The sequence below is a fragment of the Podarcis gaigeae genome, assembly GCF_964106915.1.
Source record: "Podarcis gaigeae genome assembly, chromosome: 14".
In the NCBI taxonomy this organism is placed as follows: domain Eukaryota; kingdom Metazoa; phylum Chordata; class Lepidosauria; order Squamata; family Lacertidae; genus Podarcis; species Podarcis gaigeae.
The window spans coordinates 23,473,610-23,545,698 of record NC_139690.1 but is presented as its reverse complement, the minus strand read 5'-3'; the positions used below and the strand labels follow the sequence as shown (position 1 = coordinate 23,545,698).

Genomic DNA, 72,089 nt, shown 5'->3' with positions numbered 1-72,089 from the left:
AATTTCCAGTGTCCCTTTCCCACTGCATTACCTGTTGAATCACAGAACTGTGGGCGGTTTTTTATGGATAACCACATCACACTAAAATTGGGTGTGGTTTGACCCCCACAACAGACATCATCAGACATGTCACCACCACTACCATCGGGGCATATGTGTGCTTCTGTTCTCCAAGACTTTCTGGGTTAACAGAGCTGCACTCAGATTCTTTTTTTTCTGGAAGCAATTAACACGGAAACAAGCACCAAGCTTCTCCTCGAGGCAGCTAGATTTCCAGAAGTGGTTTTTGAGGTCATGTGAAAGATCACATTAAATGCAGAAATTCACAGGTAAGGAAATGTCAGGAATATGCAATAAAGTACAGTGTGAGTGCAGCCTCTGTGTATGAAAGCCTCTCTGATTTTGGAGTGGCTAGACTGTAGCTTCCTGACAAAGGTAAGAACTGCATCCATTGTTCCCCCTACATTGCCTCTTGCTCCTGACATGGACCCTACCCCCAGAAGACTGTCCATTTGGGGATATGGCTTTAAGGCTGAAAAAGGTTTCCCTCAACTCTGTTTCGTAACTTGCAGTAAAATGGACATAGCCCTTGAACTGATGCATGGATCAAATAATACTTGAGCCATCTTGTGACCTGAGAAGTCAAATACATGTTCATCCCTCAATGAGTGCCACATCAAAACATGAAGTGCATGCATGCATGACCATGACAGATCTCACACCTAGAATTTCCACACCTCGCCCCACCATCACACACTGCTTTTTCAGTGGGGTCTATTGACAACTTCCGCTGTTGACCATCAAAGCATATAAAGAGCACTTTGGGATTGAACCAATGGTCCATCTGGGAGTTACCTCGGAGTAACCTCTACTGGATTTATACTTTGGCCACCTCATGAGAAGAGAAGACTCCCTGGAAAAGACCCTGATGTTGGGAAAGATTGAGGGCACAAGGAGAAGGGGACGACAGAGGACAAGATGGTTGGACAGTGTTCTTGAAGCTACAAGCATGAGTTTGACCAAACTGCGGGAGGCAGTGGAAGATAGGAGTGCCTGACGTGCTCTGGTCCATGGGCCCCAGAAGAGTTGGACATGACTAAACGACTAAACAACAACAACAAACCTCTGAGTAGAAGTGGTTCAGTTCAGTTGCTCCTTGCAATGACTATCCAGATGCTGGGTAACTCACATGCAGAGCTGAAAGGCAAGGATAGCCTTCTCTTGTGGTTGTTCCCCAGCAGCTGATATTCAGTGACATACTGCAGTGTAATATGGAAGTTCAAAGTTGAGTAAACAAGCAAAATGAAATCAAGAAATAAGCACATGGCATCCATTGGGCAACCAGCCCAGAGTCACCCCCAGAATGAACAGCTTTTGATTATTCTGCAGTGGGGCCATTGAATGTAAACCTAGATGCCCATCATAGATGTTCTCTCTTTTTTTCATTGATAGTTTGGCCACAATCATAGTATGAAGGGTTAAGAAGCCACTGAACTGCTAGGTCAATGACATACTGAGACAGCTCGTCATCCCTCTCTGGCCTCTGCCTTATTAAACACTTGATCAGTTGGCTTAAAAATTAACCATATGGTGTGGTTTGTAGGCCATGGATTCAGGGCTCAGGCAGGGTACAATCTATTGTGCTTGTCAGAGGGAGAAAAGCTTGCTGCAATAAATGCACTGCTCACTTGCTGTTGTTGTTTTTTTTTCAAATCAATGCAAGGGGAGACTAAAAGGAACAGATGTAACATGGGCAGTGGAAAGGAAGGAAGGAAGGAAGGAAGGAAGGAAGGAAGGAAGGAAGGAAGGAAGGAAGGAAGGAAGGGTGGGTGATGGTGAACACAAAGCTTATATTTCTCATATCAGTCAGGTATGAGTGTATGTATACAGATGCCTATCTAGCTCTCAGTATTGACTACAACCAGCAGCAACTCTTCAAGGTGCCAGCCAGAGGAGTTTCCTTTCTTGCCATTGTTTTAGCAGTGATATGATACTGAGCAAACATGTGAGCTTCTATATGCAAAGGCTAGTCTCTGCTACAGAGCTATGGCCCTGGAGTAGGATGTCTCTATGCAAGTTATAGGGATGAGGGATAAATTAGATTCATGTCCCACTTAAAGGCCAATCTATCACATTTGCACTTTCCAAACAATATGTGGACCCAAACACAAGCATCCTTCAAAATTCGCAGTTACCTGAATTTTGTGACGCTGTTCTCCAGTTGAACAATGTTTTCAAAAACTGCATATACTGGGGAAAATGTGCATAAAAATGAATATGTGAAAATGGCGTGCAAAATGCATGTTGTTAAGTGAAATTGCTTGGGGGGAAATGCATACATAAGTCAAAACTGCACACAGAAATGTATTTATTAGGATAAATTCACACTTAAATGCTGCAGGAATGTGGAGAATTGACTGTAAGATTTTGGAAATTGAAAGAACCAAAATTGATAAATCCTTCCATCCCTATATCCTGCTATGTTGAAAATATTTCCTGGATTCCCTCCGTCCCCACCAAAATCCATTTCTCCATCAACTGATTAAAAAAGAAATCATGATGAAATTTTCATGCTGGGATGCAGGGTTTCTTTCACAGTGTTAAGGAGGAGTTTTTGAATATCCTTCTTTTTGTTCTACAAATCATCTCTCTGGTGCTCTGTGTTCTGAGGCCTTCCTGTGTACTTGTATTTCTCAAAGATCCTACAATGTCCTCAGGTGGGCTTCCCAGTAAGTATGGGGAAGCTTTCTAAAGTGTGTCTGAAAGCTGTTAATTGTTTTTCTTAAAGTAAAAAAATAATAATATGTATTTGCTTTTAAAGAATACTTTTACTTTTAAATAACTTGTTACTGCTAATACTGCTACGACAAACCATCAGTCTCAAGTGCTGATCACTAGGGATGGAGCAGGGAATGGATTTAGTTCTCATTTAAAGGGAAACTTATCAAATTCACACTTTCTGAAACAATTCATGAACTGAAACACAGACATCCCTTTGAAATGTGTAGTTTTCTTCTAAATTGTTTCAGAAAGTGTTTCAGTTTCAAAAACATGTGTTTTATGTGTACCTTAATGCATGCCTGACACATATTTTGACACTCATTTAGAATGAATTTTCATAAAGACTTCTTTTAAAATGCAGCCTAACACAGAAATGAGATAGAACCATCATATTCATAAACAAATATACATATGAAATTGACACAAACTGGGAATAAGTTTGACCTGCCCGTTCCTAAGTGCTGCACACTGCAATATGTCATTGCAGGGTTGTGTTGTTGTTGTTAACATTTGTATACCATAAGCCGTAGATCTTATGCAGGTTCACAACATAAAAATACAAGAAAATAACACAAAATACATAATAAAAACAAGAATGGGAAAAACCACAAACCAATAAAAAACACCTGCTCCCACAAACACATTTAAAAGTGTATGGGATGTTAATCAGCCTAAGGCCTGGTTGAAGAAGAATGTTTTCGCCTGGCATCTAAAGGTGTAAAATGAACACATCAGGCAAGGCTCCCTAGGGAGAGTGTTCCACAAATGGGGAGCCTCTATAGAAAAAGCCTGGGCAAGAGAAGCACCCAGAAGGGCCTCAGAAGATGATCCCAGGGTAGGCTCATATGGGAAGAGCTGGTCCTTGTGGTATTGAGGTCCTGAGTCATTTAATGCTTTAAAGGTCAAAAACAACACTCTGAATTGGGCCTGCCACTAACTGGCAGCCACTGCAGAAATCATCTTGCCCCTGGCCACCGAATTCTGTTCCATCTGAAGTTTCTGAACCATCTTCAGAGGCAGCCCTATGTATAACATGTTGCAGTAATCTAATCTAGAGGTTACCAGAGCATACAGTAGTTAGGCTATGCCTGTCCAGATAGGGGCACAGCTGGGCCACCAGCTGAAGCTGATGGAAGGCTCTCCGCCCCACTGAGGTCACCTGAGTCTCAAGAGATGGCAAAGGATACAGATGTACTCCTATGCAGAAGACTGGGATCATATTGCTCTTTTAATAAATTTTTTGCTCTATAAGACTCAGTTTTTCCCTCCTAAAAAGTAAGGGGAAATGTGTGTGCGTCTTATGGAGCGAATGCAGGCTGCGCAGCTATCCCAGAAGCCAGAACAGCAAGAGGGATTGCTGCTTTCGCTGCGCAGCGATCCCTCTTGTTGTTCTGGCTTCTGAGATTCAGAATATTTTTTTTCTTGTTTTCCCTCCTCCAAAAACTAGGTGCGTCTTATGGTCTGGTGCGTCTTATAGAGCAAAAAATATGGTATTTAGTACATTTATGTTCCACCTTTTCCTCCAAGGAGCTCATGGTGCCATACAAAGTTCTCCCCCTCCTCATTTAATCCCCACAGCATCCCTGTGAGGTAGGTTAGGCTGAGAGACAGTGGGACAGTGACTGGCCCAAGGTCACTCAGTGAACTTCATGGCAAAATGGGGGATCTGTATCTTGATCTCCCAGGTGATAGTCTGACATGCTAATCAATACACTACTCTCTAGTCTGGTATCAGTTTATTCCTGAAGAAACATGGGTGTTTTTCATGCTCCCACAATATTCTTGTGATAGTGCCCATCTTCATTTTGTTGTCTTCTCCACATAAGGAACACTACAGATCCTCTGTTGGTGCGACCCAAAAACTCACTCTTTCAGAGTAGCTGGGTCTTTTCTTTTCTTTTTTAAGGTAAAGCAGAGATTGCTTCAAATGATTTTCCAATTGTCTTTGAGCCATTTCATACTGAAAAAGTAAAATGACTCGGTCAAATAATAATAATAAAAGAACTCTGCACTTGCACTCAGAGTCCATCATCTCCAGCTGACACCAAAATTCAACCAAACTAGGAAGAGAATCTATTTCTATAAAACTGGTTTGAATAGGCAATTGTCCCAAGCTGGGGTTTTTTTGTGTTTTTTTTTTTTTAAAAAAAAAACTTTAGAAGAGTTGGAGGCACAGTCATATACAAGATGAACTACTTCCCTGGATAGAGAGCTGCACATATCTGCTCAGATTGATGGAGTCATAAGTCAACGAGAACCTAACCTGGGCACAGAGTGAAGGAAATCTGAAAGGATAAAGTCATTCCAGGTGGGACTGAGGCGAAGGAGGCGGGGGACCCTTGACATTCTCTATGCACATATGAGGTCATAACGTCTGTTCCATTTGAAGCCCATATATAAATATTTTAGATTTATATTTTTGGAAGTTTTTAAGCCTCCCTATTAAAAAAGCATTTAAGTTTTAGGTTGGGGTTTTTCTCTCTCTCTCCCCCTTTTCTCCCAAATGGTTCTTTGCACTCACAGCCTTCAATAAAGCAGTCTTGACCGATCCAAATGCATAAGTCATGCTGGGTGCTTTTGAAGGCGTGCTTTTGCCCACTCCACATCTGGAAATGATGGAATGCACATACATGAACATATATATATATATAGCCCAGCTGGGGAAGGGCTGAGGCACTGCATCCTGGGGAGAAAATTGCACCAGCCACCCCCCAAACAACCAAGGGTTAATGTGAAGAAAGAAACTGTAAGCTGAAGCAGTTTGAATTCCAGAATTAAATCATATTTGCAAACTTCCTCCTTGGGATTTTTATCCAGGGTTTGCTATAGTTTTGTGGGATGCTTAGTCCAAACCCTTGTGACAGAAGCATAACATTTTGAATTAGAGTGGTGCTGACCACTGGCTTGCCATAAAGTCACATGCTAGGATGCCCACTCTCTCCAATCTCAGAAAGCTGTACTCATCGAGGAAAAAACACTCTGACATGCTTAGCCCTATTTTTTCTTCCATTTATAACAATAACTATTTGATCATTTGTACCCCAACCATCTGACTGGGTTGCTCCAGCCACTCTGGGTGTCTTCCAACAAATGTAAAAGCATGATGAAACATCAAACTTCAAACCTTTCTTATACACGGCTGCCATCAGATGTCTTCTAAAAGTCGGACAGTTGTTTATTTCCTTGACATCTGATGGGAGTTCCTTCCAGAGGGCGGGTGCCACTACCGAGAAGGCCCTCTGCCTGGTTCCCTGTAACTTCACTTCTCACAGGGAGGGAACCGCCAGAAGGCCCTTGGTGCTGGATGTAGGAATGACCAAGACGACAGGAGGTTGGATGCAGGTGAGCTGTGCAGGAGCACGCTGGCAAGCATGCTCCAAACAAGCTGCCGGCTAGCTCTGCTGAAGCTCCTTTTATTAGCAGAAGTCAGCAATTGGAAACAGTAGTGAAACCACCCTGAACTTAAAGTATTTTAAACTAAGCACATTTCCAGCATTAGTAAATACACGTGTCAGCAGGTGTTTCCCTGAAATGTTTTCCCCAATACTTGCTTACGTCTGTGTCCCCGGTCATGCTCCAGCCAAGCGTTATGTCTAGCAAACAATTTGCGAGAGGACAAATGGTCAGGGGGAAAACCCTGCTTTCTAGCCAAGAAGGCAAAAGGTCAGGGAAAGCAGACACAGTGCTCCTTGACATACTTTTGCATGTGTGGTGCGAGGTTTGCCTTCACAAAGTGGAACATTACCTCCACACTGGGCCTCAATGTCCAGACAGAATGATGGAGGTGGAGACACTCCTTCAGGCACTGCTTTAAGTGCAGGTGGGGCGCTAGTGAGTGGGGATAAAGAAAGCAGAGAATTGGGAAACAAGAAGGACCAGAGAGAAGCTCATTTGCCTCAGAGGAGGCAATGGCTGAAATGCATACCAGGGGGAAAGGCCAAAGGAAGGTCCCAGTGTCAAGCCAAGAGGTGTGGAGAAAGCAGGGTTTTAGAATCAGGCTGGGACCAATACATGACTGAAAAATCAGTGATGAAAAGGGTACTTAAAGAATCAAAGTAAGGGTCCCACCAGGGGATCTCAGAAGTTAAGAGACAACCTGTGGCTCTGAGAATCCGAGGGATCTTGAGGGATCCCACCTTTCTGCTTCCAAAAATGGAAGCACTCAGAGCAGCTTACTCATTTAAAAAGTAATGAAGCAATACATTTTTTTTTAAAAAAGCAGCAGATTAAAAATAAATGGCGGATCCAGTGAATGAACCACCAACATCTGAGCAGCAGGTGAATCAAAAGCATGTTGAAAAAGGAGAAGCTTCCATCCTCCTGAGAGGTCCCTGGGGAAATTCAGAGAAATTGTCTCCCCAATCGAATTACTATTTGTGCACAGCTCCAAATATAACTGACAGTTGTTCCTTAGTCTGATGCGGCTTTGTAATTTGGGGGCCCTTGAGTGTGGGTGTTGTGAAGGAAGGCACTTTGACCGGCTCAAGACGGTGTGTGAGAGACGGGCCGGGAAGGTGGTGGCGAGATGACAAGCTCACAACCCTTGAAGAAATTCACCACCTTCTCCATGAGGCTGGGAGATTGAAGCAATGGATTTTTTCAAGTGACTAATTTATATGGATATCAAGGGTTCAGTTGGAGGATTTCTTAAAGCGGAAAAAGAAAGACTTAGCAATGGGGAAATATGTTGCTCTCCAAATCCCAGTGGTGCGCCACACTCATTTTACTAGAGAATTTATTCTTTAGTACTTTCATGGATTGACATGAGGGAGGAATCCGCATGTCAGGAGAGATAACATCTCCCTGCTGCCAAAGGAACTCTATTCAGACATGCATGTTAGTAGGTTGATAACTTATTCTGTATTTCCGAGAACTCAAAGATAGACATTTCTCCTTTTATCTCCATCTCTCTGCTCCCTGCATACTAAAGATATGGCAAAACAGCAAGATACATCTTAACTAGCCCTTGCAGAGAAAGGAGAGCTTTTTCATTCCTCCCATCCCTCAGTCCATGTCAAGAGGTGAAAATGTAAAAGAATAAGATGTCACCCAGTCTGATAGGAAACATATTATCGATGCTTTTGTTTACAAACATAAATTGAGCTTTGTGTGGGTGTGTGGGACTTTGGGCATGCGCGCACACACAAACACCTCTCCTCCGAAAGCTGCAGCCCAGGAAAGAGTTCAGAAAATCTGTTTTCTCGCAAAGACCTCTTCAGGAATCTTTAAAAATGCAGGGGTTTTCTACCACGTGTGTGTGTGTGTGTGTGTGTGTGTGTGTGTGTGTGCAGCCTGGGAATGCACCAAAAATACTGGGAACATTTTCAGCAGTGCCCCAAAAATGCCTTCCCTAGGGTTTTGGGGGGAAGAAATGGATGTGTACAGAGCTCTCAGTTTCCAATTCTCTCATTTGTCCTCTGTGATGCAATCACTGTTTTGAGAAGCTTTTAATGTTTGAAGTTGTTGTTGTTTCTTGTATTTTTACTGGAAGCTGCTCAGAGTGTCCAGGACAACCCAGTCAGGTGGGCAAGCTATAAGTATTATTATTATTATTATTATTATTATTATTATTACCAATGTAGAATCAGCATATCATCCTGTTCACCATGCCTTCCCTGGCTGGGCTGGGGTCCAAGAAGAACTCCCTCAGTCTCCATGCCTTTATTTGCCCTCAATGACCCCATCATGATTGACTAGGCCAGGCACAGCTCACTCCAATTCCCATCAGCCCTTGCCAGTTTGGCCTATGGTTGGGGATGGTGGGAGTCGTAGTTCAATTACATCTGGAGGAGACCACATTGGCACCCATGGAGTGTCATAACATCAAGCTATTTACCATGTGGATATTGATTAGGCGGAAGGTCCCATTAGACTAGGAGCAGAAAAGATCAGCTGGAAGGATAGTGACAGTGAAGAAGCAGCTTCAGCCCAGAGATCCCTGGTTCTAGAACAGTGGTACAGAGCTCCTTTACAGCCACTAATCCCAATAATAGCCAGGGAGGAGCTCACAATTCCTTACTCAGGTCTACAACATGGTAGAAACCCTTAGTTTTTAGGATTCTTTCATATCAACCTGTTACTTTATGATGGCATCATGCAGTGCCGGATTTACATATAAGCTAAACAAGCTATAGTTTAGGGCCCCAGTCTCTTGGGGCCCCCAAAAAATTTAAAGGAGAAAAACCCTGAATAATTCTTCTTAATTGTATTTCAGTTCAAAAATTACTTTGATAAAATGCATATTTTGTTATGTGCAAATGGCTTTAGATACCTATTAGGTCCATAAATTACCATGTAGCATATATTCAACACAAAAAACAGCGACAATTAGTTGTTGACAAGGGACAGTTGGACATATAAAGGGCCCCATTACCTTCAGTAGCTTAGGGCAGTGATGACCAAACTTGGCCCTCAAGCTGTTCTAGGGCTACAATTCCCATCATTCCTGACCACTGGTCCTGTTAGCTAGGGATGATAGGAGTTGTAGTCCCAAAACAGCTGGAGGGCCAAGTTTGGCCATTACTGGCGTAGGGCCTCATCAAACCTAAATCTGGCCCTGCCATCACCACTAGGGATGATGAGGGGCAAATTGGTTTGGGTAAACTAAACAAATCATGCGAGAGGTTCGTGCACTTAAGGATTTTTTTGCGGGGGGGGGGGGGCTATTTGGTTCACATTTTAATGCCAACCTACCTCATTTGTAGTTCCTAAAACAATGCACAAAAACAGCTATGCCTTGAAATCCACACATCTCCAAATCTTGAAATTTTGAACTTTGAAAGTTCTCCAACAAAGAGATGTATACCAAAATGTATATATTGGGGGAAAGTGTGCATAAAAATGCATGTATTGATGAAAATGTGAACATACTGAATGACATTGTATTAAGAAATCTCTCGCAAAACAAAAGTGTGTATTAAGCCAACTTGCAAACAAAAATATGTGAATGAAGAAGAACATGTTCCAATGAATTTTCAAGGCATTTTAAAAATAAATAAATCACAAAGATCAGCGTGGAAACCCCTCCACCTTTTTTAGGAGGGGTTGAGATGCTCCACTTTGCACACTACATGACTTGGATTCACAGCAATACCATCTTACATTTCTATTTGCCTGTGTGGCATTTCCAAAGTTTGCTGGTGGGAGCTTTTGGAATGAGAATAAGCCTGTTCTGAAAAACGATCGCATGAACACCAAGCAAAGGAAGGAAGGAAGCGCCCTTTTATTTTATGGATCAAAGGTTTTCCCAATTGACAGGGACTCTTCTTTCCCAAGATTGCAAATTCCTTGCTTCTAATGTTTGTGTGTGTGTGCCTGCTTCTGGGGTTTTTTCCCCTTAAAAGACCTTTTAGCAGCATCATGTCTGCAATACAAGGAGCTGGGAGGGGGATTTTCCAAGGTCCATAATAAGCCAAAGGGTGTGGAGGGGGGAGGAGGAGGAGGGAGGGAAGCACCAGCTTTCTTGCAACACAGATGTTTACCCTCTAACCTTCCCCTTTTAGCCTGAGTGCCAAAAGAGAAAGAAGGCGGGGGGGGGGGTGAACACACCCAGAAGCATTATAAATGAAGTGACCTAATTGTAGTGGTAAAAATACAAGGACATGCTCCTAAACCTGTGTGTGTGTGTGTGTGTGTGTGTGTGTGTGTGTGTGTATCCCTTAAAAATATGCAGATATGATCTTCACAGCGAGGCAAATCTCAAACATATGCAGAGCAAGGTTTATTTAATTTTACGTGCATGAGAAATTTGAAAATACACAGAGAAGAATTGCCAGCCCGAATCAGCCCATTGGTTCATCAAGTTCACTTCTGGCCTCCAGCAATGGCAAAAGGAGGCCTGACACTCTCGTGGAAGACGACCCAAACTACCCACAATGCACTCAGTCGGTTTTCTACATGGGGAAGGAAGGAGGGTGGAAGTTTTGCTCTGCTCCCTTCGGGCAATTAGCTGGCACGGGAACATGTGCTTTGATCATTTTGCCTTTATTTTATTTCATTTATGCATATTGGTGGAGGGAAAACTGTTAAGATTGATTTATAAGGACCTAATAATTTGTTGTTCTGCAGGGGTACTGAGATGTATGCATGCATCAACAATACTGGGCTGTTAATTCATTGTGATGTTTATCACTGATTTATTTTCCCACCAGTGTACATATGAACAACTCTTTTCTTGCTTCATCAAATGCTGTGTTATAGTATCATTGCATGCTGGAGCTTGCGTTAAGAAATGAACTATCCAGCCCTTGTGTACAGTGGGGAGCTGAAGAAAATTGGCACCCCCATTCAGCATATGCATTTCGTGACCTTGCTCCAACCAGGGCAGACCTCAATCTTCCAAATTTCAGCAACTCCCTCTGTCAAAATTCAGTACTCCCTGCCTCTCACCTTCCTTTCTGCTCAATTCACTAAGTCATAGTTGTAATGTCCTGCAGCGTCCCCTAGGCTTGGCACCCAGTGCAGCGGAACCAGTTGTGCTGCCCAAAATCTGCTTCTGCTCAAACAATTTGTTTACCATTTCCAATTATTCATTGGGAAGTAGCTATAACATCACACTGCTGTGTTGGACAAAAGGGAAGGAGAAGCACCATCACTCCATTTGTGGGGATAGGAAATCAAAAATATTTGACACACCCTCTCCTCCTACTTTTCTACACCAGTTGGGCATTATAAGAGCTTGCAATTAAAGGCTTTGTCCCTGAGATGCTTGTTTCCTCATCCCTCCCAGATGTGTGTTTTCCTTTTGTGTCATGCCCAGGCACATTTCAGAATATAACTCTCATCATCCTTGACCATTGGCTGCGCTGGTTTGGGCTGTTGGGAACTGCAATATATTTTTTTATTTAAAAAAAACTATCTGGAGAGAACCAGAGTGGGAAAGACTGTATTTGCTTGTGTGTGTGTGTGTGTGTGTGTGTGTGTGTGTGCATGCTACTCTAGATGACTTTGCCAGCTGAAGAGCAACATTTTAAAAATTACATGAATAAAATTAATGAATTTTGTTCCTTGAACTCTATGACTCCAGCACTCCCCCAGGTTCCCCCCCATTAAAATATGTTGTTTAATCTTTCCTGCTGTTCCTTCTACAAGGAATACATGTCTATGTAATGCCACCTCTCTCACTTATTTCATGTCCATCTTACAACCCACCTTATCCAGCTTAAGTCTGTGGCTTAATCCTGCCTTCCCTGAGCTTGCTGCCCTTTGCCCAGGTGTTTTGCATCAGGATCCCCATCAGCTCCAGCCAAGATGGCCTTGTTAGCTGGGGTTGATGGGCGTTGTAGTCTACCGCAGTTTGGAGAACAGCAGCTGGGGAAAGCTGTCTTGGCCTTTTCTCCCAACCAAAATGATTTATTCTCCTTGACCCTCTAGTTCTTGTCTTCCACAGCATTGTAAGATTGTAAACAAGTGTTATGCCAATTCATGGTGCTATAGAAATAATGGTTGATCATCAGCGTTTCTAAGGATGAAAAATAGGGTGTGCTTTATGTCTCTACCCCAGTTCCAAATCCCCTGCTTTTGAGCCTCCAAACTTGGGGAGCAAGGGGTGTGTATGTGTGTGTGTTAACTTTTCCAAAAGCTTGTCACCTGCTTTCAGCTCCATGAGTCATGCTGAATATCAGTCTCAAATAAATCAATGTTCTCTACAGCGCAATTTTGCCTAGAAGGGATTCCATCCAGACTCACACAGCCCCAGGCTACAATGGAATTAATTTGTTATTACTTTCTACGGAATCACACTGAGCTCACTTTAGAGTCTACACCAGCTCCATGGATTCAGTGGCTGAATCTGACCCGAGTATTACCTTTCTAACACAAATGGAGGAGCTGAATTTAAATTAAAATGATTTCCCCCACATGGCAGAGACTTGTCTTTAAAAATATATATATTTATGGTATCTTTTTCCCATACTTCCCAGAACTGTCAATTTAGGCTCAACTGATGAGGAGGGTAAGAATTTCTAGGATATATCCAGCTCCAAACAAAGAATTTTGGTAATTGTTGTTGTGACCATTACCTGCTCGGGTTCCCTAGTCCATCTTGAGAACTTCTCAGAAATCCTAGTGGAAATGGAATATCTAAATCTTAATACTAAAAAGTTGTTCACATAGCAAGAGAGGGCTGGTGGAGCCTTCCAATAAACTTCCCAGAATTAGGTAGACCTAGTTATAGGCAATTTGTCAATGGAATTTATTATCACTAGATCATTAATGGAATATCCCCAAATAGCCTATTTTGGCTCTAACTGCAGATAACCTTTTCCCCAGGGGCACAGTTGGCACCGTATACCTGAAGGAGCATCTCCACCCCCATTGTTCTGCCTGGACACTGAAGTCCAGCTCTGAGGGACTTCTGGCGGTTCTCTCACTGCGAGAAGTGAAGTTATAGGGAACCAGGAAGAGGGCCTACTCGGTAGTGGTGCCTGCCCTGTGGAACGCCCTCCCATCAGATGCAAAGGAAATAAACAACTACCTGACTTTTAGAAGACATCTGAAGGCAGCCCTGTTTAGGGAAGTTTTGAATTTTTGATGTTTTGTCATATTATTATTATTATTATTATTATTATTATTATTATTATTCTGTTCGGAGCCTCCCAGAGTGGCTGGGGAAACCCAGGCAGATAGGCGGCAGGATATTATTATTATTATTATTATTATTATTATTATTATGGCTTTGAATATGGAGGGTCCCACTGAACTCAATAAGTCTTACTTCTGAGTAGATATGGCTAGGATTGTTTTGTCAGTAACTCAGCTTGGATACATTGGTCTTACCCCACTGGGTAAGACCAAGGGCCCATCTAATCCAACAGCCTGCTCACACACTGGCCAACCAGATGCCCATTAGGTAGAAACCCACAAGCAACGGCACTCTTTCCATCTGCATTGACTGGTACACAATGGCATTCTACTTCCAAGAGTTGAGAAAGAACACAGCCATCTTGACTAGTAGCCACATGAAGAAAGACGGGTTCAAGCCAACATAAACAAAACCTAAGACTTGCAAAACTGCCTTAATCCCTCACACACCCAGTAGACTGCTATGATCGGCAGAAGAGTTTCTCCTGCAAGTTCTAAAGATTTCAGGAGCCCTCTCTGTAGCAGCTTGGAGCAGGGCCTTAAATGTGGCTGCCCCTCTTCTGTGGAATAGCATTGCTGTAGAGTTACAACGGGCTCCCACCATGCACACTTTCTGGAAACAACTGAAGACATTTTTGTCCTGACAGGCTTTCCCAGCTGGAGAAAGGGGTATTTGCCAGGAGTGCCCACTCATTACGGTTTTAGTCTTCCTTAAAATTTCTATGCTGCTTTTGTATTTCATTGTTTTTTGTTTATCTCTAACTGCTGTTAAATACAATAACTGTTGTTGATTGTTTGCATTTAACTGTTTTTAATTATGTGTAAATTGCCTTGAGGTGGCAGTTTAGAAGGCATTTAATAAAGTAATGGTAAAAATAACCGTTAATAATATTGAGAGGTATGGCTGCAACATAGGCTGTCATCCTCACCTCAGACCACCCTCTTGGCTCGACCTATTGCAGAAAGCATCGACATACTAGAAAAGAGATCAATTCCCGTTATGGTTACGTTTGTTTTGTTTTCCGCCGTGCCTTTTATTTTGCTGCTGCTCTCTCTCTCTCTCTCTCTCTCTCTCTCTCTCACACACACACACACACACACACACACAACCAAAAACCGCAGGCGCACACAAACACACACACACACACTGTCACTCCCCACTCTGTTTCGGCCCCTCTTCCCTCTGGCTTCCTTCTTGAACCATGTGCGCAAGGCCTGAGGTCCCCAGTGTCAAATGTCAGACCTTGTACTGAGCTGTCAGAGAAAGAGAATAGGCCAAGATGATTGATGACTGGAAAGCCCGAAATCCAAACCGCGGCTGCAAGTGCTGCTTTGACAAAAAAGGGTGGATGGGGGGGGGGAGAGAGAGAGATACCCACCATGGCTCTAGTCAAGGTCAGCTCACATTCCATTACACCCACTGCTTTGGGGCGTCTAACAAGCCAGTGCATTCACAGAGACTTTGCTTCTCTCTCCCCCCCCCCCCCCCGTCGCTGGTCCACACCCTCCCCTTTCTTAAATTTTCCTGCCAAATTTTGCAAGCACTTAATCCCAATTTTTAAAGAGAGGAGACAAGACTGGTTCTCTCTCTCTACCAGCCTCTCTCTCTCTCCCCCCTTCGCTCCCCCCCCCCCGGCTGCATTCACTCTGAGATGCCACAGGCTGTGTTTTTATGCCGCACAAGTCAGATGACAAGATTATTAATGGGAGCGGGGCAATGTCATATCTGATTTCATGCATATTCATGAACGGTGTCATGCAGCTGGGACCATGCGCCACGGGAAAAAGAAGGGGTGGGGGAGAGAGAAAGTTTTCCACCCTCTCTCAGCCGTGGAGAATCTGACGGTGGAGCCTTTAAAGTTACATTTATTTTATTTGTGAAAAAAATTAAATTAAAAGGGTGAAAACAGCAACAAAGGGGGCAATTTCTTGGAAGTGACAGTGATGCACTGATTTTTTTATTTTATTTTTTGTATTTGTGGGTTATTTAGTTGATAGAGCTGCCCAATGATGAGTCTTCCTTGGGCAGCTCATATATGAGACAATGTTGAATATCGCACACACACACTTAAATCAAGAAAAAGCAATAAAAGACAACAACACCCCCCCACACACACTTTTCCTTATTTCTTTTAATTACTGCATTTCTATCCCACCTTTTCCCACAAGTGCCTCAAGGCAGCAGACATGGTCCTCCCCTTTCTCGTTAAATCATTTAAGCGTCACAACAACCCTGTGTAGTAGATTAGGCTGAAAGACAGTAAGTGGTCCAAGCTCACCCACTGAGCATCATGGCTAAGTTGACCTTTGAACCTTAGTCTCCCAGGTCCTAGGTCAACCGCTATACCACAATGGCAACAGAGACAGGATAAACAATTGGTAGCCCAGATTTAATTATTGCTTGTAAGCTGCTCTGAGCCCGGCCTTGGCTGGGGAGGGCGGGGTATAAATAAAAAATTATTATTATTATTATTAATTAATTAATTAATTAAGGCCCCATTCTTAATTAATTAATTAATCCAAGAACAATATTCTTAGGAGGAAATAATGGTTATGGGCTCCCTTGCTTATTTTGCTTTAGGCTATTTTATTTCTGGTGTGAAAGAAGAAATGAGAAAGAGAAATTATTCAAGATGGCATTCCTTCCTTGGTGATGCTGTGTGGCAGCTCCAAAGCTGACTAAATGACAGGTTACTTTATTCATTCTTCAGCAACTCAAAACACACCCAACAAGGAAATAACCCCACAACTGGCAAAAGCATTTCCACTGATGTTTGGGTCCTATGCAAAGTTTAAGTGATCAGTCAAATTATCAACTGGCAAAAAGGCAGCTGGTTAATCAAGTACAAATTATTTAATTGATTGAGAGCCTGGGGGTGGGCATGAGAGATGAATGAAGGAACATCTTGATGCTTCATCTTCACTTAAAGCAAATATACACCAATAGTGTAGAGGTGGAACACCTGCTTGGCATCCAGAAGGTATCAGGTTCAATTCCCAGCATTTCCTTATAGGGCTAGGAAGGACCCTTGTCTGAAACCCCAGGAGTGTCACTGCCAGTCAGTGTAGAGAAAGCCGAAGTAGATGGACAAATGGTCCTACTCGATACAAGACTGCTTTTTATGTTCCGACTGAATATCAACCCTTGTTTTAATTTTGGCGAGTTGGCACATTACATTGTATCTGTGATCATCCCTCCAGTAGCGGGTAATTTAAAGCACTAAAAATGCCATTTTTCTCATTCAGGCAAGCAAGGAAGGGAAAGGAGGGATTTCCTAACCAACAGATTAGAGCAAGGGGAAGAACATGACAGCAATATCAGAACAGGGGAAATAACATGTTAATGGCATTCAATATTCTCCGGGCGTCGCGTCATCAGCATTTTTATTGCCACTTTCCCTCTGAATAAAGTATCAGAATTTATTGAGCCAATATGTCTCCATCAGCTTTTATAAAATATATTTTATTCAATAAGATATGGAATAATATTTGTCTATGAACTAAAAAAAAAAAAGGTTGATGCCATGTGCAAAAATATTAAGAAATGGGATGTATGTGTCTTCTAAAAACTAGGATGATGAGGTGGTTGCCACATGAACATGAAAGTTACCTTTTAACTTGGACAGCCGTCTGTGACTATGCGAGGTTTTGGGTTGTGCTTAGTTCCTCAGAACGCAAGGCAGCTGCACACCACGATTTTCCAGCTCCGAGAAGCTGAACAGCAGAGGGACAAGAAAATGCCATTTGCTTCAAAAGCACCACTGCTATGTGTCAAAGGGAGGCCCATCCCATTTCACCACCTGAGGTGAAATGGGAACGTGCTGCCCCCACCACGCTCCACCCCCACCCACTTCTGGCACACACCAGAATGCTTCCCCATCTCACTGAACGTGGCGAGAGGTGGGAGCATTCCACAAAATGGCGGAAACAGGGGGGGGTGGGGCACCATCTCTTGTGTTTCTGCTGCCTGAGGTAGGTGCTTCACCCTGCCTCCTCAGTGGGCCGGCTCTGCGTGTGTCATTCCCAAACATGCCATTGGTCACATCTCTCTAAACCAGGGGCAGGAACCTACAGCCCAGAGGACAAAGACAGCCCTCCAGGCCTCTCTGTCAGAACTTCAGGACTCATCCTAGCCCATACATCATCCCATGCCACACTCCCATCAGCCAAACTCTCCTCAGGCTACACACCTCACCAGCTTTGCTTCACATATTCCTTGAGGTTTTTCGCCTGGCTGGAATGTGTCTCATAGAGAGGGGTGTGCAAGTGAGAAGAAAGCAGTCCACTGTGAAAAGGCAAAATTAGCATTTATTGATTTGTCCTCTGGCCCTCCCCCCCTGTGGTATGTGCCCCCACTCCAAGGTTGTCCAGAAAGGCATGTGGCTCTCAGGGTGAAATGCTTCCTCACCTCTGCTCTAAATGCACCTGCCAGTTAATTCCCACTAACCAAATATCCCGTCACTGAATGGCAAATCAAAATTTTACATTTGTGACATTGGTCTTCACATATGCCACATTCAAAGGAGTGTTTATATGTTCATTTCATGGTCTAAATCTTATAATATTATGGCTGCCTTTTGCATCCCATCAGTGTCCATTAACCCAACTAAAGGAGCCAACTCTTAGGAACCGAGGTCCCTTCACCCCTTCCAATAAAATATCTGAGGAGTTCAGGCTTCCAAAAAGTCAAGTAATGTGTAAAAATGCATATACAGTGGTACCTAGGTTTATGAACTTAATCCGTTCCGGAGTCCATTCTTAAACCAAAGCATTCTTAAACCAAGACATGCTTTCCCATAGCAGTGTGGGACTCAATTTACAAATGGAACACACTCAACAGGAAGCAGAACGTGTTCTTATTCCAAGGCAAAGTTCACAAACCAAAACACCTACTTCCGGGTTTGCAGCATTCTTAATCCAAGTTGTTCATAAACTAAGCTGTTCTTAAACCAAGGTACCACTGTCCTGGGCTAATATGTGCATAAAAATGCATGTGTTAGTGGAAAGAGCATACAAAAATGCATTGTACTGGGGAAAATTGCTCTGCAAAAATATGTTTATTAGGAGAATTTTGCTCTAAATTGCTGGTGGAATTTTCATGAGGACTGTAAAAAATAAATCACAAATTTTGAAATGTGGGTAATGGAGTTTAAATTTGGAAAACATAAAAATGTAGAGAAAGAAAATTTGATAGATTTGTTCATCCCTACATAGACACACAGAAATATTTTCCACCCCAAATATATTTGGTCCATCCACTGAAATCAGACATGTTGGCCCTACCTAACCTCCCTCACAGGACTATATTATTCAGAATTCTTTGGATGTGTGTGATTAAACCAGCCCAAGGAACAAACTAAAAATGATGATGGGTGAATTGTGACCAAATTTTCTGTATATTTCTTTTAAAGGTGGGGCAAATAGCATATTGGGGAGGGGGATTCAGGTAAATGGTGTAAGGGTACAAATTATGCTCCAATATACTCCAGCAGTCCACTTATGGTGGAATCTTTACTTTCTCTCTCTTTCTCCATTTTCAACCTCATGGCTCTTTCCCAGTGGCGTAGCGTGGGTTGGCAGCACCCGAGGCAAGGCAAGTAATTTGTGCCCCCTAACCCGTGGATTTGCGCCCCCTAACCCATGGATTTGCACCCCCTAACCCTAACCCCCAGATGTTGCGCCCGGTGCGGCCGGCCCCCCCTGCACCCCCCCATGCTACGCCACTGCTCTTTCCCAAAGTATTTCAGTGCCTCTGACTCTTTCCGCACCCTTTCTTGGCTGACTCCTAACTTACCTGGCCATGCCAGAATTTTTTCCTCTCTCTATCGCTGATTCCACTGACTTCCCTGAAAGCATCAAACTTGTCATTACAACACTTTCTACACCCTGCTGATCTTAGGCTGTGCTTCCTGCAAACAAATTTCAGAGGTGTTTTTGACACACACACACTAGATTTCATGGAAAGAAAGCTTGAATGGATGTGATGTGTACTTTATGTTATAAGCGGAGCACATCACATGCTTCTATCCAATGCATATGTGCTACATCTGCATGTATCGGATGTGGTATCTTCTAAAGATAAAATCATGTACCAATTGCTTGCTTCTCTCCCATCATGCTCCAGGCTGGGACATGCCAGCACTCCTGCTGTTTTCCATCCACTTGTCACCAGGGTACCCCCGTCTATCAAAACATGTAGCAGAATGAAGCTCCTGGCACAATTATTGTGGGGAGGGTTTTTTCATTACTACATTAGAACAGAAGATCAAGTGCTTTTCACCCCAACCTTGTAATAACTTCTCTGCTGGTTTGTAAGCCAAGGGCCAAGCAAGACAAGACATTGGAGATCATTGAACAGATTTCCCATCACATGCAAAGTATTCTTAGAACAACTTTGGGATTTCTGAAATGGGTTGGGATGGTGGCAGTCGCTGAGGAATTAATCAACTCTTCCTCCATTCTGCCATTTTAAAAAATGTACATCCCTCCAAAATATTATTTCATGGTTCTCCCCTTCTTCAGTCAGTCTCCACAATAACTGTGTGAGGTAAGTTAAACTGCAAGTCCATGGCTGGCCAAGGTCAACAAGTGAGCTTCATGACCAAATGGGAAATTGACCCTGGTCTCCCATGTCCTGGCTCAATACTCTAACCATGACACCACACAAGCTCTTTTTGCCCCACTGGTACATGCATCCCCCCCCAAGGGAACAAATTACAGTGGGGAGAGGAGCAGTTTATAGTGGTGAAATGGCATGATGCAAAAGATTAACACCTTCCTCCCAACATTATTGTTCTGTCAACTTGAGAAGCCCTCACAGATGCTTTTAAAACAAATGTTAAGAATCAGGATATCCAGACATGGATTCCAACATCCAATTTGGCACCCAGAAATGTTAGGAACAATGGTTGTATTCAAAAAGTTATGCTGAAATTGATAGTTTAACTGAGTTATACCAAAACTGATTAACCCAAGTGAATAAGTTCCATTAACTTCAATGTATCTGCTCTGAGTAGTGCTCACTTTGGACACAACCCAATATATATTGTTTAGTATTATAATTTTTTCTTATCTTCAGTTTACTTGAAAGATTGCTGCATCTTATATGTGCCTGCTCAACTGCTTCAATCTGCAGAACTGGCTCTTTTACAAGTCTCTCTAAATGCACATTTTGAAACGCAAGTTGATTGGCTTTTTCAGAACTGTGTTGGAACATTTGGGAAAAGTGTTGAATGACTGAACTGTGATCTGCTCATTCGTCAGGGACATGAAATCAGGTCAGATCATACTGGGATTTGCAAAGATTAAATCCACATAGGATATTTAGACCGATCATCTTGCTGCCTCCCTTTTGGTCAAAGGCAGGTGATGGTTCTTCAGGTTAAATGTAAATCTTCTCTCATCTTGCAAGCCTGTTGTGAGTTTCATTCCTGACACCAAACAGAGATATGTGGGGAGACAGAACCCAGCCAGGTTGCCTTGGGACACAGCTGTGGTCTTGCTTTGTTTTAGAAGCTCCTGACAAATTAACCATACTTCCAGTGGACACAAGTACCTATTAGGCTGACTCTTCAAAGGAACTCAGGAAGCTGCCTTGAATTGACTCAGACTACTGGCCCACCAAGCTCACTATTGTCCACACTGACGGGTAGCAGCCCTCCACAGTTTCAGACAGGGGTCTCTCCTAGCCACACCTGGAGAAGCTGCAGATTTAACCTGGAATGTTCTGCATGGAAAGCAAATACTCCATCACCAAGCTAAGGCCTCTCCCCCAAAGATTGTCACCGCAGGGAAAATAAAGTGTCTGCCATCTAAACCAAAACAGAGAGAATGAGGATTGGCCAGGAAGGAGACAATTGACTTGAGATAGTACAATTGTTTTCTTTAGTTGGAGAAGGAGCAACTGTTTCTTCCAGAAGCAGGAGAAGCATACGGATCAGGGCAAACAGGTCATACCCTGAAGAAACATCTAAATCTCCTCAGAATAGTGGGCAATGCAATATGCCACCTTGTACTATAAAAGAAAATAGATTTGTGCAAACAACTACATCCTTAGTTGTTTGACAACTTACCCTCAGTGTCACCACATTAATGTCCCTCTTCCCCTGAGGCAGCAGTACCAAAGAGGATCCCACCTTCCTGATGAAGAGCAAGCGGCTGGGGTCTGAAGGCCTTGCTGGTGCCAACTGGCAGACACACCCTGGAAGCAGCTGAATACACTAAACCTTTCTCAAAAGATGCAAATTGCTAAGTTGATTCCTAATGCCAAGTTGACTGATTCCTCCAAACCAAAGAATTTAATATAGCACCAGTCCCCTGAGAAGGAAAAAATAGATTAAACCCCCCTCTTGAAAACTTTGGTAGTTGGGTTTTACATACTGTGTGCCTCGGGCTTGCTACTTGAATTTCACTTCAAAGATTCACTGCAAAGTATCTGCTAATTTCCTCCACCACCCCCTTTCCTATCTGCCTGGTTAGCCTTTAAAGGAGAAAATTTCATTAACAAAAACCATGGATATAAAATATGAAATCAGAGATCAGCTCCTGCAGTGCCAGAGCCAAACATTACTAAAAAGGATTAGTTTCTTTCACTGTCGAGAAATTTCTCATGGAAGACCTTGGCTGCCCTTTCGATATTAAAACTTCCCAACAAGTATTACACAGGAGTTTTAAATTAGAACACACTGTCATTGGGACAGTTATAAACTGTTAAATGTGTCCTTTTCGCAGGCTGGTCTCCAGCAAAATGCAAGCCCACCATGTTGTGTGATCTGAAGTAGTAGGGATATCGGTGGACATTTGTGGACAGAACCATTCACTGACCTTGCTGAGGGTGATGGGCTCTTAGATTTAGGTAGCGTTGTGCTGAAATCTGTCCTCCAAATTCTCTCCAGATTTCTTCCTCTTCAGAAAAGGTTTTCATTTTTCTTCCTCATATTCAGGGCATGTCAGATTTTCTTTAGAATTCTTTAGACTGTCTTTAGAATTCCAGTCAGTATGGGGTTTTGAGCTTACCTTGCTGTTACACAGTTGCCAAGGCTGTTTTGTGTATTCCCTGATGTCCCAGCAAGCATTTCTCCTGCACACTTAAGTTTCCCTGGCTGCCCATACTTCTGGAACTGAGAAAGCTCCTCAGAAAGCCAAGCAATATCACCTCAACATATATCAAGAAAAATAAAGTATAAAGTAATAAAGTGTGTCTGAGTGCCAGTAGGATGTTACAATGGCTGTAAAACAACGTTCATCCACCTTGTGACCTCTGATGTAGCTGGACCAAAAGCTCCACCACCCTCAGCCAGCTTAGCCAATGGTCAAGGATCATGGGAGTTGTAGTTCAACATCTGGGGACCCTTGGTTGAAGAGTACTGCTATAAAACATGGATTAGATAAATTCATGGAGCATGGGTCCTGCAATGTGTATATGCCACAATTATTACTAAAATAACTTCCATGCTCAGAAACTGGGTATCGTCAACCTATGAGTCTGGCTTGTGGCGGTCCTTTATCAGGCACGTTGGAGCATTTACCAGTAGTTGAAATGGAAATAGGAGCAGAACTTGCTGATGCTCGCTTATTCGTATCATGTCTGGAATGGAACTCAACCCAGTGAATAAAATCAGCATTTTCTATCATTGTTGCTTTCAGTCCACAAACAATGCATAACTGATTACATTCCCCTCCCTAATTTGAGATGTGTTTCCTTTGCACCGAAACGAATGGGGTGGAATGATGTAATGACAATGTTGGTGACACAATTAACTACATAAATTATGCAGTGAATGAACTGCAGTGGAATGGAAACAGTACTGCCAACAAATTTTGCAGGGTGGAACAGAAAACAATGCCTTCTTACAACCCTTAGGCCCTTATTTGCCCCTGTGACAGCTGCCTCTCTCCAACTTTACGCCTCCTCTAGATGCTGACAACCAATAGACCAACTTAATGCCAAGGTGTCTCACCCACCATCTCTCCTTCCCATCGTCTCTGTTCTTTCCCTTTGTAATTGTCTATAAAGGCAGAAACTCCAGACTCACAAACAGAGCAAAACATACCCTACTCCGTTGCAAACCCCTCTATTTAATTTCCCCTCCTTCTTTGTTTGTTTTTGAGCGATTTTTCTGACAACAATAATCCCCTTTTAAATGCTGGTTCCGCCAGTCACATAATGGACCTTCCCTTCTGTTATTTGACCGGCAGAGCTGGTAATGAGTGTTTAATTATAGTTTATACAGCCCACTTTGGTCTGAGTGGGAAAAGCTGCTTTGTTACAGTCAATGAAGTATTTAAAGCTACGTCCAAGGTAGGGACGGGTTTATTAAACACTTGGGTAAGCAATAATAAACTAACATTGATCGAGCAACTTGATAGCTTTCTTTTATGTGCTTGAGGAAGCGGGGGGGGGGGGTCAGATCCAGGTAGAAGAATTTAAAGTAACTTGGCACAGGGAAAAGAATGTGTTCACATGGCTGCTTCAGGAGGCAACATTGTTTGATGTAACTCAATCTTCCACTTGTATAAAAAGAAAGTTGCTTTGCCACCATCACCACCAATGGGCAGGCTGGTGGGATCCTTTGTAAAAAGGGAGAGGGCAGATTCATGGAGAATTAAGGCTATTAACAGCCACTATGCTTCTGAGCAAAGGTCCGTGTAGTTAAAGCCATGGTTTCCCCAGTAGTGATGTATGGAAGTGAGAGCTGGACCATAAAGAAGGCTGATCGCCGAAGAATTGATGCTTTTGAATTATGGTGCTGGAGGAGACTCTTTAGAGTCCCATGGACTGCAAGAAGATCAAATGTATCCAATTTCAATTTCAATTTCAAAATCCTTTATTAGGCATAGCACACCACACATTAACAAACAAACATCATATACAAACTGTATAAAATATGGGTACAGCAAACACAATTTATCCTAGTCCTATTCTTAACTCCCAGAAATTAAACGGTGTACATGAATAACATAATACAATATAATATAAAATAATAATACAACGCAACAACATCACCTACCATTAACAACCACTAAGTCTCTTTATCATGGCCCATTCTTTCTTCATGGACAGCTCTTAAAAATTCGGCCGCTATTAAAGTAATTTGATCAAATGTATCCATTCTTAAGGAAATCAGCGCTGAGTGCTCACTGGAAGGACAGATTGTGAAGCTGAGGCTCCCATACTTTGGCCACCTCATGAGAAGAGAAGACTCCCTGGAAAAGACCCTGATGCTGGGAAAGATGGAGGGCACAAGGAAAAGGGGACGACAGAGGACGAGATGGTTGGACAGTGTTCTCGAAGCTACAAACATGAGTCTGACCAAACTGCGGGAGGTAGTGGAAGATAGGAGTGCCTGGCGTGCTCTGGTCCATGGGGTCACGAAGAGTCGGACACGACTAAACGACTAAGCAACAACATGCTTCTGAGCACCAGCTGTTCCTGTGTGCCGGTCCAGGTCCACTGTGAGAACAGGATGCTGGACTAGATGGGCCACTGGCCTGACACAGCAGAACTCTTCTTCTGTTCTTATGAGGAGGAAGACAGTTCCTTCTCCAAGTCACTACACCAGTTGTCGGTACACTGCTGTCCTCCAGCAGTTTTGGACTGGTAGGCAATGGGAGTTGTGTTCCAAAAGAGATGGAGGGCTCCAGGATGTTGGTAGTCTACTGTAGTCCTTGAATATGAATTATGTCTCAAATGTTTCATATACTTTTACATTGTTAATTTAAACTGAACTGAAGATGTTAAGAAATGGCAGGCTTTAAAAAACAAAAACTTGCTCTGTTTCAGTTGAGTTCTCGCAAACTGATGCAGACATATTGCTGTCAGCGGTTACATGTTACACTGCAATGCTATATCACTGCATCTTGTGGAAAAGGAATTTGCACCGCATGCTTGCTGCAGGAACCTTGGATAAATTTTCTATTGTCCGCTATCATTTATATCTAATATGAAGCATTCTACACAGCTCATCTTTAATCCCCATGCTTGTTAAGGAGCTTAAGGAGTAAAAATCAGTTGATTTCAGGGTATTTTGGAGTTCAAGGTCAATATGATTATGTCCTCTTTCTCCTTCTCCCCCCCCCCTTCCTCTTTATTTAAAGGCACGGTCTCATCACAGTTTCCAAAGTTCAATTTCTTTTTCGGTCCCCTAATTAAAAGCTGTCCAGGAGTATATCAGGAGGCTTTTATATGTGAGATCAACCCCTTGCCCTGGGACCAATTATAGAAAAATAGCTTTACACATTTTACTGTTTGAATATCTGATGTTCATACATGCTGTCATGTTTTATGGTGAAGGCATGATAAGAAGCATACCATTATCAGCCCAGGACACAACAGCATTCTCACAGCATTAAAGCCCAGAATGGAAACATCAGATATTATTATTATATATTTATTTAAAACCCAACTTTTCCCCTCTAACAGGTACTCAAGGCGGCTTACATATAAAATAGGAATAGCTAAAAATATGGTGGGGGGAGGCAATAATTTAAAAATGATTAATCATTAATAGAAAAATACAATAAAAAAATCACAGCACCAACCAACCCTTTCCTTAAAAACAGTCAGTTCCCAAAAGCCTGTTGGAACATAAAAGTCTTTGTATTTTCGATGGAAGGACAAGAAGGAGGGAGCCAGTCTAATTTCCCTAGGAAGGGAATACCAAAGTCTGGGAGCAGCTGCCAAGAAGGTTCTCTCCTGCATCTCTACCAAGTGTCCTGAGGAGGTGGTGGGACCAAGAGAAGGATAACAGACAGCCCACAAACAGTTGAGGTGGACCAGGTTTTGGGGTCCCCTTACAGCAGCTGAGGATCCCTAATTGATCACTGGTAGGGGCTGCTATGATCCTTCAGCCCCTGAGCTGGGCATCTGGACAGGAAGTGCTGCCCTCTGAATTTCCTCAAGTAGATCCCCCCCTAGAATGAGTCAGGAGGGGCCCTACCCCACCTGTTTCCCTCTAAAGACCCAGCCCAATGCCTCTTCCTCCCCTTGCATTGGTGAGCCCATGTCAACTTGCCACCAGACCCATTATACCTGTAAGCATTCCATCAAGCCATTATGAATGTCCACCTGTTGTTCCACAGTCACCAGTTGTGACTGTTGCTAGTCACTGATGAATGTACTCAGACTGGCCTGCACAGTTCCATCTTTGTGTGTAATCTTTGGGTGTTGAATCACCCAACTGTCATGTGTCTGCACATTCCACCAGATCACCTTGTTAACTTTTTTCCAAGGCCCATTTACCTGGGCAGGGTCTGTCTGTGGCCCTTCTTCCAAAGCTGTCTCTCAAGGAGCTCCAACCAGATAATTAACATTTGACGGTACTTTGAAAGCAAAGCATTCAGTTCAGCAACAGCTATTGGACAGAGGTGAATTCATTTCCTCTTGCCAAACTCATTGTCCCCTAGTTGTATGACAAGCACACCTTGAGGTCCCGAAGATGCAATCTGAGATGTCACCAAGGGCGTAAAGCCATCCCACATCATGCCCCTCTGGGCCAACCAGGAAATATGCATTTTGTCACCCAGATGGAGGTGGGTTTTCCTGTCAGATGGTGCAGTATGCTGATGAGCCCAGTTTGCCATTCTTTGCCCACAAATCCACACAGCTCTGTAGTCAGGACCTGTAGGAGTTCAACAAAGAGAGATAAAACTAGGGGTTTGGTGTGGGTGAAAATATGCTCTATATCCTGCCAAGTGCCCATGCATGATGGCCTTAGTACTTAAAGATTTGGGGGAGGAAGAGAAATCATGTCCTCCCTAAAAGAGGGCACGTGTTGCAGTGAGACCTGGAGACTGACCTCCTGATTGTGGGTGGGTATATTGGACAGCCACAACACCTGATTGGTAGGTCCCTCGTTGCTGGGTTTAATCTGGCCAAAGGGGTGCTGTCTAAATGGACCGAGGGACCTATATATACCTATGCACGTGACTCAGAGCTTCCTCTTTCGGCTTGTGCATTGGAACACCCGCCCACCTCTTCCTACTTTTAGGGCATTTTGCGATTGACCTTGCTATGCCGTTGTGTGTTGTCTGTCATTGGGACAGGGGCACGGCGGGAATTTTCCCCACTTGGCTGATTGGCTGTTGCCATTTGGGTTCCATCTGCCACGTAGCACATCATCAGAACTTGTAAAGTTGCGGATAGGCACTGGTTCAGATGATAGGGATGGGAGAACGGTCTCGCCATCCCTATGTGAAGGGGTATTCTGTTAAAGGAATCCAGGGACTCAACTTGGTTTTGGTCAACCCCCAAGAGGGGGTTGTGCCCGTGCCTGAGTCCAGGGAAGCATCTGGGGAGTGAACAGAGACTGTTCCTGGGCTTTCCACCTACCTTAAGTGTTGACCCTTGGCTAGAGCCCTGGGTCAGCGCTACCTGCAAGGGTGCAGGGAGCTAATCGAACCAGAGCCCATGCAACCACTCACTTTTCTGTAGTCAATAAAGTTGTGGCCTAAATTCTGCCAAAAACCAAAACAAAAATTTGAGTCAGATGTGTGTTTATTTAGGGGGGAGGTCTTTGGGTCCGAACACGCAAAGGAAAAGTGGCCCATTCTGCTTAGCCACAGCAATCTGGGCTAAAGAGCAAAAATTAAGAGTCTTAAATGGTCATTCCTAATTATTCTATTAGTATCATCCAAATCTTTATTTCTCTTGCTGTATCATTATTTATACTAATATTGTTACGATTACAAATGATGAAGCACTAGCCAAACTCAAAAGAACATGGAAAATATAGAACATGATCACTCCAAAGGTTAAGCCCTTTTCGGTCTGATTTAACAAGAGCTAAGCATGTGCTTAATTCTCTCCCCTTTCAATCAAGGCTACTTAAAATTACTTTAACTTTAGCTGAATAGTTGTGTCCCTGCTTAGCACATGTCCTTAGATGAAAAAAAACCATGCATTTCTAACTCTCTGCTGTGCTTGAGGAGAGTTTAAAAATACATTTTACGTGATATTCAAAATGCCATTTCATTCTATATTTCTGTTACTATCCCAAAGGAACCGACTTAATCATGGCGGATGTTTGTTTGGGGTGTGTGTGCAGGAAAGCATGTGCCAATGAAAGAAAAGTGGACAAAGAAAAATAGGAGACTTGAGATAATTTTAACTATGGGGATGGATTGGTATATTTATGTAGAGTATTTTTAGCAGTTCATCATAATCATCCCAGTTCTGAATGTTGCATGTTGCAAATTACAGAAACGTAATAGAACTACCATCCCCTCTAATAGCGATCTTTGGTCATTGAGTTTGGAAGCAAAATGGGGCTAACCAGAGCAATGCAGGAACAGCGATTTTCACTGCATTGAAACAGACAGGGATGTAATGTATACATTATGAATTAACTATCTGGCAAATGTCCCCTTTAAAAGAAACAGGTATGAAGAGCTGACTCAGAGATATGGCCTGGCAGGATCAGTTGGTGACTACTTCATGCAGACTCCCAGGCCTCTTCAGAAATAAAATTTGTTAACCATTCACTCCAGACCCTCCAAGTGTCCCTATTTTTCAGGGACATCCCTGATTGAGAGAAACCATTCCGGTTTCTGATTTGATCCCAGAATGTCCCACTTTTCCTTAGGATGTCCCTATTTTCATTGAAGAAATGTTGGAGGGTATGGAGTTATCTGACCTCCGAGCCATCTGAAGGCAATCCTATATAGGGAAGTTTTTTAAATACAGTATTTAGTGTTTTATTATGTTTTTATATATGCTGGAAGCTGGCCAGAGTGGCTGGGGCAACCCCGTAAGATGTGTGGAGTATAAATAGTAAAATTATCATTAATGAATGGGACGTCCCTCTTTTCATCAAAGAAATGTTGGAGGGTATATTAACTCATTTTGTAGTGAGTTTCAACATAATCCACTGACTATAACATTCCCAATGCAGCCAAGGTTCCTGTCTCCGTAGCAGGAAAAGTTAGGACTCAAATGAGTGACTTGAATGTGTGTGTTGATAACCCAGCCCACTGCCAGCACTGGCCCCACCCACCACTGGCCCCACCCACTTTTATGTGCCCCCCCCCCCAAGCATTGCTGCATGCAAGCCAAGACAATTGCCCACCTCTAGACTAGGTTAACATGGAGCAACTCTTACAGAGTTAAGGTGAAGAATATCTGAGCATGAGCAGGTGCCAGGAAAGGGGAAATTAGAAATTCACTCGTAATCTTATTTTTATTTATGAACATATTACAGTGTTGGTGACTCAGACTCAAGGCTTGAAATACAGGTGGGGATTATGAACAGGCTAGATTTCTATTACAAGCCAGGTAGCTGCAAGTTTTACAGTATTGCTAATTTGATCCACATTTTTTTATTCTCTGCCAGCCCACATATTCTCCCAGGAACCCAAGTCTGCATAGGTAGTTCTATCCCTGCTCTGTCTCCCAGTCTGTGAGGCAGAATAGGCCAGTCACGATCTCTCAGCCTAAAGTCACACAATGAGCTTCAGGAATGGATGAGATTTTGAGCCTGGGACTTCCCAGTCCTCTTTCAACACTTGCAATATTGGAAAGCATTCCAGGTGTGCTCTAGTGGTGCAAACTTAACACAGAGCAGGTCTCTAATCAACTTACAATCAAGTTTAAAGACTTTTCAGATTCCATTAAATGCCTGGGTAGAGAGGAAAATCCTAACATTGTGCCAAAAGGATGTCAGTGCCCACACCAGGTGGACCTCACTGAGAACAAGTGCAAGAAGGCAGCTGTTTCTGTCCATACCTGTATTAATCACATTCAGGGCCGTTTCCATTCCATAGTTTCCACCAAATACTACATAATTTGTCTTGCTGCCCACTATTTAACTTGGATCAAGTAAGACCAAAACAAAGTAAAAACAAAGTAATATCATTCATTCGCAGATTTAAAAACAGGAATATGAATACCATATTTGCTTGGCTGATTGCTATTCCTGATCAAAGACAAACATGCAAACTGTAGCCATTTTAGCTTCCTTTTCCTTTTCCATCAGGATTTCGTCCCTATCAGGACAGCTGTGTCAGAGGCAGGATGTTGAAGATTGCAGGTGGGGGATAATAATCTTTGAGAAAGCTGTCTGTAATCTTTGAGAAGCCTTGGAGAACAGGTGAGGTTCCTGCAGGCTGATGGTGGACAAATGTTGTCCCCAGCTTCATAAAGTGGGGAGAAGAGGTCAGTTTAGGTCAATATCAGGAAAGGTCCTAGAACACATAATTAAACTAATGCATGATCACTTAGAAAAGGATGCTGTGGTTACTAAGAGCCACTACGGGTTCCTAAAAAAAAGTCATGCCAGAGTAATCTTATTTATTTCATTTTTTATATATGATGTTACAAGCTTGGTGGCTCAGGGGGATGCTGTGGATTTAACATATCCGGATTTCAGTAAGGCCTTTGATAAAGTAGACTGCCTGGGAAGGTGATGGTTTCTCCTTCACTGGAGAGCTTTAAACAGAGGTTAGAGGACCATCTGCCAGAGATTCTTCACCTGTGATTTCTGCATGGCAGGGGGTTGGAGTAGATGACCCTTGGGATCCCTTGCAACTCTATAATTCAGTGATTCTATCAAAGTGCTGTTGTGCTCAGCTTTTGCTTGTGGACTTCCCATAGGTATCTGGTCGGCCACTGTGAGAACAAGATGTTGAGCTAAATGGACCATGGTTCCGATCCAGCAGGGCTTATGTTCACAGGCCAACAACCCAAAAAGACTCTCTCTGTTGTTGCTACACTATGCTTTGATTAAGTTCAAACTCTTAAACTGTAATTCTTTGATTATTGTGTTTTGTAATGTTAGCTGCTCTAAGGGGTTTCAGAAAAGCAGGCTCATCGTCATCATCATTGAAAGCAGAGGCGTGATACTGTCATGGCAATGCACTTTTAAGCTGATCTCAGCAGGAGGGATTTCAGCACATGCTTAACCCTTCCAGTGACATTAAAGAGTCTTTGAAGTCCTTAAATCTGGCTGGGTCCTGCCCTAAGTCTCCTCTGTTGCATTTACAGGTCATTTCCATCATTCCAACAGTAGGAAAGTGAACCCCCCCTTTTTTGTATTAAGGAGTTTATAAATTATGGAAAACAAGTTGACAGCTTGTCCTTATAAATATGAAGATTGCCTTCCGTACCCTCATGAATCTGAAAAGTCACTGCTTAAAAAAAAAAAAAGCACAAAACTACTGATTCAGCAAACTGAATGAAACTAAGCATTCCCTGGGTAAGTTTTGCTGACCAGGGAATACTCCAGCAATTTAATTTTTTTCTTTTTCTTTTTTGGTGGTCCAACATTTGCTGTGCTTTTTCTCCCCTCTTCCAAATATTATTATGTTTACAGAAAGAGTCCTCATTTCCCGCAGAAAGGTCCCATTATTGACAATATGAATATAACAGTGAAATATACTCCAATACCTGGATATGCTTAGAGAATCCAGTTACAGTCCCTGTGGAATGTTCCTTATTTGTTGCTAGCAAGGAAAGCTCTGGGGTGCTCCACATTTTCTGCTAATGCTTCCGACCTTACCGTGATAGAGAAGATGCACAGAAATTTCATCCGATGCCACCATTACTCCACAATTCAACACATGGAAGATATAGCTCCTAAGGGCTCATTCCATGGTAGGAACAGAGGAAGCAGTCTTAGACAAAGTCAACCCATCTAGCTCAGCACTGACAACCCCAGATGGCAGCAGTTCTCTGGGGGTTCAGACAGGAATCTTGCCCAGTTCTACTTGGGGATTAAACTTTAGGCCTTCTGCATGCAGAGCCGGTGCTCGACCACAAAGCAAGGAAGCTTCTTCCCATCAAGGAACATAAGAAGAGCATGTTGGGTCAAACCAATGACCCATCTAGTCCAGCATCCTGTTCTCACAGATGTCAGTGATAAAGCTGCAAAGCAGGATCTGAACATAAGAGCATTCTCCCTGCTCTACAGCTGTCAGCAACTGGCATCCAGAAGCACACTGCTCTGACTGTGGAGGTAGAACATAGCCTCCATTGTGGCTAGCAACAATTTACAGATTTATTCTCTATGATTTTGTCTAATCCTTTCTTATAGCCTTTTAAATTTGGGGCCATCACTGCCTCCTGCAGGAGTGCTCCTCAGAATCACTATGTAGTGCATGAAGAAGTCCATTTTTATATGTCCTGAATCTTTTAACATTCTGCTTTATTGGACGTCCATGAGATCTAGTGTTGTGAGAGAGGGAGAAAAGCTTTTCTCGGTCCACTTTCTCCATGCCATGCATAAATTTAGATCATCATGCCTCCTCTTACTTGCCTTAAATTACAAAGTCCCCCAAATGCTGCAACTGTTCCTCATAGGGGAATCGCTCCATCCCTTTGATCAAGGCCACCATTTCATCTCCCCGTTCCTTCTCAGAAGTCCTCCATTATTGTCACTCATTATACAGTGGATATAGAACATATCCATCAGGTTTAGTGGCCACTGATGAGCCACATCCTCCATGAATTTACTGAATCCTTTAACTTCAAAAGATGTTTAATTTGAGGAATTTGAAGTGACCGTTCCCTGTTGCTGAGATTCCAGAGATGAGTGTCAGTTTGCCTCCAAAGGTAGAATGGAAATGGTAGGGTGTCAGGAGGCAACAATGGATAGTGGAAGTGGATAAGCGTTCTTCTGCCCCTCTCAATTTGCTTTTGAAACCCAATGCCTCATGGTAGGGCTGGCCTTGATTGTCCTTTCATTTTCCTCTCCCAATTCTTCTCCTGTATTTGTTCTGATTGCAGAATCTTGAATATTCTGGTTGCAGAAATTATACTATCGGGTGGATCCCACCATGTGCAGTTCTCATATATAGAGGGAGTGAATGAAAGAAAAAAGGTGTTTGGGAAGTGTTTTTTTCCAAAACACAGACACCCCATCCTACTCTTGGGTATTTAATCACCCACCACTTTCAATTAAGTGCTTCCCACTGAAAGAGGGTGGGAAAGGCTGTGAAGGAAATTGATTTCCTCCTAGCTAATGCATCTTTCCCAGTCTCTGGCCCACCCTTATAAGCTCCCCATTCCTTTCAGAAGGACACAGATTAGAAAGTCACTTGGTCAAGGGGCAGCAGAGGGCACTCCAGGCCAGAGCAGGTTAAGTTGTGGTCACTTTATCTCTTGTTGTTGACGCAAAGGCCCGAGGCCATGGCCTGAGGTTTTCCGGCAAAAAAAAAAAGTGTTTACAAGCAGGTCAAGGACTTGTTAGCAGATAACCATTAGCAAAACAACTTTGCTATTGACAAAAGCAGCAAAGAAAGGTATGTTTGCAGATGCAATCCTTCCTTTCTAGGACAATAAGGTTAAATCAAAATGGCATTTCTGAGGGTCTGCTTACCAGAGCTTCCTTTCCCCTGCTCCTCTTGAGCTTTTAAGAAGTTGTCCTGCCCTCTCTCTCTGTCTCAAAAAAAGAGCAAGCTACTATGCACTTGTGCACTAAACTTTTTAGAAACTTAGAACTAAATCAATTCTGGGATTTACTGCTGGTCAGACAGTAGCCAGGGCTTGTTAATGTCTCTTAGCTTTAGACTCTGCTTTCTAATTAGAAAGATACCCCCCTCCTTCCTTTCCCAACCCATAGCTCATGAAAACGTTTGGCTCTGAGTGAACCTCACCTGGTGTTAGCTTTCATGATTGCCTTCTGAGCACGCCTCCCCCCCCCCCCAGCCCAAAATCCAGAGCAGGTTCATCAAAAGGTTCCCTGAAAAGTTCAGGAGTCGTTCAAGCAAGCCCGAGCCAATTTATGGTTTTGTACGCCAGCAGCTGGGATTCAAAACCAGGGCAAGCTCACCAGACCAAATGAGGCTTTGCCTTCAAATGACACATCTGTTCAAAAGCCAACTAGCCTGGAATTTGCAAAAATGTACTGGGTTTTACACAGGCTTTTTTCCTAGCAAAGGAATTGTTTTGATCTGCCCATCTATCCATCGATCTATTCATCTGTCTCATTCCTTCTAACTACGACAGGCCAACCCAATTTCACACTCCTGAATGCAAATCCCAGTCAGACTGTGCACTCCTCTGAATTTTTCAATGTACTCTTCATGTGCAAAAAATGCACACAAAATGTATACTTTCTGTGAACAACAAACACAACAGGCGTACTTTGCTGGCAAATGCATTGAAAAGCATTGAAAAGTATGCAATACATATGCATTTATGTATGTATGTATGTATGTATGTATGTATGTGTGCAAGGAGATTGAACAATCTATGACAGAGTGCCAGCAAGACTGAAACGGGATGAAATTAACAGCTTTGCCCATCTTTACTGCTAATATTCCATGCAGAGACTTTTCTCACCCCAAAAACTATTGCTAAGCATCCCCCCCTATTTTAAATGAAGGAAAGGCTCTGTTTTGCTTATAAATTAACTACTAGCAGCCTTGTAAACAATGCTGATCAGGATTTTTTTTTGGGGGGGGGAGCAGTGCAGTTTAGAAAGGTGCAATCTGCCATCTTGATTCAAAATGGTGTCCACTGGTAACCAAACACAGAAGAAAACCTATTCCTTGATCTCAGGAACAATTACACAAAAAATAGTTGTGATATTGTAAGAGGTGTCTAAATGCATGCAGTTTTGAATAATTCAGTCCACCATTTTGAATCAGATTGTATCCAAACGCTGCTCCTTGATCACAGGAACCAGTATACAAAATCTGATTAACATTGGTGCAGGTTTGATAGGTTCAGTCTGCCATCCTAATTCAAAATAGTGCCCAAAGGTATCCAATACCTCCTCCCTGATCTCAGGAAACATCACATCAAATTGGGTGAAGACATCTTCAAAGGTCTCCAGATGCATAGAAGAGACAAACAGCTTCCTAAATTACCTAGTAGAACTGTGGAATTGCAGATTTGGAAGTGATCCCAAAGGTCATTTATTCCACCCCTTGCAATCAGAAATCATAGCTAAATAATCCCCAACAGACGGCCATCTGAGTTCTGCTTAAAAGCCTCCAATGAAGGAAAATCCACTACATCCCAAGGTAGTCTATCCCACTGTCAAACAGCTCTTGCCATCAGAAAATTCTTACTAATATTTAGTCAGAATTTCCTTTTTTATAATTTGAATCCATTGTTTGGGTCCTCTCCTTTGGAGAAACACAAAATGAGCATGCTCCATCTTTCATATGACAACCCTTCAGAAATTTGAAGATGGCTATCATATCACTTCTCAGTCTTCTCTTCTCCAGGATACACATACCCAACTCTTTCAACCATTCCACGTAAGGCTTGGTTTCCAGACCTTCAATCATCTTGGTTGTCCTCCTCTGCATATGTTCCAGCTTGTCAATATCCTTCTTAACTTGTGTCCCGTTCTGGACATTATACTTCTCTTGATGCTGTCTGGAATTGTGTTAGTTAATTTGTTATTCAGTTTTTGCTGTTGCATAACACTGTCAACTCATGGTGGTGGTGGTGGTTTGAATATTTTATTAGTTGAATATAAGAACAACATATAATCAAATACAAGCAATCAAATACAGTTTCCCTCCCCCAACAGCCCAAACTACATCCAGGTAATTACATTAGTAATATAATCAAATAAAAAAATATTTCTACAGTTGCTGGTTTTTAAAAACATCATTCCACATGGCTCCCATGTGTCTTAGTTGGTTTAAATGCATGTTCTTTCTTTGATGCATATGTGTCAACTCATGTTAAGCTTGTGGTCTACTAAGACCTCTGGATCCTTTTCACATGTACTGCTGTCAAACCAGGTGTTCCCCATCCTACATTTGTTTATCTGATTAGTCCTGCCTAAGTACAGAACCTTACATTTGTCCTTTGTGGAATTCATTTTGTTAGTTGCTAGATGGAATGGAATGGAATGAAATAGCCCTTCTCCACCGATTTGGAATGCAAGAAGGTGACTGCTAATAACACTGGGGGAAAATATTGTTACCCTACAATATATTACCAAGAGTTCAAAATATACTTTGCCAACTGCAGTGTTTGGAATTGCACATTGTGGGTTGTATGGTGCCTTACTGCTCATGTGTCAGTATTTACCCACATTTTTCTGTTACTGCTGGAATATCTAACACTATCACAAATCCAATATCCATCCATCTTTTCCTCCTAATTCTTCCCCCTTCCCCCAGTGTATGGACCTATAAAAACAGAGTTGTGCTCAATAAACTCTTCCTATTAAAGATGACAGGTTTTTTGGTTTTTTTAAACACACTTGATTTTTTTTGTTTAAAAAAAATGACTGTGATTCCGCGAGAAGTGGAAGAAGTTCCTCCAAGTTCCTTTCCAAGCTGTTAAAGATTAGCTTGATGTAGATAAGCCTATTCCCCAAACTCATTATCTGTCTTCAAAATGCACCTTAAGGACTACTTAATAAAGTCAAGGTTATGTGAAGAGTATTTCAGTGAAAACCAGTGAATGACTGTTAATAAATCTGCATTACAGATTGGAGATTTTGTCTCTGTCTTTCATCCCAGCGATAGATGATCCCTCTGTTCTCTCCCTCCCTCCCTTTCTTTCCTTCTTTTTTTTTCTTCTTCAATAAACACGTGTTGCTACTTTGCTAAGGTCACCAATTTGAATCAGAGGCAGCTGCAGGAAAATAGGAAGAGCATTTTCCAGCATGTTTACAATTACCGTGTTCAATGCATTGCAAAAATATTTCCACCACTCCCTGAAAGAAGGCTACAGAGGGTGGTGAGGTTGGCCATTTGCTGTGGCCTCAAGTCCAATGAGGGGAGCATAGCCCTACCAGCACCATCATTTCTTCTTTTGCTCAAAAAGTTCAAGAAGATTTAAAGGTAGGGAAAACAGAATCTTCCCTTTGGCTATACATATACTCTCTTTCCAATTGGGAGAGGTCAACAAGGCTGCATTCACACAGCAGCTTATTCCCTTTCTCTGATCTTCCCCAAATTGTTAATTTACACATTATATTTGAGCTTTCAGAAGCCACTTCCAAAATTCTAGTGGAACTTTGGCACTTATTTCCATGTTAATTGTTTCGGGAGGGGAATCTGTTTGGAACCCCAGGAAATCACCCAAGTAAAGTCAGGAAATTTGGGTAGTATACCAGGTACAGTATACAGTTTTCATGGGGGAATGGTAGAGGAACAGAAGCAAGGATGTGCAGAAAGGGGGCGGAGCAGCAGCATTGTTTAATGATGTTTGCTGGGTCACTTTTTCAATCTGAGGGCCACATACCAATGGTGGGTGGGGCCAGAGGAGAAAGTGGGCGGAGCAATTTTACTGTTGCATTGTAGGCTAGTTTCTACACTCTCTCTCTCACACACAGGCGCCTCTCTATCTGCTAACCAGACAAGCAAGAGCCACTATCAAGCAAGAGTTGAAGGGCACATTCAAGGACAGGCAAAAATAGGGTGAGTAGTTCTGAGAACCATATAGAGAGTCTTTCAGGGCCACGTTCAGCTCCTGGGTTTGAGATTCCCCCTGTACATTTATAGGATAAAACCAGAACCTTGAATTAAGTATATTTCCTTTCTCTGAGATCCTGGTGAGCTGTGCAGTTAAGAAATCGAGGTTAAGGGGAAGAAGAACAGAACAGATAGAATAAAGGACGGTGTGATATGAAAGTCCAGGCATCATTGCACGAAATGGCATTCCCATACACTTGTCAGGGCTCAGAAGTTTTATTACCAAGGAATTTCACGTCTGCCTCTTATTCTTAACACACTGCCCAGCGCTGGGCCTGAGAGGATTTGCTGATCTAATATAGATAGCGATTTTGTAGGTTTGTTGAGATTTATATAGACAGCACCTTGGGATCAGGAATTACATTTTAAAATGTAATAAAATGCTCCTTGGCATTTTTTTTTTTTCTAAAAAAAAACTTACAAATACCCGTACTTAAAAAAGTAAACATCAAATAATCTCTGATATCTTTCAAGAAAATGTTGACATAGCTCAAGGAGCTTCATCCAGATCCCCGAGTCGTTTGCTAGAGTCAACTTAATAAACTCATTTTCTTCATCCTGCCATGAAGTTTCCTATCCCTGGGAAGATGGAAAGGTAAACCAAAGATTGTTTTCTTTTATACATGTATTTATTTATGTGTAGATCGATAGACAGGTAGAACTTTTTTTTACATGTACTGTATGTATGTATGTATGTATATATGTATGTATGTTTGTACAGTATGTATATATATATTTCTTCCACAAAATTCACCAAATCCTCAGCCATGGTAGGGGCTACTCCACTACAGCAAATGGGCACTTTGCCTGCAAATGTGGTGTGCAAATTTCAGGGAAGGACTGTAGCTCAGTGGTAGAACATCTGCTTTACATGCAGAAGGTCTCAGGTTCATTCCCCAGGTAGACCCCTGACTGAAACTCTGAAGAATAGCTGTTAGTGAGTGTCAACAATACTGAACGTATATGGATCAATGATCTGGCTATTAGGCAGCTTTCCGTGTTCCTGTGGATTATTATTATCCTCCATATCATTACTAATATAGTGTACCTCTTCAGAATGGGTCATCTCCTTGTCCTCCACCATCTTCTGCAACTTTAGAACTGGTGCCCTCCAACTGTCTTAGACTACATCTCCCATTAGCCCCCAAATTCCTTCAGAACTCTTCAGATGACTTGCCTGAGAGCCAAAGTACATGAGGTGAAGGAGGAGGCTCCTGATTTTGCTTTTCAGTAAAATACACCTTTAGGGGTGGGGGGAGACTGCAAAGTCTGAGCTTGCCTCAAGCTGGGGTGAAGAATTGTGAACCGAAAAAGTTCACATCCTGAACTCGCCCAATGTCTCCATCACTAGTCAACATCTACTTTGCCTTGAACTTTTTCCTTTAGGCAAAATTCAAGGCCAACTGTAGTACAAGAGAATTCCAAGTGTTGACCTACGAGTGGAAAAAGTGATTGTTGTTTTCCAGCCATAAGCCCTGGAAATCTAGAAGTAATAACAGCAACTGTTGCTTTCATAAGATGAATGGATAAATAGGTGGATTGTTAGACGACTACAACTACTACTACTACTACTACTATTATTATTATTATTATTATTATTATTATTATTATTATTATTATTTCTTACCTCCCATTCACTGAAAGGTCCCAGGGTGGATAACAGCAATGTAAAAATACAACATTAAAGTAAAAACTACTTAAATAAGATGCCAGACACAGCTCTGTGGTGGAACTACTAGGAGGGTTTCCTAAACATAGCTATGGCAGTATAATCTATATACCACCCCTCATTTAAAAAATCACAGGATTTTTTATTTTAATTAATTTACCTTTTTTGCTGGCCTTATCACATCAGATGTCTCACCTGAGCAGGACTTTCCAAATCCAATTCAGTGTAACTCTAAACACAATCTTCTCATTTTGTCTTCTCCAACATTGGTTTTCTTGCTCCTGCCTGTCATGAAAGCATTGAATCCAGACCAGCAAGCCAGGGGGAGTGAGGAGGCATTATAGAGAGCCCTCTTTGCATAACAACTTTGCAAACTACCCAGGTCCAGATGACAGCAGATAGGTTCCACTCATCAATAGTATATGAACAGCTAATTAAACATTAACCGAGGCTTTAATAAATGGTTACTCACTTGTTTGCCAATGTGGAACAAAGGACCAGTTGCGTGTGGGATGATCACATGACATTCTACGAAGGCAACTTCAGATGAAGACAATGCTGATGATGTGCAGGCTACTTTTCAGTAGGGAAGTTCATCATTCTATGTGTCCCCTGAATAATGAGGGTGATTTGGGGAAGACTCCCATATTCTCAAGTCAGATAATGGCATTAACAAAGTGTCTAGACCAGAGAATCTTAAAAGCAGTTATTTTGCCTCTGATTTTCCAAAAAGCTAAAAACACAACAAGGGATGAGTGTCAATTTTCTTGTTTCTGTTAACTTCTCATTTTTCCAGCCTTAAGTTCAGTTCTTCATATTTCAGTGACAAACATTTTTTTAAGTCTCTCTGTAAATTCATCTGCATTTTAGTTTGAATTTTACCTAACATGCATATTTTTGCAAAGCAATCCCCCTTTTATATGTTATTTTCACTAACATATGCATTTTTATGGGCACTTTACCATCATATAGGCATACATATAGACACTTTACCATAGTATAGGAATACTATTACCTGGCTGGAAAATTATTACCTGGCATTGCAAAATTCAGAGAAATGCAAACTTCAACAGATGACTTTCTTGTTCTTGTTGTTCTCCTAGTGTGGGTTGGGCAGGTTCTCTTTTAAATATGAACTGAATCAAATATCACCCCCATCCCTACACACAACTTTCCCACCCTTTCCCTTTTCCTACCTTGAGAACTGAAAACCATATTGATTCAGGAAACACCCAGAGCTTGAGAGGGGAGGGGTGCAGATGAGAGGGGGGTGATGGACAAACAGGGGAGGGGATGTTTTGCTTTGGCTAACAAGTCTAACTTTTAATCACAATAAATTATTTCCCCGGTGCACTCCCATCATAGTCATTTGTGGAAGGAATGAACAGAGTAGTTCCTTCATGTGAGTTGCAATTCTCCTCCAAGGTTTGGCTGAGATAGCAAGGCATAAGTGGTGGTAAACAAATCAAAACGGGAAGAAAATTATTGTTGTTGTCTTACCCACCATAAGGTCTTGAGCCAGATTGCAACAATTTAAAAACAGCAGATAGCCATTGCACTACAGAAGGCACAGTTTATTGTGTGGCCAGCAACCTGCTTTTGCATTCTCTTGCACAACAACTGCCTGCTGGTGGAAAACTTTTTGCCAGCAGAAGAGGAATGCTGCAGAGTAATTTAGGATAGCCTTGAGGACTAGACAGTTGCTGGATATCCAGCATGGCCTCTGTTCTCCACCAATTCCCAGACACCGCCCATAAACTCACATCACGGCCTCTGGCTATATACTGTCCTGATATACAGTACTTTGCTTCATAGTTTTGCAAAATAATAATAATAAAAGGTTTGTAGAAATGAAACTAGAGCTCTCCTGCTCAAGAGCCAATTTGCCAGGACGGCCTGGGAATCCCCTTGGAAAGGCGGGGGGGGGGGGGTTGAAAGAATTTATGCTTGCTCACTCCAATTCCACTGACTTAAAGGATTAAATGGTTGAAGAAAAGAAGAAGCAGGAAACTGAAGTTGACATGAATGCCGCACAACTGTTGAAGTGTATACTCTCCTCCCTCTAGCTTTCCCCTTTTCTTTCCCAGTTAATGAATAACTCTGGATGTTGTAACTTATCTTGCTTGTACTTGGGGGGAAATGCACTTGGGCAGTATCCCTTAATTGGTGTCTTAAGCATGTCAGACATATCTGTCTTATCACAAAGCTTGTAAAAAAAAAAATGAAGAGCAGGGCTCCCCCAGATGTAGGGGTGGACTGCTTTAACTTGAGATTAAACACTTTGTAGAGATCAGGCCATGCTCTCTCTCTCTGACACACACACACACACACTTTCCATTTATTCTGGGAAAGTTTGCCCCTACCAAGCAATGCAGAGAAACACATCACTTTTCTTCCAAACAGAAAAAGAAATGGATGCTAATTCTTCTACTGAGCTTGAGTTCTAAGTGCAGCCTAGGAAACCCTCTTGGCATTGGCCAGCTGACAGCTGTTTTTCTTAGGGCCTGCCAGAAGGGGTCGCTGCGGTGCACAGATTTCAAAGCTAGATACGTGAAGGGGAAGAGGAAGATGCTTTGGAAACAGAACTAAAGGAGAGAGATATTTGGTAAGCTTCCCACCTCCCCTTCTTTAGAAATGTGATGTTTGGCTAAAGTCTAAGCGGAAGTCCTTCCATTGTTGCCACAGCCTTTTTGTGAGTCTAATCCCTCACACAGGACATTTGATCCTCAAGCCCATGCTATTACCCCACAGTGTATTATGGATGGCAAGCTAGCTCGGGGATTAGAAACACATAAAATGCTCAGAAAAACATTTGTTGAGATTTCCCATGCACACTGATGCAGATGGACAGTTAGATTCCACTGCTGGAATTCAAAGCCGTCCTTTGCCACAGTGTACACCAATGACTAGAGGGAACAGAGGTGTTTGCAAAAGTAACATTTTCACAATAATAATGGCCTCTTCCATTAATTAACTCTTTCAAGGGTGTGCATCAAACTAAGTTATACTCAGAGTAGACCCACTTAAATCAATACAATTCAATTCATTGTGCTCATTAATTTCAGTGGGTTTACTCTGGGTAGGTCTAACTCACCGTATCCCCTTCAGATGAGTAGGGCTGCTTCTACACATTGCTCCTGGGGGCCTGCAAACAGGCAAAGGATATACTTTATTCAAGAGCTTATTGAAGTAAATGAGCAAAGAACTGGGGTTTGAGAGTTGAAATCAACCCCAGTTCTTTGCTCACACATATCTCTCCTGCCTCCATCCCTAAAGGCACTGTATGGTTTCTTCAGAGCCCTCTGTTGCCTCAGACTTCTGTCATCTCTGCCTTTCCCCTCAAATTTCTTATATATCCCTTTTGCATCTCAATTCATTGTCTACACGGTACCCTTCCTTCTGCACCCAAGTTTCTGGACTCCTTGTCCCTCAGATCCCCTACTTCCTGAGAACTTTTCCTGTCCTAGGCCTGCTCCACAAATCTACTCCTGTTCCTGTTCCCTCTGTGATTTTGTTAAATCCCAGCCAAACCAACAAGTTTTCCTTCCTATGATAATCCTGGACTGTAAACATTCCAGAAAACTTACTGTCTTTCCTGTGGAGCTGGAAAGCTTGTGAACTCTTATGCCACCCCACCAGATCAGCCAATCTGAGGATTCATTGCCACAATAGTGCAGACTTCCTGTTGAGGGCATTGCAGTTTAGGCATGGGGCTTGTCCATTCCTGTAGGTCTTTGTCATGCTTCTTTAGGATCTTGCTTCCTTGTTTGCTCTAGCAGTAATCAAAAGAGGAATCACCCTTTCCTCTACTCAAGTGAGTAATATACATGTGATGCACATTTCTCATTGATGAAAATGCTTCCATTCACTTGCCTTAGAACAACTTATAATACACATTTTACAGATGTGGAACTGAATCTGGGAGGTGTTATCCTGATGCTGAGCTAAGATGTGAAGCCAAATATTCGGAGCAGATCCACACCATCCATTTAAGGCCCATCCAAAGCACATTTAAAGCATATTACTTTTCTCCAATGAATCCTAGGAACTGTAGATTGTTAAAGGTACTGTGAATTGCTGTTCTGTGAAGCGGGAACTACAGTTCCCAGAATTCTTTGGAGAAGTCATGTGCTTTAAATATGTGTCGAATGGGCTTTCAGTGCATGGGCTGGATCTGCCCATGGTCACCAGCCACACATATGATCCTTATATACCATTTTCTCTTGTTTTTATTTCTATGTATAACTACATATACACAAAGTCTGCTTGTTTAAGAGCTCATCCTCCCCTAAATAAAGGGGAAAAAATTAAAAAAAATTCTGGGAAACCTTTTGAGATCTCTCATTTACTCACCCCATTCCAAAGGAAAGGCCACATTGCAGAGTTTTCTCAGAATATATCACACTATTTTTGTAATGGCCCCCATCTCCCCCCTGCCACATATGTGCATGGTGTCCTCCAAAAAAGCTAAGTCTTAGAGATTTCAGATGATGCACAATTGTTGTCAAGCATTAGTAGCAAAAAAAGAAAACCTGGCAGGGGGTAGGAACTGTGCTCTTGCCACAGTTGAGGAAACTATTGGAGAAACTTCTTGAGAATTTATCCTGTCCCTGAAGAAATTTGATGAAATGCTCCCCCTGCTCACCATTTCTCTGCCTTCAAGTAGGATGGAGAGTTTTGATCGGGCCATTTGCACACAGCTCCTGTTTATTTGCACACATTATGAATCACTTTTTCGAATGAGCCTTAATCTTCTCCATTAGTTCCATCAAGGAAAAGCATCATCCTTCTCAAAAGAGGCATTACACAAAAACGAGAAGCCTGTCAGCCCGACAATAAGCACATTTATTCAAAAGTCGGTCCCTCTCCTTTCAATGGACTTTTCTGGTAAAATGTGCTTAGGTTGGCAGTCTATCCTTGCAATTCACTTTGCGCAGCATGGAATTTGACTCCAACCATTTGTGCAGAAAAGGCAATGAGGCAGGACTAATCTTACCAACTAAGATAGTTACCGTCCCGTAAAAACTAAGATCTCAAAGAGGGAGATAAGTTGGCTCTCCAATTAATCTGGCCACCAAGGGTGTTTCCTTGAGAAGTAATTTTTTAAAAACTTCCTTACATTTGGTAGATCATTTAGTACATTCAGAATAAGCTTCAGATTCCCAGTCAGAAGCCATCTCAAAGCCTTCATAGAGGTGGATTTGTGTCATAATTATACCATAGCTTTGAAAGAACTATACAATATTGAAGAGAAGATGACTAAGATTCAATATTGGACAGACATGAATTAATGATTTCATGGAAACTACTAAACAAAGTCAACATTAGAAATCAACATGCCAGAAAATATTTAATCCCACGGTGTTTAATAAATATGTGATAATCAGGCAAGGAAATTGACTTCATTGAACCCTACCCATCATGATATTTTAGAACCTCTAAACCATGATGGGAAATGGTGCAGAGTAGGTTTTGTCTCACCACATCAGGAACATAGGAAGCTGCCTTATATTGAGTTAGACCATTGGCCAATCTAGCTCAGTACAGTGGTACCTCGGGTTACATACGCTTCAGGTTACAGACTCCCCTAACCCAGAAATAGTACCTCGGGTTAAGAACTTTGCTTCAGGATGAGAACAGAAATTGTGCTCCTGCGGCACGGCAGCAGCAGGAGGCCCCATTAGTTAAAGTGGTGCTTCAGGTTAAGAACAGTTTCAGGTTAAGAACGGACCTCCGGAACGAATTAAGTACTTAACCTGAGGTACCACTGTATTGCCTAGGTCAGGGGTCAGCAAACTTTTTCAGCAGGGAGCCTCAGACCTTACTGTCCCTCAGACCTTGTGGGGGGCCAGACTATATTTTTGGGGGGAAATGAACAAATTCCTATGCCCCACAAAAAATCCAGAGATGCATTTTAAATAAAAGGACACTTTCTACTCATGTAAAAACACACTGATTCCCGGACCATCCACGGGCCGGATTTTGAAGGCGATTGGGCCGGATCTGGCCCCCGGGCCTTAGTTTGCCTACCCATGACCTAGGTTGACTGGCAGGTTCACTCTCCTGAATTTCAGACAGGGTTCTCTCGCAACCCCACCTGGGGATGCCGGGGACCGAACCAGGGGAAAAGTTATTGCTGGTGTTATATTTCCCATTACAGAGCACGGTAGAACACAGAGCATTGTTTTATTCAGAGCAGTCGAGGAGTTGAATCACAAACTGAAGCAGAGAATGCACAGAGCGACTCACAAACAGACCAGAATATTCATACACAGAGAGGTTCATGGTGAATCTTGGGGTCTGTGCACACTCCTCATATATACTGCTCTTGGACATTTGTCATTTGGGGCAGGCAGGAGAGCTTGGATGCCCTCCTAATATTTTTTCTGCAGAGGTAGGATGTTTCATTTGGGAAAATACTCTTCTGTTCTCCCTGAATATTGACTGATATCCAATGCATATGTTATTTTTATAATATAAATAATATCATGCTCAGCATACCGCACTTGCTGACCATCGTACAATTTTTTTACAATCAGGAGAAAGGCTGTTTGTGCATTTTTATTGGTATCCAAAATTGTGCCAAGCATCATGGTATTGCTGGAATGAAGACCCTTTCTCCCTCCCCCCCCCTCTCTCTGTGTGTGTGTGTGTGTGTGTGAAGGCTTCCTTTAATAGCTCTGAATTGTGGGCAAAGCATAAATATGGCTTTTCTGTGGCTAGGACTATCACCCATCTTATTTATGACTGACCTGGTTGGGTACCAGTGACCTTGGGGAGTTTAATTGAGGCTCGGATTATATGACACAGCTTGAAGCCACCTGAATTTAAAGGGTGCGACACATATGCTCTCATTTCGATTCTCCTGTGTGAATGGCACCACTGTTCTTATCTCTTGGAATAATGTCTAAATATGTAAGCCATATGACAGTAAAATAGCCTCCCAGTGCCACTGGAATCCTGCTGCCTTCCCCAGCAATTTCCCCCCTTCTTATATCATTTTTTTACAGCCAACTCTTAACTTTTTTATGAATATGATTTTGGCAAAGAATTGAGCTTGTAAAATATAGGTGGGGGGGAAGGAGGGGGAGATACATGGACACAATGTACTTAGCTCTCTGTATTGAGATTGTATTTAAGATCCCTTTAATTAAATTGTTAACATGCCTGATGAATGTCCCTTCCTTTCACCCTGCCCATTTCACTGAAAAGTAATAAATTCTTAAAGTCACTTAATGCAACTGAATATTTTTTTTTGTTGGGGGGTGAGATTGAGAAAGCAGGGAAAGCTCATAAGAAAAAAGGGTAGAATAAAGCAGAATGGCTGAGATATCAGCTAGCCAGTGTGATATGTTCTCACTGGTGGCTGTCCCAAGATAGATATAAACAGCTCTACTTAAGCTTGCCTGAATTTGCAGGATACAAAGAGAACACCATTGCTGTTGTTTTATGACACAGACAATTGCCACTAGACACTGAACAGATGATCTTCAACTTATGTCATTTACATTCTCAGTTGATCTTCTTCTAACCAGAGTCCTCAATGGGCTTATATTTTTTTTTCCCTTGAAGCCAAAACCAGCACCAGAAATCAGTTGCATTAAGTGACTTTAAGAATTTATTACTTTTCAGTACTTTTCAGAGTCAAGGAACTGCAAGGCCCATAACCGTTAAGAGCCTTAACTACCTTAACTACCGAAGCTGATCATCACCATAAGGGATAGGGGAGATATTTTGTGCAGTTCACATATTAATGCAGACTTACTTAATTCACACTCCCCTCACACACACACAAAAAAGAATTAAAATGTTATCCTTTGAAATTTGCTCTACTCTAGAATTTGCAATGCAGTTCTGCAACCATTTTTCTTTTCTGAAGTATGTATATTAGGAGAAAGTCCGGGTAAAAATGCATGTATTAGTGAAAATAGCAGGTTTCATTTTTAACAAAATGCAAACTGATGTCAAAATATGGCCAACTGAATTTAAGATAGGAAAAAGGGAGAAAATTAGAAAAAACGAAACTGCCAGATTCATCCATCCCATTTACCATCTGGGTTCTTCCACGGTCTAGGCCATTTTCTTAAAAGGCTATTTTGGGGGCTTCACCTAAACTGTTGGAGAATCTCAACCTTAATTGCCCTTTGGAAAATAAGTGACAAAGTGCCTCCCCCACCCCAGTGTGACCACCAACAAGAAGGGAGGGGAACTTCAGATACAAGTGGGGATCCAACCCACTGTATTTCCATATTGTTTAAGGAAGCAATAGGTTTGTGTCCTGCTCATTCCAGATCCAGCTCTGCTGGAATACAGGAAGCTGCCTGTATACTGAGTCAGACCACAGGTCCATCTAGCTCAGTGTTGTCAACAGTACATTGACTGGAAGCAGCTCTCCGGGGGTCTCTCCTTGCCCTACCTGGAGATGCTGAGAATTGAACCTGGGACCTTCTGCTTGCAAAGCATGGATTCTGCCACTGGCCCTCTCCTGAGTTATGGTCATTGGGAAAGGCAAGGGTTGAGGGAAGACTTCAGAAACTAACACCTCAATATGCTCAAGGATCCTTGAAGAGGAGTCATCTCTTCTCCATATGGATTCAGTTGCCATTGTACTTTGTCTCTCCTGACCTATTTTCTGGGGGTGGGGGAAGCCCTCCTAAAAACTCACGAGAGCAGCTGGATGTGTCTGGAACAGCAAGAGCCTGCTGGAGATGCAGTGAGTGCTGCAAGAGAAGTTCTAATTGTTGCCAAAGTGTTGTGATCAAAACAGCTTGTGGTGTGAGAGCCGCAGAAGAGGCTGTGGCTGCCAGCATCATTAGGACTAATCTGTAGGCCTGGTGAAAGGAGGTGACAACAGGGAACGGGCATGTCCTAAACCGAAGGGATGTTGACAGTAGTGTAGTGCTGGGTTCAGAAGTGCCTGGTTCCTTCGTGATAGTCACAGCCACAGACCTTACAGCCACACCCCTTTCAAAGAGTATACAACCTTCTGAGATTATAAAGGAATCTTATAATTATATATTAATAATAGTAAGGGATGCATTGCAATGACCATTGCAGATGTCCATGCACTGACTTTCAAGTAGATCCACTATTTTCTGGGCACGTACATGGGTAAATGAGTCTGACCAAACTGCGGGAGGCAGTGGAAGACAGGAGTGCCTGGCGTGCTCTGGTCCATGGGGTCACGAAGAGTGAGACACGACTAAATGACTAAACAACAACACATGGGCAAATGATTTGGAGTGCTCCAATATCTTCTTTGGAATGACTTAAATTGTGTTTTCCTTGAAGTTCTATCGTAGATAACAGAACTTGCACACCATTCTCTTGAAATGGGAGCAGCTTGTGCTTTCCATGTTCCTTAATGCTTTGTGCTGGAGCATATATAACAACTCCTCCTTGGTGTTCTCCCTGCATACCATCTCCAGAATGACTCCAGGAGCCAATCCTCAGCAGAAGACTCACCTCCATTCACTCTGGTTGGCTCCAACCAGCACAAAAGGTGAGAAGACATCTTCTCGGTGGCTAAAAAGCCCCCCTTTCATACAGATTGGAATGCTCTAGGATTCTGCAGAAATAGTAAAGGGTCTTTGACCCCACTCCCCATGACTCCAGACCACAACATCTCTGTGTACTGCACGGGCAGAATGTCAGCGGACAAATAGAGAAGTCTGGTAGGCCAGATTAGATACACAGGCTAGAGGTTCCCGATGCCTGTCCTCGATGATATACATCATGATAAGATTTCTGTGTAGGCAAAGTGGGATCGTACATGTTGTTTTACTATCCAGGTTTAATAAAGCGCTCCTTAAGAAGACTGTGAAGCATTTACCATAGGTTGACCCGTACCTCTTTCAAGAGCTAATGGGAGAACAATCTCTTAAGAACAGACATGTTACACCTCTGAAGAAGTAAAGGAAACAACAAAAAGTATCTGAAAAAGCAGGTCTCTTATTTATTACATTTTAATAGAAACTCACTGCTGGCCTTATCTGATGCTATTCGGGTTAGGTTCCATGGTTTGTGTGTGTTTGACCAAATTCCCTTATCTTCTCATTGCTTGTGTTCTGCTCCGCTAGCATCCAAGGCATGCTGATATACTTATCTCCTGTTTTATAATAAAGCTTTGGCTTCCATGAGCTGGAAGGGAAGGAGAGGAAAAAAGGGGGAGAGCAATTTAGAAGATGCCGAACTTATCAGGGGTCCGACTTGTCAAGTCCATCGGTATTTTTAGTCAAGCTGAGGGGGGGGGGGGACCCAACACTTGTGCTGGAGTAGATTTATGCAGTGAAGTGAATTTAGCTTATTTAAAGGTTCAGTATCAGGAGATTGGATCTCAAGGGTTTTTTATCTTCTTTTTTTCCTGATTCAGTGAAGTATATACAGAAAGTCCTCAGAGGCAGATTTACCAAAATACTAACTAGCTAATCCACCCAGCAATAAATGGCAAAGCAGAAATGGACTGAGCATCCAAGCGAAATGCCCCAATCAATAGAAAGTTAGATTGGCTACTTTTATATTAAGCCACCTCATTACCTATGGTTAACAAGCCCACTTCAAACCATGGTTTGTGAGGTTGGCTTGCTTACTTGGTGTTGTGTTGAGACCTATTCTCCGAGGTTTTGAAAGTTTTCTTCCCCTGTGAAAGAGGCTTCCTTTTTACTCTTATATTAAGCCATTTCATTACCAACAGTTAAGCCAGCTTCAAGTTATGGTGTATGAAGCTGGCCTGTTTGCTTAGCACAGTGCCAAAACATGTCCTCCAATTTCTAGATATTTATCTGGGGGAAAAGGTTCCATTTTTCTGTCATATTCACAAGCTGCTTTATGATTCATTTAACTTATCATATTGTAGGGTGGTCAAGGACAATGTATGCCTGCTTTTCTTTCCAGTAAACACATTTACCTAGCACTATGAAGGGATGCGGGTGGCGCTGTGGGTTAAACCACAGAGCTTAGGACTTGCCGATCAGAAGGTTGGCGGTCCGAATCCCCACAACGGGGTGAGCTCCTGTTGCTTGGTCCCTGCTCCTGCCAACCTAGCAGTTTGAAAGCACATCAAAGTGCAAGTAGATAAATAGGTACCACTCCGGCGGGAACGTAAACGGCGTTTCCGTGCGCTGCTCTGGTTTGCCAGAAGCAGCTTAGTCATGTTGTACGCATGACCCAGAAGCTGTACGCCGGCTCCCTCAGCCAATAAAGCGAGATGAGCGCCACAACCCCAGAGTGAGTCACGACTGGACCTAATGGTCAGGGATCCCTTTACCTATGAAGCCTCCCCAGTGGCCCACACTTCTTCTGAGACCTCTGCAGAGTTTTAGATAGGAGTCTTTCTCAGCCTTACCTGCAGATGCCAAACACTGAACCTGGGAGACCGTTTTACTTGCAAAGTACTGGGCTGTGCCCCTCCACCAAAGGATAGTTGTAAAGACATAAAAAGCTGCTTTAGACCATCAGGCCATTGGTCTATCTACCTCAGCATAGATCTTTCTTTCTTAAATATATAGATTTTTCATGAATTATAGCTCCTTTAGATAACTCTAGAAGTTTTAAGACCTGTGAATCTTTGGGGCCACACTGAGTTTTGTTCTATGGTTGCTAGTTCTCTGCTTTATGCGATGTTATGGTCTTATTTTTGTATACAGCTGCAGACCCTCCAAGTGTCCCTATTTTCCAGGGACAGTCCTGGATTTACAAAAGTTGTCCCAGCTTCTGATTTGATCCCAGGATGTTCCACTTTTCCTTAAGACTTTCCTATTTTCATTGGAGAAATTTTGGAGGGTATGGAGTTATCTGACCCCAGAGCCACCTGAAGGTGTCTAATGTTTCATTGTGTTAATATTTATGTTGGAAGCTGCCAAGAGTGGCTGGAGCAACCCAGTCAGTGGGTGAGGCATAAATAGTAAAATTATTATTATGGAATAAAGGTAAAGGTGCCCCTGACCGTTAGGTCCAGTCGCGGACACCTTTGAGGTTCCATGCTCATCTCGCTCTATAGGCCGAGGGAGCCGGCGTTTGTCCACAGACAGCTTCTGAGTCATGTGGCTAGCATGACTAAGCCACTTCTGGTGAACCAGAGCCATTTACCTTCCCGCCATCTACTTGCACTTTGATGTGCTTTCGAACTGCTAGGTGGGTAGGAGCTGGGACTGAACAACGGGAGCTCACCCCGTTGCGGGGTTTTGAAACACTGACCTTCTGATCAGCAAGCCCTAGCTTCTGTGGTTTAGACCACAGCACCACCCGTGTCCCTATTTTCATCGGAGAAATGCTGTAGGGTGTGCAACTACTCTTCTCTTCTCTTTTGTAAGCTACTCAGAGAACTTTAGTAAATGGGTGCGTGGTGTAAGTAAAATAAATGAATAAATAAAAATGACTGTATTATTAATAATTAAATAATTAAATAGTACTCTGTAGATTTGTAACCTGTCTTTTCCCCTGACAGGACTCAAGGTGGCTTATAGATTAAAAAAAAAACTGTAGAAAACTGTAGAAAAATCAACCATTAAAATACAATTAAACACTGATAGAATTACAACCATATACATATATAAAATCTGTTTAAAACATACCAAGAATTACAATAAAAACAGCACAGCACCAGCCATTTCATTAAAAGAAGTCAGTTCCCAAAAGCCTGTTGGAACAATAAAGTCTTATCAGCAGAAAGAGAGCTAGGACGGAGCAAGTCCAGCTTTCTTAGGGAGTTCCAAAGTCTGAGAGCTGCCAAGGAGAAGGTCCTCTCCTGTGTCCCTACCAAGTGTGTCTGTGAGAGTAGTGGAACCAAGAGAAGGGCTTCCTTCTAAAGGGGAAGTTCATATGAGGGAATACTGTCTTTCAGATAGCTTGCACCTTTTATCATCTTGGCACCCGCTACATTTCCCATCAGCCGCCATCTGCTGTTGGTTGAGGGTTTTGTAGTCCAAAGCATCTAGAGGGTGCTAAGGCGATGATGTCTCTTCTACAGCAACAGGCAACTGCCCTGTGCCGTATCAACCTTTTAAAGTCATCTTGAGTATGCACCTCTCTTTTGAAACAGATCCATTCATGTCTGTGATCCTGCATCAATGGGTCACGCATTTAGAAGTGGGATGGCAGCACTGAAGCCCAAGGAATTCAGAATCGAAAGGGGAAATTGCATTATCCACAATAGCTCATCAAAAGCAGGCTTTGTCAAAATTGGCCTAGATTTCTCATTAAATCACTCTCATGGGTTTCTCAGCATTTCCTGTTTCTGGGAATCTGCAGATGCAAAAGTATGGGAAAATAGCAAATTCTCAGAAGTAAAAGAGAGAGAGAGAATGTCATTAAGTTATAACATTTCCCCGGTATAGCAAAATGTAGCCAGTTTCTTACATCACATTAAACAGAAGCTTAGAACCGCTGGCTTATAAACAAGAAATCTTGATGATGGGTTGTATCCAGCTAAATGCTGCTGAATACCAGTTGCTGGAAGCCACAGGAGGGGAGAGGGCTCTTGTGCTCAGGTCTAGCTTGTGGGCTTCCCATGGGCATCTGGTTGGCCACTGTGAGAACAGGATGCTAGACTAGATGGACCATGGGCCTAACACAGCAGGTTCCCCCATGTTCTTATATTCTTTGTGCACAGGGAACAACTTCCATAAGTGCAGCAGAACTCACCACTTCTCTGCCTGTATATCCCACAATCTGCACTGGGTCCCGTCCCCCCACAACATCTCTCTGGACCAGATTTAGGAGTAGCGTGGAGGCAGGCTGGGGTCAAAGGTGAGAGGGAGAGGAAGTTCTGCTCTACTCACATCAGTTGTTCTGCATGAGTGTAATGATTTTCTTGGCTAGAACCCAAGGTTTTCAAGAAATAAAATACATAGATGTGCTGCCAGATCTAAGGGAAGCTGAGGCCCTTCACTCTTGTTTGGAGGCAGATGATACAGTTCCGTTTTATAGCTAAGCAGGTCTGTTCCAGTAAGTTGCTTGGATGAGAGACTATCTAGGAACCCTGTGGAGGCTACTTGGGCTACATACAGAGAATGAACTTCAAAACAAAGTATATGTAAGAAACAGTGGTGAGCCCAAACTAACCACATTACTTTCCCACCAATATTTTCAGTGGCATTTAAAAAAACCACACACATTAGTTTTGGGCAGTTTTTGGACACCCCTTGCATAAACGTTTGCTTATCTGCTTACAGTGCCCTTTTTTTTAATTTAAGCTTCATCTGCCTGTGCAGATTTGTGACCTCATCCTCTTTGCTATATGCATTTGTGACCTCACCATGTTAGCTAAATGATCCCTGATTTTATAGACTCCCCAGGTAACTAAGCCAGGAAGGTTAAGGTGGCAGCAATCAGAAGGAAACCATGATACTGGACCAGAACTTGGGGTGGAGGGAATGAATATTTACTCCAACAGTATTTTAGGAAATAGTTCTACTTCAGTGAAATTGATATATTTGAGCTGAAAATGAATAGAAATAGACAACATACAGTCCTAGAAAGGGTTGAATGCAGTCTATTGGATGAGTAGCATGGGAAACTGATCAGTTAGACCATTTGCACATCTACATGGGAGCATCAGAAGCTGCCTTTTACCAGGTGAGACCATTGCTACATCTCTCTCAATAATGTTGAGACATATCCATGGTTGCTCCCTGGGGGAGGAGTCCCTTTCCATTCTTAAGGAAATCAGACTAAACAACAACTCTCCCAGCCCTACATGGAGATGCTGGGGCTTGAACCTGGCACCTTCTGCATCTAAAGTAGACGTTTTACCACTGAGTCGCAGCCCTTCCCTAATATAGTGTCTGTTTTATTTTGCATAAGCTTTCTAGCATCCCAGACATCGTCCTTTCAGATAACCTGCTACATTAACCGGAGATTGAAGGGGTTGAACCTGGAACCACCTACATGCAAACCATGTTGTTTACCAATGACTACCATAACACAAAAGCAATCTTGGGAAATGTGAAGGATGCTGAGAGTTGTTAGGGTGTCCCTATTCTCCGCACAAACCTAGACAGCATCTTTAAAAGTAGAGACATCACCTTGCCAACAAAGGTCCGTATAGTAAAAGCTATGGTTTTCCCAGTAGTGATGTATGGAAGTGAGAGCTGGACCATAAAGAAGGCTGATCGCCGAAGAATTGATGCTTTTGAATTATGGTGCTGGAGGAGACTCTTGAGAGTCCCATGGACTGCAAGAAGATCAAATCTATCCATTCTGAAGGAAATCAGCCCTGAGTCCTCACTGGAAGGACAGATCCTGAAGCTGAGGCTCCAATACTTTGGCCACCTCATGAGAAGAGAAGACTCCCTGGGAAAGACCCTGATGTTGGGAAAGATGAGGTCACAAGGAGAAGGGGACGACAGAGGACGAGATGGTTGGACAGTGTTCTCGAAGCTACCAACATGAGTTTGACCAAACTGCGGGAGGCAGTGGAAGACAGGAGTGCCTGGCGTGCTCTGGTCCATGGGGTCACAAAGAGTTGGAAACGACTAAATGACTAAACAACAACTCTCCCAGCCCTACATGGAGATGCTGGGGCTTGAACCTGGCACCTTCTGCATCTAAAGTAGACGTTTTACCACTGAGTCGCAGCCCTTCCCTAATATAGTGTCTGTTTTATTTTGCATAAGCTTTCTAGCATCCCAGACATCGTCCTTTCAGATAACCTGCTACATTAACCGGAGATTGAAGGGGTTGAACCTGGAACCACCTACATGCAAACCATGTTGTTTACCAATGACTACCATAACACAAATATGAGATGATGGTGGTGATTAAAATATTAAAATCCAAAGGCCTATGTGAATAAGAATAATAGAATCATACTCTAGAGTTGGAAAGGACCCCCAAGCTCATCTAGTTCAACCCCTTGCAGTGCAGGAATCACAGCTAGAGAATCCCTGGCAGATGGCCATACACCCTCTGTCTTAAAACCTCCATTGAAATAGATTCCACCACTTTCCAAGGTCGTTTATTCCACTGTCAAACAGCTCTTGTTTTTGAATGGTGCCTAAAAGCAGATAGTGATGGCGCCAGGCATGCTTCCCTGAGATGAGCATTCCATAAATGGGGAGCGACCAAGGAGAAAATCCGTTCCCACGTTGCCACCCACCATCCTTCCCTCAGAGAAGGCACAGAGAGAAGAGCCTGAGATGAAGAATGCAGGGTCCAAATCCATAGCCAATCCCCTCCGGGACATCTATGTGGCTTTGCATTCTAGTTCCTCATCAGCATATTTGAAATGTTGATGGCCTACTTTACATGGAGACAAGGGGGATGGGGATGGCTAGTAGCACTAAACCTCCTCAGATATCAGAATTTTCCAAAAGTGTTTCCGATAAGCATTTAACTTCCTCTGATAACCCCATTTGAAAAATAAGTGAAAGAGAAATGTTTACCAAGAGAAGATGGAAAGGACCATCTTGATAACAGTAAGGATATCGCTCCAGCATAATTTTAGCAATGTGGGGGTCAAATGGCTGTACTGTTAGTTACCAGACCTTGAGAATGGGGAATAAGGGTAAATAAGAGGATTGCTTTGATTCTATTGGAGTGGAGAAATGAGAAGGCCCAATGTATATTAGTCAAAGAAAGAAAAATAATATCCTAGAAAATGAATAAGAGATAAGTAGCCTTGGAATAATGCTATATAAATACATTTGCTGTAGGTCACATCAAAGATTCATGACACACACATGTTCAGGTCAAATTACCTTTAAATATTAAATGTCTTCCCAGCGGTGGAGAATTTCCAATTTATGCTGTTTTCACAAGGAAAATGGATGCAACCCGTCCATTATTATTTGCTGTCAACCACACGGCCTCCAGTTCAGTCCTACTCTAGACAGTCTGGCGGCGGGGGGGGGGGGGGAAGGAGATGGCGACTTTTCTCATTAGAAGGTTCCAGTTTTTGAAGCCTAGTCAATGAGCATTGGTACACCATGAAGATACTAAAATTGGCTGTGCTTAGAGTCAACTTGGTCAATGTACTGATAATTCAGTTCCCCATCAGTTCCAGAGTATATATTTATACTGGTATTTAAAGGTTTAAGTAACAAGTTTCACCTGTATAGAGTTCTTGTGTCATGTGAACCACCCTGGTGTTGGCTGGTGCCCATTGGAACTGGAAGGGTGAAAGGTAAGGACCCCAACAGTAGGCAGAAGTGGTGCCAATAGTTGGCGGAGCCAGAGCCAATGACAGGCAGATCCAACTAATTCTAGTTGTGTTCCCCTCCTCCACCCTCCTGAGTTCTACAAGAGGTAGCATTGAGACTAAGGAGGAGGAAGATGACACCAAGACCACCCACTAGTTTGGGGCTGTAAGTAAGAAAGCAGACAGAAGAAGAAGAAGAAGAGTTTGGATTTGATATCCCGCTTTATCACTACCCGAAGGAGCCTCAAAGCGGCTAACATTCTCCTTTCCTTTCCTCCCCACAACAAACACTCTGTGAAGTGAGTGGGGCTGAGAGACTTCAGAGAAGTGTGACTAGCCCAAGGTCACCCAGCAGCTGCATGTGGAGGAGCGGGGAAGCGAACCCGGGTCACCAGACTTATAGGGGGGGGGGTCCCCTGAAAACTCTCAGCACCTTTAACAAATTCCTTGGGGGACACCATAGCTGTTAAAAGGGGTACAAGTGCTTTAAATGTGTGGTGTGTATATGGCTCCAGAGTGTTGGTATCATACTAAATTCAAATGAAAAAAATATCTGGCAAATTACATTTGGCCAAAAATTCTTCTCCCTCTCTTGTCCTCCTTTATTTTCTTCTAGCCCCAAACTTCTAAAGTAGCCTTGCACAACCTGGTGACTTCCAGATGTTTTGAACTCTCGTCGTTCCTGACCATTGGCTCTGTTGGCTGAGGCTCATAAGAGTGGTAGTACAAAATATCTGGAGGGTACCAGCTTGGTTCTCCAGGGTTTAAGACATTCCCAGTCCAAACTGAAGATGCCATCAGGGATTGAACCTGGGATGTTCTCCATGCAAAGCTGATCCTCTACCACTAAACTATGACTCTTCCCCTAATTTGTCAGTAGGAAGTCTAGATCAGTCTTCATCAACCTGGCTTCACTAGCTGAGGCCAATGCAAGTTCTAGTCCAAACCATCTGGAGGGCATCAGGTTGAGAACTGCTGACCAATAGCACCAGTTTAGTATTTCCAGCTCACTTTGGTCTTTCCCCATGGTTTCTTCTTTCATTCCGTACCGGAAAGCTGTATGTTAGTACATACAAACACATACACCCACACACAAAACAGCATAGAATTCCTCACGATGAGCATTTTGTTCCTATACATTTCACTGTCTGTGTTTTGGCATGGGATGGCTATCATTTTCACACTAACAATATACCTTGGTAAATGATAAAGTCACGTCTGGCGTAAAACTAGACATTTTATCAGCATGTTTGAACTATCGTCTTACTGTGCTGTACTTGCCAACTGTACATCCTTTTCCTAAATAAAGACATGGTACTCATTAAAAAAAACAACACTCTCTGGAGATGGTGTTTGCTTCTAGAAAAGGTGAGGATTCTTACCTGGTCGATCAGTTCCCCTGACTGGTTCTACTGTTAAACAGGGAAAGAGAGAGACGGAAGGAGGGAGGGAGGGTGCTTGGGAAAGCCTTGCAATAGCCTCTTAGCTCCAGGTTGATATTGTCGGTGTGCATCTCCAGTAAGGATGAGTGAAACTATCCATTTCAGTTTCTCTCTGTTTCTCATATTTCCAACCTTAAGTTCTTCACATTTCTACATCAGTTTGCATTTTTTTTTTAATTAAAAAAACTGACATCAAAATTCACCAGCATTTTAGTGTGAATTTCTGCTAATATACACATGGTGGCATGCAATTGCAAATTACACAATTCTTTTGCAAAACAGTTTCCCAAAATGTGATGCACACGTTAATCTTAGTATATGCATTTTTATATAGTCGGATGGATAACTGCATTGCAAAATTGGAATAAGTGTGACAGATTTCGAAGGATGGGGCTATGCTTCAATCTGTACATTGTTTCAGAAAGTACAAATTAGGTAGGTTCACCTTTAAATGAGAACCAAATCAAAATAATCACCCATTCTCTTGGGCCTCAGCAAGGTTAAAGTAACACATAGATGGTGGTGTGTTTTAATTCCCCCCTGTTAATTATTACTGTTAATTATTGTCAAGTGTTTTTAATTGTTTTTGTCCGCTTTTACTGATAATTTAAATATTTCTTGTAAACTCCGTAGAGGTTTTCTTACATTCAAGTGGTATAGAATTTTTGTTAAATATAAATAAATATATAAACCACTACAAGGTAATAGATTTCTTTCAGCAAATTTATAGTCCATTTTGAAATCTGAGGACACCCGAGACAACTAGCAATATAAAAGCTTAAAAACAGCATTTCTATCAGCAAAAAAAAAAGCACAAAAAAGCAATGCAGGAATGGTCAAGGACAGTCTTCCCCAGCCTGATGCACTCCAGCTGTTTTGGACCACAATTTCCATCAGCCCCAGTTGGCTGGTTTGATGAAAGTTGTAGTCCAAAACAGCTGGAACACTTCCAGCTGGAGAAGACTGACTTTGACCATTCTTATTTTCCTTTTATTCATTTATTTATTTTGGGGGGAGGGCAGATAGATTGAGGAGAAGACTATTGATGGAGGACAGAGCTATAGACGGCTAGTAGCCGTCATGGTGGCTACACTCTGCCTCTACAGTCAGAGGCAGCAGTGCTTCTGAATACCAGCTGCTGGTATGCAGAAGAGGAGAGTGTTCTTGTGCTCAAATCCTGCTTGTGGGTTTCTGCCAGCTAACTGCAGCTCCACTTCCAGGTCAGGCCTGACCCGGGGTCAGAGAGGCAGAAGCAGCAGCAGCATTGGCCAACCCCAGTACTGGAATCTGACCCCAGCTTTGCAAAGCCTTGCAAAGCCCTTGAAGCAGCTGTGAGGGTTGGGCTGATGTGGCGGCAGTGGGTTCCCTCTGCTCCCCCACCCCCTTGGGGATGCATCCTGCATGCCTGCCCCAGGGGACAGTAGCATCCTCACCACTGCTGTTTCTCCCATCTTTTCTCAGAAAATATTAGGAAAAATTGCTTGCAAATTTGTATATTAAGGGAAATGCGCATTAAAATATTGACAATTTTTGTGAGGACTTTTTTCCCCAAGAAAAAGAGGGGACAAGATCTGGAGAGGCAATAGATTTAACTTAAGGGAGGCTGAAATTAACTGATTTTTCCACTCTTACCAAGCACTGTGGATGTTCTGATCCAGCAGGGATCTTAGTATGTTCTTGCAAACATTCTGTTTCATGCATTGGATCTGTGTTAGTTTGTTTATATGTGCACTTTGTGGCAGTGCAGACGGGTCTCCCGAGAAGTTCCACTAGTTTTCTTGAAACACTTTGGGCTCGCTTTGAAATTCATGCAATGTTTTGGGTGGGGATGACCCCTCAAATCTGCAATTAAATAAATTCAGCACTCCTCAGTGAACTAGTTTTCAAAATACTATCCATCTGTATCCTCATAAGACACTTGCACCAAAACAATCCTCTTACATCTTCCCTATACAGTGTTACTTCTGGTTACATACACTTCAGGTTACATACGCTTCAGGTTACAGACTCCGCTAACCCAGAAATAGTACCTCGGCGGTGCGGTGGCAGCAGGAGGCCCCATTAGCTAAAGTGGTGCTTCAGGTTAAGAACAGTTTCATGTTAAAAACGGACCTCCGGAACAAATTAAGTACTTAACCTGAGGTACATAATGAGGACACCCGGTGCTTAATGATCTCCTGGTCTTCCTAGCAGTGACCCTAAAACAACCACTCTCTACCAAAAGCAGTATCATACCACCTCTCAACACTTCACAGGAAAAATATAGAAATTTGTGCAAGTGTTATTAATGAGAGTGAGGGTGGGGTGGGGGGTGTTAACTGTAGATCAATGTAAGATTTTGATTAAAGCCCCTTCTTTTCTACTCTTTACATGGAAGGTTTATTATTATTCCCCACACTCAGGAAATGACAGGAGGCATTTTCTAAAGGCAATATATCTGTTTTGCGTGCTACACTTCTGTAGAGCCTTGTTTTATCTGATTTCTTAATGTGCCAAGAGAATGACAGGTAACATTTTGTATCTGCATAAGAGCTTATGAAACAATGCTTATCAGCTATCTTCATCATTGCTGGCATGTACACGAATCATCCTTATCATTTAGGACATAGCTCCACTGAAGAGGGCAATTGCATGGCAGTTCAGCATTTCAAATGGTAAAGGAATCTGAACATTGGTCTCCTAGTGGCCTGTTCCGCTCTCAGCTTCTAAAATGATAGCAACAAAAATACCATTTCCCACTGAGATGACATTGAAGCCTGATTTGCAAGTTACCAGAACAGAGTGAGATTTGCTTGCCCCTAGTAGATCACATGCCTATCAGACAAGGTCTATTAGCCACATGGACTTCCTAGATTACATAGGCTGCATTCCATCCTGGACTGTAAGAGAAGGTTGGAAATTATATGAAAAAATCCACACAATATATGATTCAATAGGGATGGATGGATTGGCTTATTTCTGTCACTATTGTTTGTGCTCATTCATAAGCTCAGTCTATCCAATTTCTGCACTACCCCCCCCCCAAAAAAAAAATGTGCATGGAAATTTGTATTTAAATTTCATGCAATATCCACCCATTCTGTGTTTGTCAAAGTGCTGTTTCTGCTCTGCTACACTTCGACTTCGACTTCTGCCAAAGCCTGCATTATTTACCTTGCTATTCACTATGACCAGAATTTTCCTTTTGAGGGAAAGGTTGTGTTGGGAATGTGCTTTGAAATTATTGTGTGTATGCAGTCTAAGGCTGCTTTGATGCAGCAGGTTATTCCATGTTGCCGACATTTCCCTGTCTGTTAATCTCCGCATTATATTTGAGCTTTCACACGATGGGGGGGAAATCACTTCCAGAAAACTAATGGAATATAGTGAGTGTTTAGCACTCAGTTCTGTGCTATTTGATTCTAGGAAAAGAATATTTCTGCAGCCCCCTTAACTCAGGAAATTGCAGGAGAAACCTGAAGAAATTTGGGGTGGTATACCAGCGTATAGTTCTTTCCTGCTGTTTTCATGGGGGAACAGAAGCACACCTATGCAGAAAGAGTGGAGAAGTAGCAACATTGACCAATGACATCTGTTGTTATGTCACATCATGCCCATTGCTGTGAATGAGACTTAGCACAGCATGCCAGTATATTGGTCAAAAAATCACCATTCCATAATGCAACAGGTGCTGCAGTACAAAATGAATATTATAATTGAGAAAACTAATTCAGATATTCTCCATGTCTGAAGGCCTCTTATGTCAGCATGCCATGAAAACTGAGAATGTTCAGTCTTCATAGGGCTATTTTGGGGCTTAACCCAAATTTGGGGGGATGTTCCCACAAAGGCTTCCTCCACTGTAAAACTGAGAGATCCTCTGTAGCCTGCTGATTCCTTCTTCTTATGTGTGATTATGCTGTCTTTCCTACTAACACAAGGTCTGAACAATGGAAAGAGAGAGAGAGAGGCACATAAGCAAAATTTCTGTCCTGACAACCATTTTGTCCACCATATTGGCTCCAAGCCTTATCAATAGGGAAAATTAGGAGGTGAGGTGGCAGTGGGGGAAGAGAATACCTCTTTTTAACATTATCTGGCCTTGAAAGTAATCCAGAAGGAGAAGAGAACAACAGCACGGGGCAGGGGGAGGGAGGGAATAAGAAACAAACCTTTTTACACAAATAGAACAATATTCTGCCCTGCCCTACCTACTAACCTTGATAAGCACTTAAACCTCTATGAGGAAAGAGAGATAGAGTGAGAAAGAGAATCAATTTGCATTTTCCTTTCTGGAGGCAAGCATAATGCTGTATTTTACAGTTGCCATTAAGGGTTATTGCTATCTTTACACAACACATTAGACAGTTTGTGGCTATTGTTCTTTGCCTGGCCCATCAGAATGTTTCAGGGTGATGGTGTTTATACACTGATGTTGCTTTTTGTCCCTCCTCAATGCTATTATCTCCAGCGTGTTTGTTCCAACAGGTCTCCTGAAGACCCGAAAACTGTCCTCGGTGAAAACAACAACAACAACATGTCACTCATCACCTCCTCGTACTGTCAGATGGAACAATGCTGAAGGTCTCATCTAACACACTTGTATAGGAGGAAAAAGCTTACCTGGGTGGGCAGTGGGGTAGGGCTGGGGGGGGGGGCACAAAATAAAGCTTCTTCATAAAGTGACAACTATATGCGATCAATGGCCCTGAATGAAACGGAGGCATTCAAAAGCCTGCAAACATCAACATCTGAATCTGCATTTTGTTCCTGATCTATTATCTTTTTTCCTTCCTTTTATTCCCCCATCCCCATTCCTGGCCTCAATCTGGCACAATCAAGGCTGTTTAATCTGAACTAAGTACATCCGAATTCTACATGAAAGGGAATCCAAATACCGAGGGGATGGGGGAGAAAACTCTCACTTTAGTATAGTCAAAGCAGTCTGTTTTGTCATTTGTTTATTACATTTCAAGGCCGCCATTAAACCAAACCAGTGTCAAATACAGGTATTGGCAAGTGTGTGTGTGTGTGTGTATGTGTGTGTGTGTTGTGTGTGGAGGGGCAGGGAGCTATCATAAGAAATATGAGAGTCCTGAGTTGCTCAGCTACTAGCTCTTTGCCTTTCTCCACCACGATTTGACCCTTTGCCTGCCCACAGCCAGTCCCCTTTTAAGGAAAGAAAACTTCACCCACTGATACCCTTTTGCCGCAGCAGTTCAGTTTGGTGCAATCCTAATTTGCCTTAACTTGCAAATCCTTTGGGGAAGGCTCAGTGATAGAGCATCATCTTGGCATTCAGACGGTCTCATGTTCAATCCTCAGCATCTCAAGGTAGGGACGGAAAAAAACCCTATTTGAAACTCTGGAGAGAATGAACGAATTCCTATGCCCCACAAATAACCCAGAGATGCATTTTAACTAAAAGGACACATTCTACTCATGTAAAAACACACTGATTCCCGGACCGTCCACGGGCCGGATTTAGAAGGCGATTGGGCTGGATGTGGCCCCCAGGCCTTAGTTTGCTTACCCATGGTGTAGACAGTACTGAGCTATGTGGATCATTTTTCCCTGATTTAGTATAAGGCAGCTTCACATGCTCCTAAACCAGGGGTTGTCAACCTGGTCCCTACCACCCACTAGTGGGTGTTTCAGGATTCCAGGTGGGGGTTCCACGGCACATGTTAGTGCAGCATTGGTGGGCAGTAAGGAAATTTTACCATCAAGAAAGATGCATTAGTGGGCGGTAGGTATAAAAAGATTGACTACCCCTGTCCTAAACGAAAGACATGGCATACCCTCCACCCAAAACCCCAAATTGGGACACACATATTCCCATCCATGCTCCTGTACAGAGCTAGATCGCAGAGCCCCAAATACACACTTTTGGGGGGAACATGCTCTCATGGTGTCCAAATTGTCATGTTTTGGGGCAGCACATGATATTGCGACCCCCTAAAAGCAATCTTTTTTTTTCAGGGCAAGAGCTTGGTGTGAAACTGCGAGATCATGGTGACCAAAATGGCTGCCATGCTCTCTTGGGGTGGGGAGGGGGTTAAACAGGATGTTGCATTTTTTCCGGGACACTTACAGGGTATGACATCTGTCCAGGTTCAATCCTTGGCAACTGCAGGTAAGGCTGGAAAGGACAGTCAGTATAGACTGCCGGTCCGTGTGGACAATAATGAGGTAGATGGACCAATGGTCTAACACTGCATAAGGCAGCTTCCTGTGATCCTTTCACCTTTTTCTGAATAAAAAAAAAGGAGGGGGAGAAAAAATGTTATTAAAAGTTTACTAAGGAATGCTAGTGCTTATAAAACCACCATCTGTCTGCAGCAAGGTATGGTTTGAAAACTCCTCAGGCTTTTTTGGCAGGGCTACCTCCATCCATCCAAGCAACACTTCTTTGTCTCACCATTGGATCGATTATTCCCAGGGTTGGGGGAAGAGAGGGGTGTAAAAGACCGTTCATCGTTTCATGTTGCAGATTGCATAGAACTGGCCATCGGAGATTAGCTGAGATCACCAAACATGTTACTTACTCGCTCCATACAGGACGGATGATTTCATTTTTATTTTTTTTTCATTCCATGTTGTCATCTCAAACACAACCTATTATTTACAGCCATAAATGCTTATCATTACACACAAGGTCATATTTAAAATTATAACGCTACGGTAAAACATATGTTCTGGGGTTATGAGGCGAGCCCTGTTGCTGCAGATCCTTTTTATAGGAAAAACCCTAAAAATAACAAGCGCTGTGTAAAGTCCAGGGGCCTTTTTTTTTCCACAAATGGGTTTCAGCCCAACAAACTGCCTGCTGTATTGAATGAACACCCCTGTTATAGTCGACAATCATTTGGCAGCATAGGTTATTTTAATGGACACATCACTTTAAACCAAGCCTTCGCCATCTGTTCTGCCCTCTAATTACAGATGCAAAAAGAACATAATTCACAATTGCATCATAAAAAAGTAAGATATAAGTGATTTAAATGCATGTGTATGTTCTTTATTCAACGCAGCATGCAGCTGTTACGTTGTTTTCATGTTTCAGACACAAATCAGGAAGAAAATGACTCTCCTTTGATGGAGTGCATTTTCTTGCATGAGCCATTTAGAGTATGGCAAGAGAAACAAAGAGTTCGGCAAAGATGGAATTCAGACTCGTGTAGAGGCCTAAATCAAACAGTATGTTCTGCCGAGGTGCAGAAAGCAAAAATAAACATTGGGATCGAGATGTGTACCTGCAGTGCATCATAAGTTCTTTTTTTTTTTTGTCCCCACAGGCAAATTATCAACACAGCTATGGGTTCTATTCTTTCAAATGAGGGGGCAATAAGATAAATATTTATTGCTTGTAACCGCAGGCTGTTACAAACCATAGACTATCACAAAAAAGAGGGGCTGTCAGTTCACATGCCCACCTCAAAAAACAAAACAAAACCCTGTAGGTAATGGAATGGTTGAGGGAGTGAGGTAGAAGTGGGTAGATCTTTACATTTAAATGGTAAGCTGGTTTCTGCACACATACCTCTCCCTAACTTCCACACAGGGAAGCAAGAGGCATTATTGGAGTTCAAGAACCCATTTTGGCTAGAGGAAAACACTTAAAGAGGATGCAAAGCACTGCTGTGAGGATGCAGCCTAGGAAGAGCCTGAGGGCTGGAGAGAGAGAGACCTGAGCCATATGTATACCATCCATTTAAAAGGCTGCTGAGAGGAAACCCCTATTCCTCTCCCAGCACTACAATTCCCAGAGTTCCCTGTGAAGAGGGAATGATTATTAACCCAAAACAGTTGATTGTAGCTCTGGGTAGGGCTGGATTTAGGTCTGATGAGGCCCTAGGCTACTGAAAGTAATGGGGCCCTTTATATGCCCAGCTGTCCTTTGTCAACAACAAATTGTCACTGTTTTTTGTGTTGAATATATGCTTTATGGTAATTTATGGACCTAATAGGTATCTAAAGTCATTTGTCCATGTTGCCATGCAACCAGTCCATGCAGAAAGTAGGCACCCTATATATAGAAATGAGCAAACCAGTGATATTTTAGGGAGAAGGCTAGCAGGAGGGGCCCATTACTTACATCATAAGAGCCTACACAACACAAAACACTGTTGCTGTATGTAGGTTTTATTTTATTTGGTTTTTACCTTATATTTTGGAAATGTGCATCCAGGTGTGTGTTTTTTCCTTTAATTTTGTTTTGGGGGGGGGCTCCAAAGAGAGTGGGGCCCTAAGCTATAGCTTGTTTAGCTTGTACATAAATCTGGCTCTGGGAGGGGAACAGGGGCCTCCCCAAAACTCTCAGCACCCTGAAAAATCAAGAGCTCCCAGAATTATTTGGGGGAAGCCACAGCTGTTGTACCTGGTATCACAGTGCTTTAGATGTATGGGGTGAACGTGGCTTTTGCACCCCCACCCCTGGGCCTGAGGTTCCCCACACCTGCCTTGCCACTACAACTGGGGACAAATGATCTTTTCTATCCCATTTATGGGCAGAGAAAGCAAGGGATGGGATTTTGTCAAACTCCTCTAAGGTGATGAGAAAATGTGCCGTAGTTTCTCAGATGTGGAGTTCAGCACTAGCAGTCATAGGAGCACAGCTTATTTGTTCATTTCCCCAAGGTTCATTTTGCTGCTTTCTTGCTGCTGTTGCCGCTGCTGGTCCTCCTTTTTCCAAGTGGTGGTGCCAGCAGTAGTCATTGTCTAGGCAGCGTGGTCACCATTCAACATCCACTGCACCCCAGTGCCATTCTGGGGCATTGCAGTGAGGAAAATGGCAAATGCCCCCCAGAAGTGGTGGAGAATATCCAGAGAAAATTCTGCAAACTGACAGTCGTTTTCCCCCTTTTTTTTCAGGGGTGGGGGTGTTAGAAAACTTAAAAGAATAAATAAATAAATAGGCCATTTTCTCCAGAAGACATTTCCCCTCGTCTCCTCCTCCTTGCAAGTTTATTTATTTATTCAAAACATGTATAGACTGTCTTTCATATAAAATCTTTCCTACACATCTTTCCTCTATAACATATATCCAGGCAAGCAAAAGAGTTCAAGTAGACATTCGTGCCTGGCAAAAACATGCAAGTAGGGTGCAAAGCAGAGTCTGTAGGAGAGAGTCCCAAGGGTCAAACGGAGGGGAGCATGACAGTAAGAGCTTTTTGACAGTGCAGTGGACTGCCTTGGACAGTGGTGGAGTCTTCTACACTGGAGGTTTTTAAGTAGAAGTTGGGTGGCCATCTGTAAGGGATTATTTAGTTGTGACTCCTGCATTGCAGGGGGTTGGCTTACATGACTCTTGGGATTACTTCCAGTTCTACAGTTCTGTTATTTGGTCCCTAGTACCCAACCACTGCTCAAAGAGAAAGTGATTTTTTATCTCAGACCCACCGCAGTCACAGGTATGTTTGGTGAGGGCATGAGATAGGGCCTTCTTAGTGGCTGCTCCCCAATTGTAGAACTCCCTTCCACTGGAGGCTAGGCCTTTCCTTTTGCAGCCAGGCAAATGCTTTTTTTTTATTCCTTGGCCACTAACTGGCTTGTTGCGGCAGGGTCTTCTCCCCCCGCCCCAACTGAAAAAACAATTGGGAGGGTTTCTCCCACAAAAAAGAATATTGTGTATTTTAGTTGTACCTGTTTTAATTTATGCTGTGAGCCAACTTGGGTCCTGCACTTGGAAGAAAAGTGGAATATAAATTAATCAACTCAACGTATAAATGAATAATGTCCACAACATTAGGTCACATGCCCAGTGAAGGTGCTTGAAAATGAATCATCCTATTGATCTATCTACAGAAGTGGGAGACACAATGTTGCCTTCCGGATATTGCTGGATTCTAACTCCCATCAGCCCCGGCCAGTGTGACAAATGGTCAGGGATTATAAATGCTGTAGCTGAACAACACAGTGATCCCAATCCAGCTTGTTAGTCTCTATTCTCAGTGGCAGAGGCTCTCCAAGGTGTCAGGCAAAGAGGTCTTTTCCTGTACTGCTAGTCAATGTCCTCAAAATGGGGATAAAACTGATGCCCTGGCCAAATTTTTAGTTCTGCATTTGGACTTCCAAGAGCCATGGGATAAACACATCTACAGTGGTAACTCAGGTTAAGAACTTAATTCATTCTGGAGGTCCATTCTTAACCTGAAACTGTTCTTAACCTGAAGCACCACTTTAGCTAATGGGGCCTTTCGCTGCCGCCACACAATTTCTGTTCTCATCTTGAAGCAAAGTTCTTAACCCGAGGTACTATTTCTGGGTTAGCGGAGACTGCAACCTGAAGTGTATGTAACCTGAAGCGTATGTAACCTGAGGTACCACTGTACTTGCAAGTTGTTGATATTTGTGGAGGAGAGAAAAGAGTGTACTCTGGATTATTTGAAGCGTAGTGTGAATGTTCTTTTCAGTGGCAGTCCATGGAGTCAGTTATTGTTGCCCAACCAATCACTTTCAGTATACTTGTGATACACAGTACACTTGCGATACTTGTGATGCACTTGTGTAAGCAAAGTTCTTAACCCGAGGTACTATTTCTGGGTTAGCAGAGTCTGTAATCTGAAGCGTCTGTAACCCGAGGTACCACTGTACAGAGCACCTTTGCCCAGTGATGCAGCTAGCTTTATGGAGCATTGGAGAAGAGGCAATTTTACCCACTTCACAGTTTTCCCCCACCCCATGTCTATTTTGCTTTAGCTGTCAGGGTGAAGCGAGAAGAGAAAATGCTATCTTTTCACACCTTGAAGACCAAACCTAGAAAAGCAAGAAATGGTGTGGCGAAGTGCACAGGACTGTAGCTCAATGGTACCAATTGGTACCGAAGAAGGATAAGACTTTCTTTATGTATGCAACCACGGCAGCAAGAATTCTTTTAGCAAAGTATTGGAAGATGCAAGAACTACCCACTCTGGAGGAATGGCAGACGAAGGTGATCGAATATATGGGACTGGCAGAGATGACCGGCAGAATCCGTGACCAGAGGAAGGAGGCGGTGGAGGAAGATTGGAGAAAATTTAAAGTATACCTTAAGAACTATTGTAAAATATTGGACGGTTAAGATGTCGAGAGGCTAGAAACAAAGAACTACAGCTGTAAATCGTAAATTAAAGGGGGAAACTTAATGAGAATATATAGAGAAATTGACTGAAGGGTTGCTGACACATTATAAAATAATGATGCAGAGAAGGGGAGGTATGGGGAAGTCATGTTTTATGTATTTGTTTGTGATTTGTTTGTTTTTCCTATACCCTTGTTCCCTGTTTTTTTTGTTTTGTAAAAACAATAAAAAATTATTATAAAAAAAAAAAGGACTGTAGCTCAATGTTAGAGCATTGGCCTTGCATGGAGAAGGCCCAAGGTTCAATTTCTGGTGGGAAAATCTCCTGCCTGGAAGCCCATAGAGACACTGCCAGTCTGAATAGACAACACTGTGCTTGACAGTTGAATGGTCTGCATCTGTGTAAAGCAGCTTCTTGCATTCCTAGGAGCCACCTTCAGAGGAAGGAAAGGAGCTCCCCTTTCTCTTTTAGCTTTCCACTCCTTTTGGAATGCCTTGCAAGCCCATGTTTGCCCCAAGTGGGTTCTGTGCCAGAGTGGCAATAGTGTATTGGCTCCCTTACAGATATAAGGTATCAGGTGGCATGTGGTTGAATTGTGTGACTGACCACTGGAAGGAAATGTTATTTTTGGGATGGGTGGATAGAGGAGAGGGGTGTGAGAGAAGGCAAAGTTGTGTGACTGCATTAAAGTCAACAGTATTTATTTACACCTCTTGTCATAGGGGACAACAAAGGGCTGCAACTGTTAGGCTCAGCCCTTGGATGGAACAGCAATGAGGAGAGGGCAGGGCCTGGCACTTTCAAATGTCAGTCCTTTTGTGCCGCTTACTACTTTATGAGGCTGATGTCAAGCATCCTACTCAATGAAGCTTTTGTCCTAGGTGTATCGGGCAGGACAGTGGAAAAACCACCCTGTCTTATATCCCAGCCTCATCCATCTTCGGCTCAGCCTGCATCTCCATTTTCTTAAGCCTCCCCCTTGCCTGAAGAGCGAGGTTTCTCCCATCCTGGGTTAATGTGCTGGAAAATTGCTCTGCATGTTTATGAGGGGGTCCCTTCCAAATGAAAGGGAAATGGGGGGATATATATATATATATATATATATATATATATATATATATATATAAAAGGGCGAAGTGTGTATATGTGAGTCAGTTTAAAAGGGAAAGGGGTTATGTTAGGAAGATGGATTTTCCCCCCACTGAACTCACAGGGCAGTCCATGTCTTGTCGGTTCTGACCCTGATTAAGAGAATTTGAAAGACTTCTAGGAGGGTTATTGTGCCTTGTGGCAGAATGCACTTCCGAATGATCCCCCCCCCATATTTATAATCAGTGGGGTGGCTCTCAGTGTCCAACGTTTGGTAACCCTTGCTCCAAAGGCTCTACCCTTAAACAAAACCACAACTCACATCTATCGGGTTTCAAACTCCCCTTCTCGAAACGCATCACACCGATTTCTGTGGCTGAAAATCCAAACATGCTTACTGAGGGAACAAGGCCCTTTGAAATCAGTGGGATTGATTTCAATGTAAACATGCATAGGATCGCACTGGGCATCCTCTAGATTTCACACCGGAATAAATCCCACTTATTTTCATTGGAAACATAAGCACCTACTTCCTTTTGCTCAACACGCTTAGTGAATTTCAGTGAGGATAAATTGGCTTGGTGTTGACATGGGCTCAAAGACCACCACAACACAAATATATTTAGTCATTACTTTCTGGCCTTGGATAACTTCACAGAATATGTCCATTGATGGAGCTTTTTGCTGTTGCTGCTGTCATTGAAATGGACATTCACAAGTTGGCATATGAAGGGAACTTATTGGATGGCATATATCTGAAAAACACCTCATTTGTCGGTGAAATGACCATAAACAAACTTAAAAGCATCTTTTAAAATGCATTTCCCCATCTCATAAAGATTGCAAAATCCTAAAAGTTAAATAATAATTGGGAAAAAATAATGTTGCAGTGGTTTATTGAAGTTGTTGGTCACTCGCTGTGCAAAAAGATCTACAAGAGGCTTAAAACATATTTAAAAGCATGAGCATGAGTAAAACTGCATTATAATATAAACACATTTCCACAATAACACATGTAATTCATTAAAAAAATACACAGTGCAACCCCCAGTAAGAGCAGCAGAAGCTCTGACAAAAGCTTTGGCTTAGAGTGACAAGGGAAAGACAGCTAAGATAGATTCACAAATAGGGATGAGGAAGAATATGGATATGGTTCACATTCAAAGGCAAACAAAAAGGGTGGCCCAACTCACACATTCTGAAACAATATGCAAACCCAAACAGCACTCCTTCAAAACTTGCCCTTCTCCAAATTTCAATCTCCACCCAAGTAACGTTTACGAAAAAAACATATACTAGTACAAAGAATGAAGATATTTGTGAAAATAACATACAGAAACATTATTATTGGGAGGAATTCCTTTGCAAAAAAAAGTGTACATTAGGCAGAACTGCATACAAAAAATGTGCATGAGGAGAAATTTGCACTGAAATGCTGATGAGTTTTCAGAAGCCTCCAGATTCCATCAGGCTATATACAAGAGGGAGAGAGGTGGGATGGCATGCAATGTCCTGCAATGTCAGGTTTCTCCTCTCCTTGGAAATTCCAATAACTCTGTTACTTGAGTCCCATCTGCAGTGTACAGTTCAAGCCGCATCACACCACTTTAAGCAGTCACAGCTTTCCTCAAAGAAAACTGGAAACTGAAGCTTGTTAAGAGTTCCATGGGAAGAGAGATTGACTGTTAAGCCACTCTGGAAATTGTAGCTCTGTGCGGAGAATTTGTTGTTCGTTAGTCGTTTAGTCGTGTCCGACTCTTCGTGACCCCATGGACCAGAGCACGCCAGGCACTTCTGTCTTCCACTGCCTCCCGCAGTTTGGTCAGACTCATGTTTGTAGCTTCGAAGACACTATCCAACCATCTTGTCCTCTGTTGTCCCCTTCTCCTTGTGCCCTCCATCTTTCCCAACATCAGGGTCTTTTCCAGGGAGTCTTCTCTTCTCATGAGGTGGCCAAAGTATTGGAG

The 72,089-nt window shown here is 42.6% G+C and overlaps 1 long non-coding RNA gene across 1 annotated transcript; it reads left to right on the top strand.

Annotated features, from left to right (window-relative positions):
- The first annotated feature begins 37,673 nt into the window (after nucleotides 1–37,673).
- Nucleotides 37,674–47,027, top strand: LOC310831975. Its single transcript, XR_014558079.1, has 4 exons — nucleotides 37,674–37,689; nucleotides 38,218–38,338; nucleotides 41,914–42,017; nucleotides 46,985–47,027. It is a non-coding gene; the product is annotated as an uncharacterized lncRNA (long non-coding RNA).
- Nucleotides 47,028–72,089: the final 25,062 nt, after the last annotated feature.